Here is a 72,089-nt window from a genome sequence, read left to right as displayed (position 1 = left end):
TCTTAAAACTAATTGTCTATGTGTTCTGACATGCCAGAGTCCATAACAAAAATTATGCTTAATGTACATGCACAAGATATCTATCCTCCCAGGCATATAAATCATAGTTTTGGGGTAGGGATCCTGATATTTATCTTTCAAATTTAGGACTTAATTAAAGGGATAGAGAGATACTAAGAGGGTTAAGGCACTTTCCTTACACGCAGCTAATCATGATTTGATCTCTGATACTTCATATGCACCCTGTACATCCCAAGGAGTGAGCCTTGACGAGTAAGCTTTGAATACAGCCAGATGTGGTCCAACTCCCCCCCACTCAAAAAATGTATTTATAATAGTTAATTCTGCCAAATCTTTGTAGATACTTTGTAAAAGTACTTCACTCCATTCAATACTTGTCATTCTAATTATACATTTTACCATGCTTCTAAATAAAACCATACTTAAATTCTCAAGAGGATATTTCTAGGAACAAATTACTCTAGCATTTATAATATAAAAAATACTTACAAAAATAATTATCATCTCTGACTGTCCCGTGAGTCTATAATTTATGTAAAATAAGTCAAAGAAAATGAGGTTCTCGTATTGGCTTGTTCTTAATTTAGAAGCACAAAGACTTTCAATGTACAAGAATATGAGGACAAAAAGATTAATTAGTTCTTGGATATTATCAGATCAATGTTGAAACCAAAGCCTACAAAAGGTAGAAAACAATACATTTTTGCACTGATGGTAAAAGAAAGCATTTAGCTTAACAATGATCAAAGCTGACCCTTCACCGTTAGTTATGTTTCCATATAAAATTCCTATTCATTTGTCATGCTTTCTCAACTACTGAGGAAGAGTAAATTCTCATTAATTTCTCTTACCATAAGATGGAAGTTGTTAGTGAACAGTCTTGTATCTTGGTGGCTAAATGATTAGTTCTCACAAACAAATTGTGAGAAAGGTAATTTTACCATCAGGAAAGTTAAAAAAAAAATTGAGTGTAGCATTTCCACCTTTTCTTTTCCTTCTAGAAATTGGAAGAAGAGCACCAAAGATTTGGATGACAAGTAGATCATGAAATGAAAAAAGCCTGGATCTTAACCACACAGAGAAAACCTGCCTGGCAAGTAAAACTTACATAGGAGAGCATTAACGAATGAGACATACTTACCACAATTAAGTTTAGGGGTCTGCTTGTTACCATGCCAAATAGTCCCCACATAAAAGTGCTCTGTCTTGGGCACCTAACCACATACTCTCTAACTTCCATGTCCTTTGGAACTGTCTATACACTGTCCTTTATGACAGCATCAAATTCTATGTGGCTACTTAAGAGATTATTTTTTTTCTTAATTTTCTTAAATTAAACTTACCTGTAACATCACATGGCAAGTGACTATGCCAGTGAAAAGTCTAGTTTTCATCCCTATTAGTTTTAATTAAAATTAATTGATTCTTATTTCAGATCAGGTTCAAGACGTCTTTTAACATAACTTCTTACTAAATGAAAGTATTTTGTGCCCCTGGATCTTGTAATTTGGTGGGGGGGAGTGAATCATGAAATTCTTAAAGGGAAAAGGGAATAATTTTTAATCTCATGTCTAAAGCATATTTTAAGGTTTTTTAGTATTGATGACCATTAAGGATATAGAAATGAGGGGTTATAAGGAAAGTTAGGAGAATCATATTTTCCCGAAGACTACAAAGTGCTAAATAGATAGGTTCTACTCTATTTCCCCTTGTCATTTTGGCTAAAATTTTTACATCTTCAGGTTCTATGATCAAATCTACACAGGCAGAGTGTCTTGTGCCTAATAATTTATGTAGAACATAAGTCTGAGGGGCCAGAAAAACACATATGGCCAAAACCTATCTTGATCATTGTTTGTTTGTTTTTGACCCAATATATACCTGTAACACCTTCATACTCTAAAGCCCCTTATAGTGAATACATTGTTGATTGTGGTTGGTAACTCATTTAATTCATCTTCACTTTTGTTTTGGTTTGATTTGGTTTGATTTGGAAACCACATCCAGCAGTGCTAAGGGTTTACTCCTGGTTCTATGGTGAGGAGTCACTCCTGGGAATACTTAACTCATGTACTCTCTATCGGGCCTCATCTTCATTTTTGTTTTAACCAATGGTTTGCTTCACTCCCATCCTTGTCCCCAAGTTCTATTACAAAAGCAATCAACATTTGCATCTGGTCTGAGGGGTAGAATATGGACGATTTCTGTTCTTTGGAGGAAAACTACTACTCAGAGAGAGAGAGAGAAAACTGGAGTAAATAAATTAAAATGTTCTCAATATATACAAAACATGCGTAAAACAGAATAATGTAATAAGTAAATTCTCTTGCTTTCAGTGCTCCTCTGTGTTTAAAACAGTTTTTCTTGACAATCTCTATTGAAGTATAAAAACATTTATTTTTTTGTTTTATTTTATTAAAACCATTGTGATTGACAAAGTCCCTCATAGTTGGGTTTCAGACATACAATGAGTCAAGGCCAATTGCATCACCAGTATCCACCTCTCTCCATCAATATTCCCCAAGTGCATCTCATACCACTACCTTCTGCCCCTAGACTGACCATTTATGCCCATAACAGGCCAAGTTTAAGTTGAGATTGCTAAAGTTTGGGTTTCTTGATTCCACTGTTGTTGCCTTTGGCTTGGATATTTATTTCTATCCTTTGTTAACACTACCAATTCACCTGAGACTATTTGGCCCCTGGCCCCAGCCTTCCATATTTGAAAAAAAAATTATTTTAAGACTAGTATAAATCACTACTTTTAAAAACACAGAATAAAAAATTTAGATACTATCCAGAAAAGAGAAAAATGGATAAGACCAGTGTCAAATTTTAAACAGGAAAGCAAAGAGCATCAGAGTACTAAAACTTAATAAAATCATTAAATATTTTTAAAATATTCTGTCTCTAATTTAGTGAATACAACTCTTTTTTTATATATTTATATATTTGAAACCCTAGTATGTGATCTATACATCAATAAAATGAAATGTAGGGCCAATTTAATATAGTCATCTCGATAAATAAAATGCATTTTATATACCTTCTAAAATCGAAACTACCTCAGAACACATCACAATTTATATTTCCATCACATTAAGAAACACATAATAAAACACTATTCCAAATACATACCACAAAGTGGTCATACCTTAGAAATATAACCCATTCATTTTACATGCTTCATTTCATTTCAATAATAAGGTATGATAACATGTCTCAATTTACAACAAATGTCACATTTTCTGGTAAAAGATATAATGGATATTTACTAACTTCATTTTTATATCATTCACAACCAAATACATTTTCATCTATGTGTCATCAGCATCCTTCAGACCAACATTTCTTAGAAGAAAGAATAAGCCTGTGCCTTTGTGAAAAATACAGAATAAGAGACATGATTACTTACATCGCTCAAAATGGCAAGTAGATCAACTTGTTTTTAGGTGAATTTAAAAGCGCTGCTAGGTTAAATGTGTCTGTTGTGTAAAAATATCAATACTAAAAGATTGATTTAATAATGGTAGCCTATCAAAGCAACTAGCACTAATAATTAACACACTGAAAGATTGTATTTTTCTGTATTTGTATTTTTCTGGATTGTTTTATCCTAGCAAAATCAGAGCTAAACTTAGCTTCACTCATCGTGTTGCCTTTGCCATAAAATGCTCAAAAGGGAGCATAGGAGCAAACAAGAGTCAGAGTTTGCTGGAGACCATTTTTCTCTTGATAACTATGACAGATGCAGATATTTTCATGTTATTCACTTCCTCTCCCATTTTTGAACCGTTTCTCTCACCTGGCCAGTTGGCTGCCCTGATCACAGACTGGCATCCTTTATCATTCCCTCTCCCTGAGATTCATTCACGTCTGTCCTATCTACTCACACATCTTTGACCATCTCCATGTGACCTGAATTTTGTGACTTCCTTAATCCATCCTCTTTCCATGCGTGTATGGCAAGCAGTGTTTTGATCCCGCCATGGGTTTGTCTTTTCTCTAGGCACATTATGTTCAAAAATCACTTAAGAGCTCATTTTAAAACTTACCTTCTTTTCAGTCTTCTCTATGTTATTTTGGGCTCTCAGACAAAGCAGTGAAAAATCTTTACAATGAAATTGTCCATGGATGATAGAAAGCCCCTAGGAGGTCATAGAACCTTCTGCAAATGTGTTTGAAAGTACATTTCTTGACACTTTGTGATTAGTAAATGTTCGAAATGTATTGTCTATTTCATAGGCCTATTTTGGGGGGGGGGGGTCGCTTAAAATTCTGCTGGTGAAAAGGATCACGAGTAGAAAAAAAATTTAAAAATTCTGGTCTTGGGGCCAAGGCGGTGGCACAAGCAGTAAAGCATTTGCCTTGCACGCAGCTAACATAGGACAAACCGCAATTCGATCTCCTGGCGTCCCATATGGTCCTCCAAACCAGGTGCGATTTCTAAACGCATAGCCAGGAGTCACCCCTGAGCATCACCGGGTGTGGCCCAAAAAAAGCAATAAACAAACAAACAAACAAACAAAATTTGGTCTAAAGTTTCAGAGATGGATGTTTCTATAATAACAAACTCACCCATAAAAGCAGTTACTTCACTTTTTCAACAAATAAAGAAAAGTGATGCAATTTTTTTTCTTCTTAGTAGACACAGTAGTTACCCTGAATGCAAGCCAAGTTTAGATGTCTGTTTTACTCCTGAAAGATTCTCTCTATTGCTAATAGGTTAGATTTTGTTTGTCTGGCAGACATATGAAGGAAGAAACCTAGCTTTCACACTTGTCCTTAAAATGTATTGAACTTTATCCATCCTTCAAAGTTTAGCATTCCTTAAGGATAGCATTCAAATGCAACAAGAAGGGACATAAGTCCCATCACAGTCTGACCCTAAATTCTTGTTTACGTCCCACAACACACCAGTGCACCAGGCAAAAATGCTCTATTAGAGACATTTAAATTCCAGCTTCCCTGCAGTCAAGCTTCCTCTCTCAAAATCATGCTTTTGACATGCTCCTTCAAGAACTGACCAGTTAGCCAGGCTTTTCTCAGATTGCACTTTCAGGAAACGAGGAAATATGCTTAAGGCTCTGGTATTATATTTTTAAACCAAACATATCTGTAAAATAAAGAAGCACTTGTGGGATAAAAGAAAAAAAATGGCCAATGGAGTAAAGTTATGAAATAATGAAAAACCTCATTTTAGTACATTAAGGGAACTTTGTACTCTCCAATTTTATAAAATGAAAACATTGATTCTAAATGTGCATTAATATCTATTAGTCCTTTCAACATCTATTTCTGTTCTAGAAAGGAACAATAGTCTTGTTTGCCACAGGACTATGCTTCAATACTTTAATTTATTCCTAAATAATTCTTTTGCTCGTTCCTGTAAGAAAAATTTAGTATGGTCAGAAAAAAGGAAAACTAGATAATGTGGCATTGTATTAATTTATATTTTAAAGTTTAACATTTCAACAAGTAACTATTATAAGTTTATTGTCCAAGGATATAATTTAAGTTATAATCTCTATATTCAGTATATTCTCTAAATATACGGAGGTAATTTTTTAAAGCCGTTTTTGTCACTTGCCTTTTATTCTAATAAATTAGAAGACTACTAAAACTATTAAAACGTGTTCTCAAAAATAGGATTTTGTCAATAGAAACTTGCTTTGCTTCCTTTAATTCTACTGGAGTAGTCAAATGTGGTGTTTGATACATTTCAGTGAACTCAAAAAGTGGTTATCACTCCAGTGGGGAAAAAAATCCATTCCAATATGGGAGTTCAGAATGGCTTATTAAAAAATAATGGTAAAAGCTAATGTACTTAAAATGAATCTTTTCTTAAGAATAGGTATTGTTTTGTGTATTTTATTAGTTTATATTCTAGAAAACAAAATGTGGCTCCATGTCAGTGATATAATATTTTCATAACTTGATGCAGAATTAAAAATAACCAATAGATGAAAATAATCAAAATAATCATATAACCATAGATTAAAAATAACCATATAACCATTAATGAAAACTATGGAGAATTGACTTTGTATTTGTTAGACTGTGTGCATTTTATTTTTGTGAAACTATACTGTATTATTAAACTCATAGAAACATTAGACTCATAGTCATATAAATCAGGCTTTTAGAGCCAGCTCCACTGCCCAAATTGGGATATGGTTTTAAACCTTTTCATGTCTTAGATGCATCACATAAAAACTGAATATTTTATAACCATCTTGGAATATGTGTATCCATCTCTTTATACGACCATTAATTATTGATATGAGCTTTGCTCCATCTTAAATAGTAAACTCCCTAAAAGTTAAGGCTCTGTCTGATTTCTCTTGGCTTTTACCACTAGACAGAGAATAGTTTCATTTTAAAAATATACAGACAGAATAATAGATAATTAACTATTTTTCATTTTGGAATCTGAATTCCCCAAATGTGAATCAGAAAAGAGACACAAAGCCCAAAATGCCTGTGAAAACTCTGAGTCAAACAAAATTGAGTTTATTTTCTGCAGAAATTGTCAAAACTTTAACTTTGCAAAAGCATAGTATAATTATCCCAGAGAATGCTAAGATCAGCAGCAGCATTCTTAGTAATCAAAGTGATCAGCTCCAGTAGTGTTTTTTGTTAATTTAAAGGGCCTTTCAAATGGGGTAAAAATAATCATTATATGTTAAAATATAGGACTAGACTTTTTATCACAAAAGGCCAGGGGTGAGGAGGGTACATTCAGTGATGTTTATTCCTTACTCTTGGCTCTTCACTCAGGAATTATTTCTTTTGGTGAAGCTCCAACCTAGCTACCATTTAGGGTTCTTGGGATCACACTCAGACCAGCCATGTGCAAGAAAATACTTTACACTATATTATCTCCAGCTCCTGAACAGCATTTTTACCTGTCATCCTACTATAAACACAAATGTTGATTTATAATAATGTTTATCAGAAGCATGTAATGCTTCACTGCAGTGATATTGCAATGAAAAATTTACATAAAAAGTTAAAACTCCTCCAAACACAATGTTATGAGGACCAAAGAGAAAGTTCAAAGGATTGGGGCCAATGACTTTGCACATAGGAAGCCCATTTCTATCGCCAGCACTGTATGGTCCAAATATTGCCCAGAATGACCCAAGAACATTAAGTCATGAGTAAGCCTTAGCACTATTCTGTGGTCTGACCCTACTTCTCACATAGGGAAAGCAAAATCCTAACCATCAATCCATCAAATGAGAAATGATTCTTTCCCTATGTGTCCATGGCTTCCGCTTCAAATATGTTTGATGAATAAAGTTCCCATCATGACACCATGCTCCCCTAACACACAAGTATTTAAAGATGCTTAAAAGTTTTCTGAGCATAGATCAGTATGCTCCATATTTTCATTTTTTAAAATTAATATCTTTAGTTAAGCACCATGATTACAAACATGTTTGTAGTTGGGTTCATATTTTAAATTAAACAAGAAAATTAAATAGTTGGTTGATCATAATATTTTTAGATGCAAGGATCTTACTAAAGTATTTCATTTTATTATATTAAAAGGACTTGATGAATACACTACACACCCATGTCATGATTTACACAGCATTTCATTACATTATATAATCATAATAATGAGCACTGTGGATATTAGTCATAATTGTAAACATCATATGTATTAACCACTTGAAGGGCAAACAATACTGTCTCCTGGTGATCTGGGGAAGCTGTGTGATAAAGAGTACTTGAGAGTCCCATGTTTCTCCCAGATGATCATCTAAAGAGCTGGGGGTATTGTTCCATTATTTATTTTTGTTGTTGTTGTTTTGGGTCACACCCGGCAGTGCTCAGGGGTTACTCCTGGCTCTACACTCAGAAATTGTTCCTGACAGGCTCGGGGGACCACGTGGGATGCTGGGATTCAAACCACCATCCTTCTGCATGCAAGGCCAACACCTTACCTCCATGCTATCTCTCTGGCCCCAAGGTACATAATTTTTAGAGGAAGAAAAGCATCCCTACCAGTATGAAGTTAATTAACTACGTGTCCCTTAAGTGAATATTTATATAGTCCACTGTTCCATAAACTATATCAACTACAATATTTTATACATTTAAAATGTCATAGTATCAAACCCTGCTCTGTAATCTTTAGGTGAATTTTCTTCATCTTATGCCCTCTTTTCTTTTTTTTCTTTTTTTCTTCCTTTTAGAAGATAAAATTTAAAGTTTAAAAAATCTACGAGGCTAAATGTTTTTCTATTTCTATAAAACATTTTCTCTTTTAATGTTTTCATAAAATATTTTCTATTTCTATCAAATGTATTCTAAATATATTTTCTATTAATTATTATATTCTGGTATAAGTACAGCAAGGCAGTTTCAAGAAAAGGTGAATACAATGTATATATGACTTTATACATATATGTATAAACATAATACATTAAACATTGGTTAACATATTATAGCATGTGTGATGCTAAAAATGTCTTCACTATCCATTGAAATTCTGACAACCAACTCCATTTTGTTTTTACTAATGAAGGATTAATAGAATGGTTTGGGAACGTCCATGACATTGTCACATTTACAGTCATATATAAACTAAAAACACAATTATGTATGTCTTTGAGATTTCATAAAAATCCTTTTGATAGGTTATCCACAATCATTCGGGCAGGCACTAAAGACTTTTTGACAAAGCATCTGCCTTGCATACAAAATAATTTGCAGGGCCTGAAAGATAGTTCAGTGGAATGGAGTATATACTTCGCATACATAAGTCTTGGTTACAATCCCCAGGTCTCTTTGATTCCTGTAGCACCACTAGAGTACAGAATTAAAAGAAATCCCTGTGTACTACCTCATATATTCCCAGCCCCCCCCCAAAAATAAATAAATTGATTAAGATAGATTTGCAAAGCACTAGGCTTTTTTTTTTTTCTCAGAGCTACTACAGAAAGCATGCAATCCAATTAGGATCTAAATGACCAAGAATCTTATGGAGATTCCTGACTCTTCCTGACACTCTAGTCTGCGAAGTCTAGATCTTGTCTTGCTAATAATATTAGTGAGATGTAAGGAGTTGCCTGAAGTGTAGCAGCATGTAAACTCATTTCCAAATCCATTGGAGAAGTTGTCTAGATGGCTGTCATGAAAGATGACAGGTATATAACTATATTGCTCCAATCATCCTTTTCTCTGACAACTAACATAGCCACCTTGTTCTCTGCCTCTTTATTGTCAGATTTCCACAAGTGGCAGAGAAGATGCACAAACAAGCTGTCTGCCTTCGGTAGCACTTATCTGATTATTGTTAGGAATCAGATCATATTTTTTTCCACCCAAACAAATTAAGAATGTCCATGCTCTAGGTACATCGCTGGGAGTTTGTTCCAGGCAACTGGAATTCACGTCGTAAAATCTTCACCTTGTTTCCCCTGAAACAGAGCATCATTTTGTTAGCACTGACTTGCAACAAGAACCTCTGTCACAACATTTTCCTTTATGTAGAAATAAACCATAACTCTTGAGTTTGTAGTGAGAATGTCACTTCCCTCAGGAAAATGTCTTCGAGTTCTAAAATTGCACAAGATATACATCAGTTAAAACAGCAAATAGTATAGTTATTTTTAAGAGAACCTCACAGGTTATTCTCAGCTAACGGTTGAAGAGTTTTTTGTTAATGATCAAAGCCATGCTCATCAGTCAGTCGAACAAAAGAAATTTTTCTTCTACATTATTGATTCACTTGAAACATTGCTGTACTTCCTAAATGCGAGTTCAATGGCTATTGCTTAAGAAATTCTTTTACAAGCATTTCAGAAGAAATTAAAGGCAGCTCTAAGTTAATGCCTATTTACAAACTGAATGCAGCCATAACTGATGGGTTTTATAAGCAAATAGAAAGCAGTGATGTGATTGGGTTGAATGATCTGAACAACCAATCCCAAACAACCAAACCATCAAACCCTGTCTCAGCTACTGTACACAGAATCATTACCACAGATGTTATATCACAAATCCTAACATTGATTTGGAAAACATGAAAATCCATGTAAGTTTTAAAATGGTTGCAGTCCATAATATCAAGAGGATCGAAATTTTGCAGGCTACCTTCGCTGACCACAAGGCCCTGAAATTATATGTGAACTACAAAGGAACACAGAAGAAAAACTTTAATACCTGGAAGTTAAACAGCCTAATACTGACTAACCAGTGGGTCCGAGATAAAATCAAAGAGGAAATCAAAACCTTCCTGGAAACCAGAGGTCCTCAAACTATGGCCCACGGTCCACATATTGTATTTGTATCTGTTTTGTTTCTTCATTGCAAAATAAGATATATGCAGTGTGCATAAGAATTCGTTCATACGTTTTGTTTTTACTATAGTCAGACCCTCCAATGGTCTGAGGGACAGTGAACTGGCCCCCTATTTAAAAAGTTTGAGGACCCCTGCTGGAAACAAATGACAATAGAGACACAAACTATCAGAACCTATGGGACATGGCAAAAGTGGTACTGAGAGGAAAATTTATAGCTTTGCAAGCACACGTCAAGAAAGAAGAAGGGGCATACCTGAATAGCTTAATAACGCAGCTCATAGAATTAGAAAGTGCTCAACAAAAGGAACCAAAAATAGAGAGACAGAAGGAAATAACAAAGCTGAGAGCAGAAATCAATGAAGTGGAAACACACACACACACACACACACACACACACAAAATCTGAAAGATCAACGAAAGCAGAAGTTGGTTCTTTGAAAAAATAAACTAGATTGATAGATCACTGGCAAAACTAACAAAGAAAGAAAGAGAGAGAAACTTGATAAAATGGTTGCAGGTAGCAAGAAAGCTAAAAAAGAAAGTTCCATTACTTGGAATGGTGCTACCAGAGTGGTGGAGCTAGAGGTAAGGCGTCTGCCTTGCAAGAGCTAGCCTAGGACAGACCACACGCAGTTCGATCCCCTGGTGTCCCATATGATTCCCCAAGCCAGGAGCAATTTCTGAGCACATAGTCAGGAGTAACCCCTGAGCGTCACCAGGTATGGCCCCCAAAAATGAATAAATAAATAAATAAATAAATTCTATTATTATAGAACTGAATTGGAAACCATATGGTGACATCACACATTTATGCACTTTTTGGCCAATAAGAGAGCCATTTTCATTAGATTCCAGAAGGCTCTCTACTCCAAACATCCCTGATGAAATAGTACCAGTTCTGGAACTGTACCCACTAGAAGTAGGTCCTCCCAGGCAACAAATAGCAAACATCAGATACCCTCCTTAAAACGTGAAAGAGGGGCCGGAGAGATAGCATGAGGTAAGGCGTTTGCCTTGTGTGCAGAAGGATGGTGGTTCAAATCCCGGCATCCCATATGGTCCCCCGAGCCTGCCAGGAGCGGTTTCTGAGAGTAGAGCCAGGAGTAACCCCTGAGCGCTGCCGGGTGTGACCCAAAAATAATAAAATAAAATAAAATAAAATAAAAAACGTGAAAGAAACTTAAATTTCCACTTTCCTACCACAGAAGAGCCATTTATATTTAATTCTCTCTTCATTTGTTCTCAACTTATTAGAAACACCTGGAGGAAAAAAAGGAAAAGGACCAAAATGAAGAATAAAGTTAAGTTTCTACATTTCTGACTCTCTTTCATTTCAGGCAATCTGTAATCTTTGTAAATTGCTATCCACTAAAGAGGTATTTATAAATAACTGTAGAAATAAGTTAAACAAATCCAAGGCCAACATTTGCACTTCCATCACTCACCACAGTTTGGACTGGGAATTAATAAGCTTCACTGATTAACTGCTGACAGCCATAAAACAGATTCACCTTCCACATGCCAAATGTTTGCCCACAAATTAATATCCTCTCTTCTTATTGATATGAACAAATAGTTATAGACAGCAGCAGCCTTTCATGATTCTGCAGATGCAAAACAATAGTGATTTAAAAGCAATTATTTACAGAAAAATATTACTTAAGAAAGGTTAGGAAACAACGAAAATTACTAATTTGAGGAGAGGTAGAGTTTATATCACATCTAGAAGTCCTCAGGGTTTATTTCTAGCTTTGTATCCAGGGATCACTCCTGGAGGTGCTCAGGGAACCATATGTAGTGATGAGGGGTGACCAACAGCAAGACACGATTCTAAAGCCCACCCATCTACCCTAGTTGAATTAAAAACATATGCCAAAAAAAATCTTCATAGTTTAATGTGATACTCAAGATGAAAATTAAGGGCCAGGGAGATAGCTCAAAGAGTAAATGAAGGACAAACTCTGCATAAAAGAGTCTTGGGTTGAATCCAGGGTACTACATATTTCCCTGAACACCATAAAGCAATTTATAAACACTGAGCTAGAAGTAGACTCTGAGTTCTTCTAGGTAGACCCTTCCCCATCCCTGAAGAGAAAGAAAATTAAATATTTATGAGAGCTTTCATAGAAAAGTCATAGAGAGCATAACCTTGAGAACATGCAAATGTATCATTAATCTGTCATCTATAGTTACCAAATGTTCTAAAATATATGTTCTATGACTGCAAAGAATTTTGAAAAAATGAATCAAAAATATTATGCCTTAGGCATAAATTAGAAAAATAAGAACTATAAAAGAACTCCCCACATAGACTGTGGAGAAATGGAAGGGAAGTTGGGGTAACACCATCAGACACCTCTAGGTGTCCATTATCTTGTGGCCACATGTGCCTTTGTTTGACTCCGCACAGTGATTTAGGTTTTCTGTTTCTTAAGAGTTTTTATGTATTCAACAAATGTTTATTGAATGCTTACTCTGTGCCAGATTCCACATTACAAGATGAAAATATCTTGGTAAACAAGACAGGTAAGGTCACTGATTTTATTAAGATTATATTCCAGAGGAAAGACATTTATTTGAACAAGCAATTGCAATTCTGAAGAGCATCTTGAAAGGGAAAGGAGGGTTACTCAGTGAGCACAGAACAAGGGGACTTGGTCTACTAGGTCAGGATTCACTGTCCCAGACTCTGATGGGTCAGCAAAAATCTCTCAGGGATACGCGGAAAGAGCTGAAGAAATTATAGCACATAATATTATGGGTAAAAGAAAAGGAGATTATTAAGACAGTGGACGACATGGTCTCTCCAAATAATGTCTCAAGTTTGTACAGTTGGTTTGAAAGAAAAAGAGTTAGGAAGGGTTGGATAGAGGTGAAACCCTGGAACAAAGAGCAGATGTGGAAGACAATCAGGTATCTGGGCTTTATTCTTAAAACAAGGGGAAGCTATCTTCAGGTTTAAGGAATTAAGACACAATTCAGATTTTTATTTCTTTTTTTTTTTTTTTTGGCAGAGAGAAGACATAGCGGTGATGCTCAGAGGTTACTTCTGGCTCTGTGCCCTGGAATAACTCCTGGCACTGCTTGGGAGACCATTTGAGCCACCAGAGATTGAACCCAGGTCAGCTGAAAACAAGGCAAGTGTTCTGTCCCTCTGCCTTGAGATTTTTTTTATTATTTACGTAAAGTCTAACTTCAGAGCAAAGCCTATATTGCAAGAAACAAAAATGAATATAGCATTTTTCAACTTCAGGGAGGGAAGGAGGGACAGAAGGAGGGAGGAAAAGAAAAGAGAAGGGAGAAAATGTAAGAGAGAGAAGATAAAAAAGAAAAGGAAGGAAAAAAAGAGAAAAAGTCTTGAGGAACATTGCCTATCTTTAGACATTGGTGGAACAAATAAAATATTGTATCAGATATACCCCATTTAGTTGGGGGAAATTTCCTAATTCCAAATAAGTAAGGCAGTCAAAGCCATGTGTTTAGTTTTTCTCAGGGAAGTCTAATTTTACTGGTATGGGTTAAATTCCATACAGTGACATCCTTTGGGATTAAGTAAAATCTTGAGACACTCCACACTTGGCAGTCCACAGCGGTCAAGATAGAATCCTTATGGGATCCCAGTGAAACCTATGCACATGACCTATGCAGACTGAGCAAACACTGAGCAAACCACTGGCCATACACTGCCCTCCCAGAGTTCAGACTCCAAGGAAGTAATCCCCAGACTGAAGGAGCATCTTATTTCTTGGATGAGACACACTCCATGCCTCCATAAAGGAGAAGAGAAGCCTTTCTACATTGCAGGTTAATATGCATATTTTATTTCATATGTCTAAGGATACCATTCTAGTAAAAGGATATCAAGAATTGAACACGCATTTTTTTCAGTTTATAGCATCGGAATATCATTATACAAAATTACTATTTTCACCCAGAATATCATATTGAGCCACATAATGGAGTCACATTTATTCATCAATTAAATCAGCAGGGGGAACTGTATTGAGAAAAAATAATCCTTGAACATATTTTAAATCACCCACAAAGTATGGCAGATGTGGTTTCATACACACTTTACTATCTTGCAATAAGTCTCACAAGGTCAGCTTTGCTACAGTGGGGAAACCGGATGAAGCACCATGCCTGCATTTAATGGCAATATTTTGAATATATCTTTGTGCAGTCTAACCTTTTCCCAGTGCGTATTGTTAAGTTAGATTCATATAACTCTAACTAGATAAAAGAGAAAGCTACCATTTTATCCACTTTCAAGATTAACATTCAGTCCTATTCGGTTGTTTTATTAAAAGAAACTTCTAGGTTACCAATGGAATAAATGCATAGTCTAATATTACTAATAATTTAGTTAGCACTTTATCCAATGACATTTGGAAGAATAAAATGGCTAACTTATTTTCTTCATAGACGTTAATATCAAACAGGGAGAAATAAAAAAAGAAAACACATTTTAAGATGCCCTCTCTTCTCTCCCGTCTACAGTTCTTGAAGTACAAACTGATTCCAATGCTATTTCTTTTAATTCTTTCATCCTTTCTCAATTCATTTTAGAACAAGACTAAGTCAATGTGATCAACCTTGCATTAGTATGTTCTATTTATAGCCCAAATATACTCTACCCTCTCACCACTCTGTTCCCTGCCTCCATTAGGTGAGATCTATGAAAATGAAGTCCCTATTTTTCTTTCTTTGTTTCTTTCTATTCAGAACAGCAAATGGGGAGTCCCTATAGGAATTGGCTATAATCAAGAGAAGTGAGGCCAGTAGACTCATTCCTCCAGACTCCCACCTGTCAAACTTGGCCCATATACCAGTCACTGCAAGAGTTCTCTTCCACAAGATTCCACAGTTTCCAACCTTCCCAGTGGACCCATGGTGATAACAGCACATCAAACACTATCCAATTTCCTTACCTTTACCGTCTCCTTGAAATGTTCTAATTTCAGTATGCCACCTGCTTTCTGTTTGAATTCTATTACAATTAGTTTGTTTTACAGACAAAAATGTGAAATCTAGGAAAAGTTAAGAAGTAAATCCAAGGTTAAACCAATAACTTAGACAATTTTTGAAAGACACAGAAGAAATAAGAGAAAATATTAGTCACTAGTAGGAAAACTTCTCTAAAACTAAACAGGAGTGGTAAGGTGTTATAGGAGACAGAAATGGTAATATTCTTTGGATTTCATACCTGGGAACTTCAATGGTGCTAACTTTCATATGAGTAGGTAGAATTAATTTGGGAAGGGGGCTCACACCCAGCAGCATTCAGAAATCACTTCTAGTAGGCACAGGGGACCATATTGTGTGCCAGGATTCAAACCACCATCCATCCTGGATCAGAATGTGCAAGTCAAAATGCCCTACTGCTGTGCTAACTCTCCAGCCCCCAGAATTATATTTTTTAAATAAGAAAAGTGTTTTTCTTCTACATTCTGTTTTTTCTTCCTTGTTGACTTCGTTTTCAAGCAAACAGTCCCCAGATAGTAGAAACCAAAACTACTAGAAGCTATAAGAGATTATACCAAAAAAGGTCATATAAATATAATTGCTTGCTTGCTTGCTTTCCATTCTGCAATTAAAAGGAAAGAAATATCTCTTTAAGCTCTGAGGTGCAAACATAGAGATGGTTCGCAAAAGTCTCATGGCTTACTATGATTGAGTTAGACATGGACATATCCAACCATGAATAATGACAATGAGTTCTGATTGTTAAGATTAAAACTGTTGATCCTACCTAGAGAAAGAGAACATTCAGCCTCAATCACCCTCAAAAGCAGACTCAAACCTTCAGGTCTATCCAGTACGGCCAAGTAATACCTCATGTGAATCTTGAGCCATCTGAATACTAACATGTTTTGAAAGTTAAAAATAAATAAATAGGGGCTGGAGCAGTGGCACGGAGGGGTAAGATGTCTGCCTTGTGCTAGCCGAGGATGGACAGCGGTTCGATCCCCCTGCATCCCATATGGTCCCCCAAGCCAGAAATGATTTCTGAGCAGATAGCCAGGAGTAACCCCTGAGCATCACTGGGTGTGCCCCCCCCAAAAAATAAAATATATAAGTAAATAAAACCAAAAGAACAACCAAGAGTCAAGTGGGAAGAAGGTAGTTTTTAAGGGAAAAAAGCAAACATGTATGTAGAAGAAGAGATAAATAAATATTTCATATACAGAACCCATAAAGAAGTCAACCTCAAAATCAAGAATAAAATTAAGAATCTTGAATTCCATTCAAAGTATGTCTTCTTAGACAGACTGAAACCAAATAGCACCAATTTAACCTAAATTTTATTTTAAGGAATCTAATGAAAAGTACAAATATTGATAATTAATATTATTATTCAACTGAAAGTTACAGATATTTTCACATGCAACACCTCATTTAATGTAGTTATTTCACATTGAAAGTTCTAAATTCCTTGCCTGTAGCATTTTCAAGGTCATACAAATGTTTGTGAATTTTTAGAACCCAAAGATTATTTCTAAATTCCTCGAATGTGTTCACATGTTGTTAAGGAACTACAGTATAAACATCTGAGAAAAGTTCATGGTTGTCAGTTTTATTGTGCTAAGAAACTCTGTGGAAATTCGGCCTGAAACCCATCAAGATATATTTCTGGGCCAAAGGCCAAAGTTCCTGGATTGGTTATGTCTTCTTTTCTGCAATCTGCATTTTACCCAGGACCCAGAGGTCACACAAGTACTAAAAATATAGCTTCCCACCCCTTTGAAAATAAGTTGACCGAGACTTTTGCCATAATATTGCAGAAAAGCTGAATGCATATGTTCACTTACTCAGAAGTGTGTGGTTAGTCTAAAAATCTTAAATAAATGATCAAGAGGTCAAGTCTTCCGCAGTCGCATGATGGTTTTAAAGCAAACTCTGAATCTGCTAGGCTGAAAGAAAAAAAAATTACATGAAGAAGACCCTGTGGTGAAGCACTTAATAAAGTGAGGAATAGGAACAAACCTGCTCTAGATTTTGCTAAATTTAGTATTTGATTCATAAAGTTTAAAGGAAAGATAAAATGATCAAAAATACTAAGGTGAAAAACTGAACAAATTTGGCTTCCTTTTCCTTCCTTAAAATGAACAGCAGTTAGGTACTTAATACCAATAACTCATGACTAGTATAGATATATATATTTATACATATATGTATTCAGCTCATCATATTAAAAAGATGGTATTGGAGAGGCCAGCAATGTGAACAACAGAGAGCCACATCAGGTAATGTTTTAAAATGTGCTTGTAAGACAAATACTAGATTGTTTTGCTCTTGTGTGCTGTAAAAAGTAATAAAGCAAGGGAATTACACAAAATCAAATGGAAAAAAAAAAACACTTAAATTTTACAATAGAATTGAGGTTACCAGGCTGGAGTGGAGGTGTAAGCTGTAAGCCTTGCCCACGCTAGCCTAGAAAGGACTGTGGTTCGATCCCCCCGGTGTCCCATATGGTCCCCCAAGCCAGAAGCGATTTCTGAACACATAGCCAGGAGTAACCCCTGAGTTACACTGGATGTGCCCCTCCCCAAATAAAAAGAATTGTGGTTACCAAAGGAAGTGAAGGGGAGAAAGTTAAAAGCCTGTAGAAGAGGTCCAATGTACAGTGCAGGAAGGATACAGAGACTTGGGTGGTGAATTTGGTATAGTAACAAAATGATAGAGGTGTAAAATTGTTCCCCTAAAGCATGAAAAGTCTTCTAAGCCAATCCTGCCTCAAAAATAAAGCCATCATACGAAGTGCCTTTCTTAAAAAGGGACTATAATTATTGGTTAAGCCCAGTCATCCAGCTGAAGGTCAGTAATCCCCCAGGATTTATTTATCCAATGGTTCTAGTTAGAGAAACTGAAGTGATGCATCTGTCAAAACTCAAAAATAGTTTTATTGAACTTGACATGAGAGCCCAGTAAAAAGAAATACCCGTTCTCTAGAGGAAAGGTATTAGATAAATGATGACAAAGAAAAAAAAAATGGGGAGAATAAAGGAGGAGGAGTAAAAGGTGATGCTAAAACCCTTCCGTTTCTGTATTTCCTCAACATTGCTTAAAGAGTCCTTTATTTTCCTAATCATTTCAAAATGAAAAAAAAGTAGAAAATCATTTGAGCATAATTGTTATTTCCTAAACCCAGTTACTGTATGAGATAGGGAGGAGCCATGCTAAAAAGTGCAGTCTCCTTTGGGGTAGCATTTTGAGTTGGGTGAGGTACCTGAGCTTTGCAGCTGTAGGTGAAGAAATGATATGAAGGTAAATTCAAGGACCTTGATCCAAATCTTTGATGCAGTTTTAAGGTTTAAGATGAACTGAAAATCAGTCCTAGTCATCAAGATTTAGTAACATATGAGTCTGCTTCAGAATTAATTTAGACCCATTTCCAATTATATCATCTCTGGCCAAGGAGTGTCTCCCCATTTTCTAAACAAATGACCATGTAGTAGCATTTGAAACACATTTCAAACAGCTTCCTTCTCGGTGTGGCATAAGAACTTGGATGTGTTGGGAAAAGGTTGTCAACAAAGAGATTTACCAGAGATTGAAAAGTAAAACAAGAGCTATTGCACAATATTGCCTTGTCTAACCTTTGACATGGTGTTCAACAGGTTAAATAAATCTTAAGAAACAGAAAAGATCTCAAGATTCAATCCCTGGGTCTCTCAATTGGAGCTTTATATCCTTTACTTATACTGACATACCATTATAGCCCACCTTCGCCATTTCAGAAAAGAACTATACACATACAAAAATGTAAGAACTGGCAAAAGAGTTACTTTCCTAAGATTCTCCCATCACTCACTTCATAGTCAATATTGAGTTTCTTGAAACTCAGATATGCATGGCACATATAACAAATATCGGTATAATACACTAAGTGAAATGAGTAAATCACAATTAGGACTACAGATTTTAAGATTATCACAGAGCACCATCATTCAGGAACAACATTATCCCAATGCCCAAAGGTTCTGTGACTTTAAGATAAATTCGACTCTCACTAGAAGAATTAAAGTCAGACAATAAGTACTAAACGAAAAGAGCAGCAGTAAGGGGAGAAAAAAAAAAACCTAATCAATCCCAGTCCATTTTGTGGGAATAAAAGACTCGAAAGGGTTGATCTACATTACCTCTCTGCTCCTCATTTTATATTCTCCCTTAGAGGGCTACTTCTCCAATCAAGTGTACATAATTTGCATTCCAAAAGCATGGGGTGGAAGAATGTTTGTCACTCATGTAACCTAAGTGTACAAGATGATCACAGGTGCAGGCAATTAATAAGCAGATTGCCCTCCACCCAGGGTCCCAGGGGAACCTGTCAAAAAGCCCTAAAGAGATATCTGAGATCTCAGCTCAGTTACAAATAGAATTAAGTCGAGAAAAACTTCTGCACCCTGTTCTCATTTTCTCCATTTTTCTCTTGAAATTGAGAACACACACAGGAGTCACTTTGAAGTGAGGGCTGCCTGAATATGATATTATTGATTTCCATAACATGTTTTTGCTCTGCAATGCGGATGTGCATTTTTCAAACATATTAAGCCAGCCTTTGATCTAATTTGTTCCACCAGAATACTGTATAGAGGCTGAAAAACCATTTCTATATAAGGGTTTGCTGCACTGAAGGGGAAGACCACTCTAGCTTGAGAGAGGTTGGAAATATCCCATCTGAAAGCTCTTTTCAGCCTTCCACAGCCTAAACATTTCACTGAGAGGGGTCAAAGGTCACCAACTGTCAAAACAAAACCAAAATTACGGAGTGCTCCTGCAAAGAAGCTAAGCAGAATGGAAACTCCGAGTTCACCAACTAATGGGACTCTATAAGGTAACAAGGAACACACAGTAAAAACAAAACAAAACTAAACAAAAATATCCCTTAAAACATTACAGGTATATTTATCTAAGTCCTCCTGATTTTTACAAGTTGTCTGAGACGGAAAGACTCTTGGATATCAATGTGGAGAGTGGACTGAACTATTGTAGGAGCCGGAGAGAGGCAGCCCACACTTTGAACTGTCAAAGCAACCAGCCGCCAAACTCCAAAGCACCAGATGGTTTCATTAACCTGAAGGTTCATAAATCTTCCTTTAAAGTTTCCAATTTCAAAAAGAAGTTGTTTGCTTTGTGGTATCTGGGGAGTGGGGAACATTTTTGCTATTGGGGATCTGACCCACAAAACCTTAGTAGCCTTTTAAGCTTTCTTGCTCTTACAAGCTGGAGACAACCAGAACAGATAGAAAAGTTCAGCATAGGCCATAGCTGGCCAGACACTCAACGGTGAATAGATCCCAGCTTTCATTCCTCATTCCCTGACACTTCTCATATCATCCTCACTGCTTGAAACAAGTTCCAAGTGTTCCAAAATTCAGGGATTGAACTTCTCTGCTTCTCAGGAAATCGGGAACTTTACAAGAAATTCCAATAGAGCATGATATTTCTAGATTAGGAACCCAACCGTGTATTAAGGGAGAAAAAAAAAATGGAGAAATGATTTTGCATAGATCAAGAAATGGAGGTCACCTCAACTTTTTGCCTCTTTATAAACAAGTGTGGTCCCCCATGCCTGCCAGGAGCTATTTCTGAGCAGACAGCCAGGAGTAACCCCTGAGCATTGCCGGATGTGGCCTGAAAACCAAAAAAAAAAATAAAAATAAAAATAAAAATAATAAGCAAGTGTGTGTTTGTTACTCTCTTTCCCCTAACTAACCAGTAGGAGGCAGAATGATCTATACACACATGTAATGAATGGTTGATTGCTGCATCACTACAGTTACAATGGGACCTGATGTGTCATAGGACCAAGCAAGAAGCTGAGAAAAGTGAAGGACTTTTGAGTTTAAGTTTTTGAGTTTAAAATAAGCAAATTGGAAAAGAAAAACGGGTAGAGACACTTCTATCATATATAACTTGACAATTGAAATACATAAACACGACATTATTACAGGAGCTGAGAAGATAGTACAGTAGGTAATGAGCTCACGTTGCTTGTAGCTGACCCCGGTTTAATTCCTGACTCTGCCATGAGCACTACCAGGACTACCAGACACAGGATTGAGCTTTAAGCGCTGCCAGATGTGGTCAAACCATCCTCACCCACTGCCTCAAAAATTTTGCATTATTTTATATTCTCATATCAATCTCTGATTACCACTGACCCTTCATTTCTCATCAGGATAACTTTATTCTATTCCCAGGTTCTATTCTAAGCATATTCTCTTTGTATCACAATGTTCTTGAAAGGAACAAATAAAAGGAAAATGAAAGTGCTCTTAAACTACAGAATTTTATCATCATTTCAATTATGATTATAAATTCATATGCTGAAGCTATAAGAAAGTAGGACAATATATTTGCAAAATGGGAAGGGCTTAAGGTTGCTTACCCTAAAGAATATTAGATCCAAGTTCATGAATAACTATCTTTAAGAACACTGCAAATTATTAGGCTAAAGAGGTTTTCAAATTCTGATAAACAGGAATTAAAAAAAAAAATAGGGGAGACTTTAAGGTTCAAGGTATGTACCATGGTAAATCCCAGCACTCCAGAATGCTGTATCCTGAAATGGATAAAAGTCATTCAAGAAGACTGTGGTCTGACTTCTGAGGCCTGTGTTAAGAAGCAAAATGATATGTTTAATGAAACACCAGCTTTGCAAGCAAGAAACAGGACTATGGGACTATGTCACCTCCAACAGTAGTGTCCAGCGTCAAAACTGTCGAAAGTATGATCATTTTCCAATGCTGTGTCCTTCTCACTTTAATAACAAATGTACACATTTGAAAAAAACAAAACTACCATGAAAAGTGAGTTTGACAAGTAAGTAAGAATCTAGCTCAAAGGGCTGGAACAGGGGGGGGGGGTGGGTTGGGACCTCCTTAACTGCCAAAGGCCTGAGCATTGCAAGGGAAGATCCCAAGCCACATTACCCCTGAGAATTGCCAAGTCTTGCCCTCAATCAAAAATCAGGGGAAAAAAATCCATTTATGGGTCTTGAGTGATAAGTCAACCATGATTTGCTGGTAGGAGGCAAATTCAATGTGGCATTGTTTGTTTCCCCAAAATGCTCTGTGTGCCCCCTGAGCAGTGTATGGCATAACCCCAACAGAAAAATAAAATTAAATCCCATCTATTGTGCTGAAAGTCAATAAAACTACTTTTAGTGTGTCCTTCACCAAAGATTCTCAAATGTATTTGTCTTACAGCTCCTTTTTCAGAAATAAAAAAATATATATACACAATGGCCCCTGAAAAACATACCTTTTTAAAGCAAATAGAACAGCTCTTTCTTTTGTATCTGAGACTCCTAGCACTCTTCTGTGTACCATTTTAGTGCCAAGAGACTCCAAGTGAGATGTTCAAATTATATCATAGAGGTGGTCATAGCAACCCAAGAGTAAGATTCTTTGGGTGCAAAGGAGGGGGGCCTGGGCCACTTCCAGCCACAATTGGCCAACCTGCCCATGGGTCTTCTGTGCTAGGGCCCAATAATGTGATGCTTGCTGCTTCACTTTGGAAAGGAAAGAAGTGAAAAGCAGAAACGTTCAACCACAGTGATTCCTTCTATGTTGGGTGAAAAGGAACAAGCAACAACAGAACCAGACAACTGGCATCAAAACTGAGGCCTTTCAGAGGCGGAGACTGAGTGAAGCGGATGGAGCCTTGAGAAGGAAATTAGTGCCACCAGCTTCCACCTCTGCTGCCTGGGATGGATCCATCTCTCCTCACCCACTTTCTGCCTGGTGATGTGTGGAAGATCATGAAGCCAGGAGGAGTCCCTAGAATCTTTATTTTCAACTTTCCCATATGCATAATTGTGAGTCAAAGATATTGTTTGAGCCCTGTGGGGTGTTTTTAAATCCAACAGTCCACTGGGAGGCAGATATTTGCACTGTTTTTAAGATTCAGTAAGAAGTCTACTTCAACTAAAAAAGAAACATAAGAGAGCCAGAGCAATATAGCATAGTGGGAAGGGCATTTGCCTTGAGGCATGCAGCTAACCCTGGTTTGATCCCAACATCCTGATCCTGCCAGGAACAATTTTTAAATTCAGAGTCAGGAGTAAACCCTGAGAGCTGCTGGGTGTGGTCCCAAAACAAAACTAACAATCAAAATAAAAACAACCATGTAAAAGGAAGAAATATTAATTTTTAGAATTGAAAGGACTAATGGCCTATCAAAGGATGCAAGTGCCTCAAGTCATTGTGTGGCTTAAGCTTTGGCATCTTCAGAGAGATGAGACACCACATCCCTCAGCCAGCTCTGAAACCCAGTGATTTACAGATATTGTATAGCTACTTGAGTTTTGTGAGTGCCCAAAGATGACATAGGACTCAGCACCAATGAGGAGAATGGTTTCCCAAATCCAAAATAAAATCAGCAATTTCCCATTCACAAACCAACGTATAAGCTATCTGGGCATACTAGATCCTAGTTGTAATGAATGCCTGAAAAGAGCTAAGGGACCCATAGGGTTCCAGCTCAGCACCCATGGATGAGAGAATTTGAGTAAACATGTTTACAACAGGATGATGTTTGTGACAGTGTTGTTTGTGTTCAATCTGAGTGATGTTTTACAAAAGTCATGCTTTCTTGCCAAACCCGATGAAAATATTTTGCTCACAGCAGCCTGGGCCCCCACTCCCAGTCAAGGTTAGTGTGAAGAAGAAATAAATATACTAATTAGGGAAGCATAAAGAGAAAGCACCAGGAGCAGACCTGTGCTTGTATATGAGTGATAATGCTAAGGATGGAAGCTACTGGCTGGCCCAACCAGGCCTCTGGATTTTACCAAAAAGCATCTAAGAGTGCTAGGTGTCAACAATGAGGATGTTTTTATAGTGTGAAAAGACAGGATAAAAGTAAAACAATAGAGGGCTTGAAGGACAGGCCACAATATAAAGTTTATCACGAAGTTTGGTGAGTGCAAGTGTAGAGAAATAACTACACTAACTAGTATGACAATGGTAGTGAGAGAAGTAGAATGCCTGCCTGTCTCAAAGAGAGGCAGGGGGTGGGAGGAGGGAGACAGGGAGCATCAGTAGCGAGAAGGTTGCACTGGTGAAAGGGGTATTCTTTTTATGACTGAAACCCAACTACAAACATGTTTGTAATCATGGTGCTTTAAGTTGTTTTTTTTTGTTTGTTTGTTTGTTTGTTTTGGGGGGGCTACACCCAGTGAAGTTCTGGAGTCTAGCTTTACACTCAAAAATCACTCCTGGTTTGGGGGACCATATAAAGACACCAGGGGATCTGACCACGGTTTGTCCTAGGTTAGCGTCTGCAAGGAAGATGCCCTACCCCACTTGTGTCACTGTTCCAGCCCCTAAATAAAGATATTTTTTAAATAAAGTGCTAAGTAATTTTTCAAAACTATCTTCTGAGTGTTAAATATATGTCAAATAAATAAAATATTTATATGTTCATATAAATATACGAATGCTAAATATATGCTATTTCAAAGTAAATTCTAGCTTCTAAAAAAAAAGTAAAACATGGGCCACCACCACAAGGGAATGGAAGCACCAATGTGACCTCACATGAACTGTTAAGAGGACTGACACTGAAGTTCCTATCCTGTGTTGCCAATTTTGACGCACAATGAAATCAGACCACCGATTTTTCAAAACCTGCCACCAACTTCAGCTTTCTTTCCAATAGCCATCAGCAAGGGACCAGATATTCTAGAGATATATCACATCACAGTGGGACAATTGGTGAGTAGAACCATGTAATATTGTATGACTTAGGGTTTAAATAGTGTAGGGTTGAGTACCAAATATTAAAAAGTAAGATCCCGGGGCCGGAGAGATAGCATGGAGGTAAGGCGTTTGCCTCTCATGCAGGAGGTCATCGGTTCGAATCCCAGCGTCCCATATATGGTCCTCCCGTGCCTGCCAGGAGCAATTTCTGAGCCTGGAGCCAGGAATAACCCCTGAGCACTGCCGGGTGTGACCCAAAAACCACAAAAAAAAAAAAAAAAAAAGTAAGATCCCATGATATAAACTGCCTGATCACTGTGTCAGTGCTCGCAGCCAATTCCATCCAGTTCGACTCTCAATACTGGTTAATATGTGAAGCCATAAAGGTCTGTTGGAATGAGAATCTGGACACAAGAAGAAAGGGTCATGTTTCCCAAATGCAGGGCCTCTATCAAGCTTACAAACAGAACTGGATACACCCAGTCAGACATCAAATAGGCCAGAGGGCTCACTGAGAGAACAAAACATGGGAGCAGGGAGCTAGAAGGAAGAAATAAGTGAGAAGTAGGGAAGAGGTCAAGGAGGGCTAAAAAGAGACCACCGAGGCCCCAGGATAGGACAGAATCTGTGGGCTCCATGACCATAGCATTCCCTGTCTCCACCCTGTGACCCTTTGTGACTCTTCAATGCAAGATGCTGTCAGCAGAAACTATATAAACAGTTCCTGTAATTTCAGGCTCAATTGCCTCAGGAACTATGGATTTTGGGAATTTAAAAATGGACTTCAAAAATTGTTGTTGGGCTGCATTTCCCCAATACCCATCTGACTGGCTGGTATGTCAGCCTTGACATCATAGAAACAATCCTATATTGCTTTAAAAAATATTTTAGATCCTGATTAACAGATAATGCCTGTGTGACATCAGGTAAGGCCACAAAGAAAATTCTTGAGGTGGTGTTCAATGGCAGACCTATGCCTAAGAATGAGTCACTTCAGAGAAACGCTGAGCTTGAGGACCCTGAAGCTAAGAAACAGAACATCACTCCTCTGGAGGACTCCAGGAACAGGGCTAGGCATTCAGAGGGAACCAATTTTACCTCACGTCCAGAAACTATTTTGAGTGTTGTGGCTATTTCTCAGCTAAGTCATTGCATGCAGTACTGTTAAAATATTGGATTTTTTTTCCCTTTGAAATTTCAGCAATGTGGGAGAACAGAAGTCCCATACTTGACCTGTAGTCACAAACCCATGTGGAGGATCATTACATCTGAGTCATCATGTGGGGCTAATCAGGAAAATGAGGAGCCTCTGAGAGCCCTGACCAGAGGGGCCCAAGGTGTCCTCTGAGGGAATATGTGGATGGAGGCATTGGTTTTAGGTTTTTCCTAGTCAAAGCTTTGCTGGCATTAGCAAGTGTGGTCCCAACTGACTAAAAATATGTTCACATCTTTGTAACTGAATCAAGGAAGAAGTTTGGCATTTGTTGGCTGAAGTCATTCTATGCTTCTAGAAGTTTCCTAGAGACTCCTACACCTTCCTCCCTTTCTCCTCATCTAAGGGTACATGTGAAAAACTGGGAATGGGAGAGCACAGAGATGCTGCCTCATCTCTGTAGAAGAAACCGTGGGTCGCCACTAGAAAGGCACCATGAAAAGTGACCCCCTTCACTAGGATCCGTTTACCTCTGGTGATGAGACTGTGCAGAGGTGTCAGTGAAAGGAATACTGACAAGATGGCCATCACAACTCAGGGAATCCCAGGTCTGAGAGGAGGTAAACAAAGCCGCCTGGAAGAATGGAGAGTGGAGGTGTGAAGAGCAGTCATGTGGGAAAGATACCCTGAAGAGAATCCTGGTGAAGGTCTTCTCATAAACTACTCTGCACCTTCAGTCCAGACCTGAGCCTGGGTACCACCTGTGGATACTGATAGAGTGTCCCCTCTGTGCCTGCTGTGCTTGGGGAGTGTCCCTGTGGATCTGCAGGGGGTGGCCAGGTACAGTGTCCCCCTCTATGTGGAAGTTATCAGGGAGCCTCTTCAGAGCCACATTGACAATACACAAGATTCCCTATTGTATATAGCTATTCACCTAGCATGGTAACTATGATGGTAACCTTTGATGATCATGTCATTACCCAAGTCAGGGGACATTTTTCAAAAAGTCCTACAACCTGGAAGCAAAAGTTCAAGGTTAGAAGTACTAAGGTTGGGAAGATGTAAAAATCTGCTTTTCTTAGAAGGATCAGCATGGAAGACACTGCACCAAGATTCAACACTAGGGTGATATTTTCTAGATGGTGCTTGAAGTAACTTTTCTAGAAATACTTTCTGAATGTCTAAAACAAAAAAGCAGGCCAGCCAATTGGCTCAAAAGGCTATAGCCTATGTTTGTATGTGGGAACCCACCCATCATTCTGTCACCAGCATGACATTGCCTGAGAGATGAAAAATCAGGTCCCTTATTGACGCTTCCTTCCTGTCAATCCCTAAGAGCAAGAATGCAAAACCAACACAATTGATCACTCTAGCCTCTCTCATGCCCAGATTTTTTTTGGCTCCTTGACCAGGGGTGGCGAACAAGTTCGACACAAAGAGCCAAAATTTTAAACTGTGAGAGTCAGAGAGCCACACCACGCAGTGACCTGCTGAAACAGACACACAAAAGCATATAATTTTCACAATAATATATTAAACACATATTGCATTTTGCCATCTTTGAGTGAGGGTCAAAATCCTGTTCGCCACCCCTGTCCTTGACTATAATAATTATGGTCAATACCCGCCATGTCAGAAGTAGAAGGGATTTCTGTTGGGGTTCATCATGTAGGTTTGCATACTTCACCTATATTCCAAAACACTGCCCTCTGTGCACGTGTATTCTGAAAAGTTCCTGCCCTCTGAAATAACAAAACACTATCCTGCATTTGAAAAATCTCCTTCCCTAACATACCAGCATATGGTCAACCTTGGTTTGATCATGGCATCCCATTTTTCCCCTGAGCACAGAGCCAGATGTTGCTCCTAAGTACTATCAGCTGTGGCCTAGAATAAACAACAAAGACTATTTTTCATGCGCCTATAAATATACTAATAAAGATAAAATACCATCACTTGCAGACATGATATCATACTGATACATTATGATCTGCTTTCAGCCAAATTCAATCATTTGTGTCTTCATTCTATATATTTTTATTTTTCCTCCTATGTTTTTGAATATTGTTTATAGAACTTGATTCATATAAAGTGTATTCTCTAGGCACAATAGAATTAGTGTGTATATATCAAGAACAGATGAACGTGACAAAAATTTCTGAACACTTTGACATTAAATAATAGATTTATTTCCCATTGACTTTAAAGATTATGATCAAATTACATCAGAGAAACACTCAAAGCATTAAATCTTCATTTTTTTCCAAGAAAGAGTCTCAAAGGCAAACTATAAGCCTCTACCTCAAGAATATTTAAAAGAACACAATAAGCCCTAGTTATAACACAGAGAAATGAAATGGGAAACTTGGAAACAGATTTCATGAGAAAAATCAATGAAACAAACCCATGTTTTTGAAAGGTCAATAAAATCAGTACACAAGAAAGAAAGGGGAAGAAGAGAAATGAGACAACGTTATCAGTCTCAGATTGCAATCTCCATTTTCTCCAAAACAGATGAGCATAAGGATCACAAGGAAACTACAATAGAAGCACATGATTTTGCCTTTTATTTGATATGGTGTATTGCATTTATTGGTTTGCATAAGTTCAATCACCCTTGTACTATGGGAATGTAGGCAATGTGGCAGTGAATAAAAGATTCTCTTGATGTGTTGTTGGATTTTAATTGGCAAGATTTTGTGGCAGTCTTTTTTTTTATGTGCATCCGAATGATCAGTATTTCTGCAGTATCAACTTTAACTTTGCCTCTTACATTTGACAATTCAGGGTTTTCTTACTTTTTATGGTCGGTTCAATATGGATTTTATTAATTTTATTTATTTAGTCTTTCCAAATGCAGCCCTTGTTTTATTGAACTTCGGAAATTCATTTTCACCTTTATTTATTATTTCCACTGCTTTTTATTTCTTCTGTCTTTTGATTCTGGGTTTCCCTCTTTTATTATCCTTTCAAGTTTAAGTCTTGATTTGATTTGATTTTTTATTTCTTGGATTGAGGTGGTCCTGCATTATATCAACGTTGTGTTTGTACTTTTTCTGCATCCCAAAGGATTTGGAGCATAGTCTCTTTGTTTTCACTACTCTCCAGGTCATTTTTTTAGTTCTCTTAGGATTTGTCCATTAACTCAAGAAACATTGAGAAGCATTTTTCTTAGTTACTATATATTTGGAGTGTTTCCTGCTATAGTCTTTATAGTTGATTTCTATTCTCTACCATTTAGATTTAAGATGTTTGAAATGGTTCAAATTTTCTTATATCTACCAAGACTTTTTTTTTAAGTTTTTAAGTTTTTATTTCTATTTTAATAATATATTTAAGCGTCATGATTACAAATATGTTTGTAGTTGGGTTTCAGTCATAAAAAGTACAACCTCTTTCACCATTGCAATATTCCCACTACCAGTGGCTCTCATCTCCCTCCTCCCCATCCCTTGCCTGTCTTCATGACAGGCATTCTGTTTCTCTCACTCACTACATTGTCACGATAGTTAATAATGTAGTTATTTCTCTACCTGCCCTTCTTTGTGGTATGCTTGTATCATGGGCTGGTCCTTTCAGGCTGCATCTCTATTGTCTCTGAGTATTACCACCATAATGTCTTTTCCTAAAATCCCACAGAGGACGGAGGCTATTCTGTGTATTTCTCTCCCTCTGACTCACTTCACTCAGTATAATAGTTTAAATGTCCATTTTTGTATAGGCAAATTTTATGACTTCATTTTTTTTATGATAGCTGCATAGTATGCCATTGTTTTGTTTTTTTTTTTTTTTTTTTTTGGTTTTTGGGTCACACCCGGCAGTGCTCAGGGGTTATTCCTGGCTCCAGGCTCAGAAATTGCTCCTGGCAGGCACAGGGGACCATATGGGGCGCCGGGATTTGAACCGATGACCTCCTGCATGAAAGGCAAACGCCTTACCTCCATGCTATCTCTCCGGCCCCAGTATGCCATTGTTTTAATGTAGTTTCTTTAGCCACTCATCTGGATTTGGACATCTGGGTTGTTTCCAGATTCTGGTTACTGTAAATAGTGCTGCAATGAACATAGGCATGCGGGGGTCATTTTTGTATTAATTAACTTAATATTTTAATGACTGTAAATATTCATGACATGAAATAACAAATGAGCATATTATATATTTTTATCACAAAATTTCACAATTTATCATTTTTAAAGCAGACTTATAATTTCCTTAGGAGAAATTTTTTTTAGATTAATATCTTTATTTAAACCCCTTGATTACAAATACGATTGTAGTTGGGTTTCAGTCATGTAAAGAAAACCCCCCTTCACCAGTGCAACAGTCCCATCACCAGTGTCCCAAGATCTACCAAGACTTTTTGGCATTTGTCTAGCATGTTATTTTTGAAGATTTCCCCCATGTGCTCTCTTAAGAAAAATGTTTGTTTGTTTTTCAGTTTTTTTGGGATATATATGTCTACTAAATCTACTTTATCAATTTCTTCCCTTAAGCCTTTAATTATATTCTTTAACTATTGGGAGTCACACCTGTTAATACTCAGGGCTTACACTCAACTCTTCATAAATTATTCCTGTAAGTTCTCAGGTAACCATAAGCAAGACTGGAGAATAAATTCCAGCTTAACCCCCTACAAGATAAGTACCCTACTCATTGTATTATCTCTCTAGCTCCCAGCCATTATTTCTTTGTTCATTTTCTTTTGGATCTAATAAATATGTCCTTTGCTGTAAATGGTATATTAAAATCCTGTACTATTATTTTATTGCTGTAGATGTAATCCTTGAAGTCTGCTAATTATTTGCTTTTAAGTACAATTGGTTGCTTCTGTATGGGTGCATAAATATTAATGACTTGTACCAAATAGTTATCATATTTATATGGATCGACCCTTTGGTAATTAATGTCCATATTTGTCTCTGTAACTTTTGTTTGAAAAATCTATTTTAGCATATATTAAAATAATAGTTCTTGTTTTTTTTCTCTGAATTATTGGTTTGAAACACCTTGTTCAACATCTCTAAGATTGTTTGCTTTTAGAACTGAAGTGACACTCATATTCATAATGTAAATAGCTGTTGTATTGTTATCCATCCAATCATCCTATAGCTTTTGACTGTTGGATCTAAGCCATTTATGTCTGGGTTAATTGTACTTATTTACTGCCATTTTATTTTTTTGCTTTATTTTTTTCATTTTGGTTCTATCTTCTTATTTTTGTGATATTTCCTGGTAATTAATTCCATTTACTCATTGTTTTATTCTAAATAGTTTTGTCTCAGAGTCGGTTTTATGAATTATTATACAGCAGCATAAGTTAATATACGTAAAAAGTCATTGCAAGTATTGATTCATAATCACTCAATCAACTGATGAATGTTCTTTTCTTGCCCCCCCCCCTTTTTTTCTTTTTGGTTGTTGGTGTTATATTATATAATATATAATTATATATTATATCATGGCTGTTTGTATGTATGTTTCGGGTTTTTTCTTTTTTTTGGTCACACCCAGCAGCGCACAGGAGTTACTCCTGGCTGTACGCTCAGAAATCAGCCCTGGCAGGCTTGGGGGACCATATGGGATGCCAAGTTCGAACCACTATCCTTTGGCATGCAAGGCAAATGCTCTACTTCCATGCTACCTCTCCAACCCCTATACAGATGTATCTACTATCATATTACTATTTTCTTTCTTGCTCACAATGTTGTCCTCTTTTCTTCTTTATCTGTACAAAAACTGCTCTTATCTTTTTGTCTGTTTATTTGTTTGGGGCCACACCCAGCAGTGCTCAGGGGGTTACTCTTGGCTCTGTGCTCAGAAAGCACTCCTGGCAAGCTCGGGGAACCATATTGAATGCCAGGGATCAAACCCAGGTTGGCTGTGTGCAAGACAAACACCCTTACCCACTGTGCTTATTGCTCCAGCTACCAGATTTTATCATTTTTCGAAGTTTAGACGTGCTCAAATTTGTTACCTTCGATTGGGTTGTAAAAGACTTTCTTCTCTACCATATTTTAATTATAATTGTTTTCATAATTTCTCCTGTGGTGCCATAAAAACTTTTTACATATCTCATAAAAATATTTTATCTGAATGTTTTTATCTCTTCCTCTCCCTAAGTTTTTTTAAATGCTGATCTTTTAGTCTTAATGTATCTACAAAATAAAATAAAGTTAATATAAAATTAAACATTCTATAATGTCAAGTTCTAATTTCTAAGTTTATGGTCATGTAATATTAATCTTATTCTATATTTTTCTTTTTTATGTTTGTATAAATTAATTTACTTTAAAACTATGTAATTATAGTTTCTTTGGTAGTTACATAAATTTGTTTTAAGATATTTCATTATTTGTACTTTTCATAAAAAACTACTTTGTAATTCATATTGAATTGATTTTAAAAATTACTCTTCCCTGAAACTGTAAAAATAATACATTGAATAAGACACTGACTGGGGTCATTGCCTGAGGTCAATCCTGGCCATTCAATATGGTCTTCTGAGCCTATTAAAAGTGATTTCTAAGTGCAGTCAGAGAAAGTCCTGAACAATACAAGGTATGGCTCAAACACCAAGGAAAAAAAGAATGTTAAAAAAAATGAATAAAAGAATTGCATGATATATACATATATATATATTTGCTAGAAAAATAATAGAAATTTATCATACCTACATCTAAGATGCTTTATGATTCTAGCTAGATATATAATTTTCAACATTTTTTTCATTATTTTTATTCTTCTCTGCCAATATTAAAGAAAATACTTGAACTGTCTTTCTTAGCAGTTCTCTAGGCATGGAACAAGAGGAAACGTAATTGTAATATCAGCTCTTTAAACCTCTTTCAAAGAAGTTTGAAGGATCAGAGAATAAAAGAGACTCCAACATCAACAACAAAGACTGTTTTCAATAGAACTTACTTCCACACACTTCCATGAGCAACCTCAATGATAATTCTTGGATATTAAAGCACATGTAATTAGTCAGGCAAGATTAAATCTTACTATGATACTGAGTCAATGATTATTGTTTTCTTATTATATAGGTAACTTATGCTTATTTTACTATTGTTGAGATGTCAGGGTACAGTATGGAAAGCTCTTTGCTGACCCCCTTTGTTCATTCCTTAGGTATCTTAACTGTTACTTGGTCATAAAAGAACATCTTAGAGACCAGAAATCATATATTTGCTTTTCTACCAATGAATAATTGATTGCAACAGGACTTAGAATATTCTTGTTGCCATGCATAAAATCTAATTTTGATAAGTTCCAAATGTTATGAGGGACTTAAATTAAAACTTATATTTATGCAAAACATGTGTATAGATTCACAGGAAGCTAAGTCCATATATCTGATATATGAATAATTATTTTCCTTCCAATGCCACAGTAAAATCTTAGTGTGTTTTTTTAATATATAAATCTTTATTTAAGCACCATGATTACAAGCATGTTTGTAGTTGGGTTTCAGTCATAAACAGAATAGCCCCCTTCCCCAATGCAACATTCCCAACACCAATGCCCCCCCCACCCACTCCTGCCTGTATTCTCGACAGACATTTTACTTCTTTCATTCTTTAACATTGTCATGCTAGTTGTTAGTGTAGTTATCCCTAACAGCGTTCACTACTCTTTGTGGTGAGTTTCAAATTGTGAGCCTGTCCTTCTGGGCCTTCCAGCCCTTAACTCTATTGTCCCTGGGTCTAATTACATTAATGTGTTTAATTTTTCTTAAAACCCATAGATGAGTGAGATTATTCTGTGTCTATCTCTCTCCCTTTGTAAAGTACTAGTGTGCTAAAAAAAATATAGTTACTTAATTCTTCCACTCATTTCTCCTTCTTGAAGACTTTTTCTGTAGAATATATCATAAATTACAAATAAGTATTGTGTTTTTATATACCATATTCATTTCCAATTGATTGAGGGGACAGAAAACCTAGTAAATGCTGATTTTATATCTTTAATTTAATTAAGCAATGCTCTGATAAATTGAGGAAAAACAATCATGCTCAGATCTAATTTAGAAAGATAAAATCTCTCATCCATCATTATTGGCCCTGGCTAAATTCTACTAATTTACAAAGTCACTATTTACACTGTCCATTTACCCTAAAAATCAGGTTCTCGTTTTGTTTCTTAGTTTCAGGCTTAACAGTATAACAAGGTTTAGTAAAAGTTGTTGACAACTTGAAAACCAGAGCAAGCCTGTTTGTGGCAGATATTGTGGTCTTATTTTTATATAATTTTTTTTATAAATTAAAAACATGAGAAAGAAATAAAAGTTAAAATATATTAAGTAGGGGCTTGAGAGATAGCATGGAGGTAGTGAGTTTGCCTTGCATGCAGAAGGACGGTGGGTCGAATCCCAGCATCCCATATGGTCCCCTCTAGCCTGCCAGGAGTGATTTCTGAGTGTAGAGCCAGGAGTAACCCCTGAGCGCTGCCGGGTGTGATCCCCCCCAAAAAAAAATACCAAAATAAATAAAATAAAATAAAAAATAAAAAATATATTAAGTAGAGCAGTACATTTGATTATCTTCTGATTTTGTAATTAATATTAAAATTATACTGCATCTTTTGCTCATTGAATGAAAGCAGATACTCTTTCATGTAGGAAACCCAATTCCATCCCCTGTGTGGCATGAGACCCATCACCTGAGCTATGGTATGGGGATAGCTACGTGTGGTTTTAATCCAGGTGTGGCCTAAAAAAAAAGAAAAAGAGAGAGAAAATTTTCAAAAACACTGTTTTCATTTTTATCCAAGAGCTCATTGCTTTATATAAAACTGACCATGATTTACCATGTAACCATTGGGATTTGTATACTGTTCACAGTAAACTATCCAAAAATTGTATTTTGTGGCTAGAGAGATAGTACTATAGGACATTTGCCTTGCATGTGGCCAACCTGAGTTTGATCTTTGCACCCCAACACCACTGAACATGATCAAGAGAAATTCCCATATGCAGAACCAGCAGTTACCCCCTAAGCATCATCAGTTGTGGTCCAAACACCAAAAAATAAATATTGTATTTTATTGAATGTTGGTTCAAATCTTACAACTTGGTTTTACCCAAAACAAATATCATCCCTGGTATCTTTGTATCTGTTTACAACTTGGTTTTATCCAAAAAAAAAAAAAATCATCCCTGGGGTTATTTTTATATCTGTTTGTTTACAAGTTGGTTTCATTCAAAACAAAAATTTTCCTAGTATCTTGTTTTACATATCAAGCAAGCCTGGGTGGAACTGGCTCAAAATAGGTCATTTGACTGTACTCCCCTGCATGGAGGTTGTTTCTGTACTCAATAGAATCTACAGCTCTGGCAGACAGCTTTCTCACTAAGCAAGGCAGAAAGCCACCTGACCACGTCTGATTTACCCTCTCAATCTGGTTTGGATTATTTCCTGCGGCAACCACTACTCCAGACTCATTTCTCCAGAGTGGGATACAGTGTTGGGTCTTTACATCTGACACCCGAAAAAGGGACCTGAGAAGAAATACCTCAACAAAACGGAAAGTGCCATGGTCCCCTGGTGGATTATAGTCATAATTCCCTGGTGGATTAAGACTTTGATATTCTCCTGGCTTTGGAATGAAGGTACTAAGCCTTTTACCATGCCCTTTACCATGTTATTTAAAGAAGTGGTGATATGCATTTTAGGTACCTTGATGTTACTCTTAGCCAGCTTGATGTTACTCAGGTGTATTCATATACATGTCTCTTACGTGACATGGTATTGACATGTCATGCTTGCTAAAATTTCTTCTAAATTAGATGATGGATGCACCTTCCAAGTGGTGATGTACTCCTTAATTAGGAGATGTCTAAGGGCTAATAATTTATTGTTCACTACTGGTATAAACCAGAGAAACCACCATCTTCTAGGCCTAGTACCTCAGATGAAGAAAATATTGACGATGAGTCAGCTACTGCATCTTCTGGTTCAAAGTCTGAAAGCAACCCAGCAGAAACATCCTCCACTACTCCTCCACATGTAGAGACTGCCTAACAAACTCCATAAGGTTTTAGGTCCCATAAACTTGAGCCTTCTGCCAATCATCTGGAGGGTAATTAGCCTCTTTCTTATGAGGATTTAAAGATGAACTCATGCAGCCATTTTGAAAGACCTGTACATCATATGAACCAACGTTTCCATACTGTCTTAAGTACCTTCTAGGCTAGAATTAGAATGTGCTTTGGACCCCTCAGTCACTTCATATGATTGCTAGAACCTGCCTGAGCTCTCCACAGGGGGAAATGTGGTTTAGTGATGAGGCTAAGACAAAACTTCACACCCTGTGTCATTATGAAAGGAGAATTTTAGGAGTTCAGTTGACTTAGGAGATGTTGATTGGGATAGGAAAATGGACTAATATAAGAAAACAAGCTTCTCTGCTTCATGTTATCCAAGCTCAGGTCATGAGGTAGCATTGTGGGTTTAGGAAAAGATTGATGCTGATGTTTAAATTAAAGGGAGTGATACAAGGGCTTTTCAGGGAATTTTTGAGGCATGTATGGAATTTCTGGGGAAACAGATGCAATCTAAAAGCAAATTATAGGTTAAAAAAAAGACAATAGCATCTAATAAAACTATTAGCATGCTAATGAAGATTGCCAGGCAATGTTGCTCTCTATCTGAAGAGAGACAATATAATGGGGTACCTGAGAATGTGTTGAAATGTTGGTTCTATTAAACATCGTGCGTGCATTCATGCTGCTGAGGATTATTCAGTATGGAAGTGATTTCAGAATTTATCAGGTTTTTTTCTGCAGGGAATACAGAGCACCTGGACCATGTCCAAGATACAGCAAGGGAAATAACTGGGCTAGATACTGTTACTGGTCTGGTAATCCAGCCTCAAGAAACTGGTGAAGAAGTTAGCACCAGGCTTCACAAATTCAGGGCAGATGATTTAAACTAGGGCATTTTTTTTAAATAGAAACTGTAGGTTTCCTCCTGAACCTTTCTTCTCGATACTGAGACCCAATCATTCTATCTCACAATATTGGGTAAGGGGCCAACCCTAGGCCCATAGAATCAGGGGACACTTTTCTTCACTCCCACTCCCCATTCTGGGCCAACTATGATTAACAGATTCTCTGCAACCTTCTACTGCAGGAAGTTGTGGCTTAAATATTTCCTGCCCTGAAACATTAACCACCACACCAGCCCTACAAATTAAAATCTGACATAAAGGGTCTGATTTTTCCAGGCACTGTAGGACTGCTCTTGGAAGAAGCAGTCTTACTCTTAAGGGAATTACTATTCATATAGGGATACTAGATTCTGATCATGTTGTAGAAATAATAATTGTTATTTCAGTCACAACATTTGGACTATTGAGAAGGAAGAGCATATTACCCAGCATCTTTTACTTTCCTTTGTAATGCCTGGCCATCTGATCACCCTAAAGTTAGAGGTTTCAGTAGCACCAATACCCTAATTGCCTCTGTTGATTTTTTGGTGGCCTTTACCTCTAATATTACAAAGTGCCTACTTAAAACCCTTGTGATGCATAGGAAGAAGATTCCATGAGCACTTGAGAAGAATGTGTATTCCTCTTCTTGAGGATAGAGGACCCTGTATAAGTCCCTTAGTCCTAGTTCTTCTAGTTTCTCATTTAAGGCTCTTATGTCTTTGCTAGTTTTCTTCCTAGCAGATCTATTTAGTGGTGATAATGATGTGTTGAAGTCTCTACTACTATCACATTTTCATCCATATGTTTCTCTAAGTTTGCAAGCAAAAGCCTTACATATTTGCTGGCTCTACATTTGGTGCATAAATGTTGATCAGAATTAGTACTTCTTGGTCTAAGGTTCCCCTGATCAATAAATAGTGTTCATCTTTGTCTCTGAACACTTTCTTGAGGTTAAATGTGATTTGGTCTAATATAAGAATGGTTGTCCCAACTTTTTGTTTGTTTGATTTCCAGTGATTTGAATAATTTATTTCCATCCTTCTGTTCTAAGCCTGTGACTATCCTGATCATTTAAGTGTGTTTCATGCAGGCAGCAGATCTAATTTTTGTTTTTTGATCAACCCTCTTACTCTGTGTGTCTCTTAATGGGGGAATTTAGTCCAATGGCATTTAGGAGACTATTGACAGAGAGTTGTTGTGTTGTTATATTATGTAGGATTGTTGTTGTGACAATTGTGTGTTTGGGTTGGATAATTGATCTCTGAGTAGTTCATTTAGAGTTGGATTGGTTAGCACAAATATTGTGAGGTGTTTTTTGTTTTGGGTTTTTGTTTTTTGTTTTTGTTTTTGTCTGAGATTTATTTTAGTCCTAACTCCCATGTTAATGAGAGTTTTGCTTCGATGTGGACTCTGGGTTGGAAGTTTCTTTTATTCAGTATATAACTATGCCATTCCACTGTCTTCATGCTTGAATTGTTTCAAATGGGAGTTCTGGCTTGATTCTTATTGTACTGGAGAGTTTTTTCTCCCTTATTGCTTTAAAGAACTATATATATATAACAAAGGTTTATCTTTGTTTTTTGTAACTTGGAGTACTTTGTTTTGGTGTTGATCTGTTAAGGTCTATTTTATTTGAAACTCATTTTTCCACTTGGGTTTGTATAGGTGCATCTTTCCAGAGAGTGGGAAAATTTCTATTTTTTCCTTCAATACTTGTTTTTCCTCTTCCCTTTTTTTTCTGATATTCCTATAGGTCATGGATTATTTCTCTTGTCTTTATTCATTAAGTATCTTACATTTTCTTCTAACGCTTTGTCTTTTATTTCTTTTTCTTTTTTTTTGTTTTTGTTTTTGTTTTTGGGCCACACCCGGCAGTGCTCAGGAGTTACTCCTGGCTGTCTGCTCAGAAATAGCTCCTGGCAGGCACGGGGGACCATATGGGACACCAGGATTCGAACCAACCACCTTTGGTCCCGGATCGGCTGCTTGCAAGGCAAACACTGCTGTGCTATCTCTCTGGGCCCTGTCTTTTATTTCTTTATTGACTTATTTATTGTTGCTGTCTTGCATTTTGTCTTCAGTTCATTCATGCGATTCTCTATGTGTGTAATTCTGCTACTGTAAATTTCTAGCATGTTTTTTAGTTTTCTTAGTTCCATTTGTATGGACTCTCTCATCTTCTGATAGAGTTCTTCTTTCAGTAGGTTGAATTGTTCATCTATGAATTTCTTAATTTCTTTGGTTCGTGATTCTTTGAATTTCATTGCTAAGACATTAAATGCTGATTTTAGGTCCTCATCTATGAAGTGTGTGTGTTTTGGAGGACTTGGAAATCTGTTAGAATTCCTCTGCATATCCCCATCTGCTGGTATGTCTTACTTAGTTTACCCATTGTTCTTTGCATTGGATGGTTTGGGGTTTGGATTTGGATGGTTTGGATTTTCAGTGTGTTGTTTTTTGTTTGTTTGTTTGCTTTTTGGTTTTGCTTTAGGTTTTTGGGTCACACCCGGCAGCACTCAGGGGTTACTCCTGGCTCTATGCTCAGAAATCGCTCCTGGCAGGCTCGGGGGACCATATGGGATGCCAGGATTCAAACCACCATCCTTCTGCATGCAAGGCAAATGACTTATCTCCATGCTATCTCTCCGGCTCCCTGTTGTTTTTATTTTTTTTTAAAAAAGTGGTCTGTTTAACTGTGTAGGAGGTAATTGGAGGTAGATCTATTTTAGAATTTATTTATTCTAAATACTCAAGGTTACCCAAGTATGGTAGAGATGTTACAGTCTAGTTTATTGGGGTTTTCTCTTGATTTGGGGGCTGTATATTTTTAAGGAAGAAAGAAGTTAGGCCTGTTCTGCCTAGGACTGTCTGTTATAGACTGAGGTGTCATCATGGTTTATGGGGCAGGGGCACTATATCATGAGTGTGTACATACAGATCCCACTGATCATCTGATCAGGAGGATGGGCTTCTGACCAGCAGTGGCTGGCTGAGACACAGAGAGTGCCAGTGGGGGGAGTTCTAGACAGTTGAAAATTATTATTTCAGAAGGATAGGTGTCCACCTTCCAAACATATTTACCTCCCCTATCCCTGAATGTATGTGGTTGAGATCTATATGAACAGTGGTGTATTCAGTACCATGTTTCTCTCCCAGCTCCCTCTCTGGTCCCTAATTTAGAGGTCACACCTTTTTATTGGGACCACTACTTTTCAGTCCCCTCCATCCCTTCTCATTCAGTGGAAATCTCACAATCCTGTGTGGACTCTGTAGTGGCCCCTGAACAAAGTAAAATTAAAGGTGCTGGTAGATATGGTAAAGGAGTAACTTAAGCTGGGACATATTAAAACCTCATTTTTAGAATGGAATTCTTTTGTTTTTGTTATACAAAAAAAGTCAGACAAATAGTGGTTGTTAATTTGCTTAAGAAATATTAATCCAGGATCAGAGAGTTAGCATGGGGGTAGGGCGTTCGCCTTGCATGCAGAAGGTCGGTGGTTCAAGTCCCGGCATACCATATGGTCCTCCGAGCCTGCCAGGAGTGATTTCTGAGCATAGAGTCAGGAGTAACTCTTGAGCACTGCCAGGTGTGGCTCAAAAACTGAAAAAAGAAAGAAAAGAAAAGAAAAGAAAGAAAGAAAGAAAGAAAGAAAGAAAGAAAGAAAGAAAGAAAGAAAGAAAGAAAGAAAGAAAGAAAGAAAGAAAGAAAGAAAGAAAGAAAGAAAGAAAGAAAGAAAGAAAGAAAGAAAGAAAGAGAGAGAGAGAGAGAGAGAGAGAAAGGAAGGAAGGAAGGAAGGAAGGAAGGAAGGAAGGAAGGAAGGAAGGAAAGGAAAGAAGGAGGAAGGAAGGAAGAAAGAAAGAAAGAAGAAAGAAAGAAAGAAAGAAAGAAAGAAAGAAAGAAAGAAAGAAAGAAAGAAAGAAAGAAAAAGAAAGAAAGAGAGAGAGAGAAGAGAGAGAGAAAGAAAGAAAGAAAGAGAGAGAGAGAGGAGAGAAGGAGAAGGAAGGAAGGAAGGAAGGAAGGAAGGAAGGAAGGAAGGAAGGAAGGAAGGAAGGAAGGAAGGAAGGAAGGAAGGAAGGAAGGAAGGAAGGAAGGAAGGAAGAAAGAAAGGAAGAACGAACGAAAGGAAGAAAGAAAGAAAGAAAGAAAGAAAGAAAGAAAGAAAGAAAGAAAGAAAGAAAGAAAGAAAGAAAGAAAGAAAGAAAGAAAGAAAGAAAGAAAGAAAGAAAGAAAGTAAGAAAGAAAGTAAGAAAGAAAGAAAGAAAGAAAGAAAGAGAGAGAGAGAGAGAAAGAAAGAAAGAAAGAAAGAAAGAAAGAAAGAAAGAAAGAAAGAAAGAAAGAAAGAAAGAAAGAAAGAAAGAAAGAAAGAAAGAAAGAAAGAAAGAAAGAAAGAAAGAAAGAAAGAAAGAAAGAAAGAAAGAAAGAAAGAAAGAAAGAAAGAAAAAGAAAGGGAGGGAGGGAGGGAGGGAGAAAGAAATATTAATTCATCATTGTGCCCATGGATGCCCTACAACCTATTCTCCCCATCCCAGGGGCTATTCCTATAAACTGGCCACTGGTTGTAGCAGACCTAAAAGATCACTTCTATCATGTACCCATATATCCATATATCATAAATGCTTTGCCCTTCCATTTCCTCTCTTTACAACAGGGCCACTATGCTTAGATTCCAGTAGATTGTTTTACCTCCGAGAATGAACAATTTACCTACCTGGTGACAATAATTTGTTGATGCAATTTTATGCCCTGCTCAAGCAAGATTTTCCCATTCTTACATTATTCTTTATATGGATGATATCTTACTTGCATGCTCTAATGACAGAGAGCTTCAGAAGTTATATGAGGATGTGATGACATAATTACTGCTGGCTGGTATACAGGATGCCCCAGAAAAAATGTAGTTACTGCCCCATATAAATATTTGTGTTTTATTCTGAAGTGCAATACAAGTGTACCCAGAAAATCTCTACCAGAAAAATCTCAAAACCCTTAATTTTCTAATTTTTTTCTGGGGGATATTAATTGGATCTGACCCTTCCTTGGAGTTCCCAACTCTGATCTCAGTAACCTATTTCTCATCTTAAAGAAACAACCCAAAGCAGTTTATGCTTAAAGCTCAAAAATATTATAATTTTTATTCTGGACCAGCTCCAAAAGTCTTATTTTTTCAGGTTTACCCCTGGAGAAAAAGTTGCTGCTTTTTACTACACCCAAATTACCAACCACAACTACTCCAATTATCTGGTCTATCATAATGGCTCTATTTACACAACAAGCAGCCTTGTATCCCTTGTTCCATTTTTTTTTAATTTATTTAAACACCTTAATTGCATACATGATTGTGTTTGGGTTTCAGTCATGTAAAGAACACCACCCATCACCAGTGCAACATTCCCATCACCAATGTCCCAAGTCTCCCCTCGCCCCACCCGACCCCCGCCTGTACTCTAGACAGGCTCTCCATTTTCCTTATACATTCTCATTATTAGGACAGTTCAAAATGTAGTTATTTCCCTAACTAAACTCATCACTCTTTGTGGTGAGCTTCCTCAGGTGAGCTGGAACTTCCAGCTCTTTTCTCTTTTGTGTCTGAAAATTATTATTACAAGGGTGTCTTTCAATTTTCTTAAAACCCATAGATGAGTGAGACCATTCTGCATTTTTCTCTCTCTCTCTGACTTATTTCACTCAGCATAATAGATTCCGTGTACATCCATGTATAGGAAAATATCATGACTTCATCTCTCCTGACAGCTGCATAATATTCGATCGTGTATATGTACCACAGTTTCTTTAGCCATTCGTCTGTTGAAGGGCATCTTGGTTGTTTCCAGAGTCTTGCTATGGTAAATAGTGCTGCAATGAATATAGGTGTAAGGAAGGGGTTTTTGTATTGTATTTTTGTGTTCCTAGGGTATATTCCTAGGAGTGGTATAGCTGGATCGTACGGGAGCTCGATTTCCAGTTTTTGGAGGAATCTCCATATCGCTTTCCATAAAGGTTGAAATAGACAGCATTCCCACCAGCAGTGGATAAGAGTTCCTTTCTCTCCACATCCCCGCCAACACTGTTTATCTCATTCTTTGTGATGTGTGCCATTCTCTGGGGTGTGAGGTGGTATCTCATCGTTGTTTTGATTTGCATCTCCCTGATGATTAGTGATTTGGAACATTTTTTCATGTGTCTTTTGGCCATGTGTATTTCTTCTTTGTCAAAGTGTCTGTTCATTTCTTCTCCCCATTTTTTGATGGGGTTAGATGTTTTTTTCTTGTAAAGTTCTGTCAGTGCCTTGTATATTTTGGAGATTAGCCCCTTATCTGATGGGTATTGGGTGAATAGTTTCTCCCACTCAGTGGGTGGCTCTTGTATCCTGGGCACTATTTCCTTTGAGGTGCAGAAGCTTCTCAGCTTAATATATTCCCATCTGTTAATCTCTGCTTTCACTTGCTTGGAGAGTGCAGTTTCCTCCTTGAAGATGCCTGTAATGTCCTGGAGTGTTTTGCCTATGTGCTGTTCAATATATCTTATGGTTTTGGGGCTGATATCAAGGTCTTTAATCCATTTGGATTTTACCTTCGTACATGATGTTAGCTGGGGGTCTAAGTTCAATTTTTTGCAAGTGGCTATCCAATTGTGCCAACACCACTTGTTGAAGAGGCTTTCCCTGCTCCATTTAGGATTTCCTGATCCTTTATCAAAAATTAGGTGGTTGTATGTCTGGGGAACATTTTCTGAGTATTCAAGCCTATTCCACTGATCTGAGGACCTGTCCTTATTCCAATACCATGCTGTTTTGATAACTGTTGCTTTGTAGTACAGTTTAAAGTTGGGGAATGTAATTCCTCCCATATTCTTTTTCCCAATGATTGCTTTAGCTATTCGAGGGTGTTTATTGTTCCAAATGAATTTCAAAAGTGTCTGATCCACTTCTTTGAAGAATGTCATGGGTATCTTTAGAGGGATGGCATTAAATCTGTATAATGCCTTGGGGAGTATTGCAATTTTGATGATGTTAAACCTGCCAATCCATGAGCAGGGTATGCGTTTCCATTTCTGTGTGTCCTCTCTTATTTCTTGGGGCAGAGTTTTATAGTTTTCTTTGTATAGGTCCTTCACATATTTAGTCAAGTTGATTCCAAGATATTTGAGTTTGTGTGGCACTATTGTGAATGGGGTTGTTTTCTTAATGTCCATTTCATCCTTATTACTATTGGTGTATAGAAAGGCCATTGATTTTTGTGTGTTAATTTTGTAGCGTGCCACCTTGCTATATGAGTCTATTGTTTCTAGAAGCTTTTTGATAGAGTCTTTAGGGTTTTCTAAGTAGAGTATCATGTCATCTGCAAACAGTGAGAGCTTGACTTCTTCCTTTCCTATCTGGATTCCCTTGATATCCTTTTCTTGCCTAATCGCTATAGCAAGTACTTCCAGTGCTATGTTGAATAGGAGTGGTGAGAGAGGACAGCCTTGTCTTGTGCCAGAATTTAGAGGGAAGGCTTTTAGTTTTTCTCCATTGAGGATAATATTTGCCACTGGCTTGTGGTAGATGGCCTTCACTATATTGAGAAAGGTTCCCTCCATTCCCATCTTGCTGAGAGTTTTGATCAAGAATGGGTGTTGGACCTTATCAAATGCTTTCTCTGCATCTATTGATATGATCATGTGGTTTTTATTTTTCTTGTTATTGATGTTGTGTATTATGTTGATAGATTTACGGATGTTAAACCATCCTTGCATTCCTGGGATGAAACGTACTTGATTGTAGTGGATGATCTTTTTAACGAGGCATTGAATCCTATTTGCCAGGATTTTGTTGAGGATATTTGCATCTGCATTCATCAGTGATATTGGTCTGTAGTTTTCTTTTTTGGTAGCGTCTCTGTCTGGCTTAGGTATCAAGGTGATGTTGGCTTCATAAAAGCTATTTGGAAGTGTTTATGTTTGTTCAATTTCATGAAAGAGTCTTGCCAAGCTTGGCAGTAGTTCCTCTTGGAAAGTTTGATAGAATTCATTAGTGAATCCATCTGGACCTGGGCTTTTGTTTTTCGGCAGACATTTGATTACTGTTTTAATTTCATCAATGGTGATGGGGGTGTTTAGATATGCTACATCCTCTTCCTTCAACCGTGGAAGATTATAAGAGTCCAAGAATTTATCCATTTCTTCCAGGTTCTCATTTTTAGTGGCGTAGAGTTTTTCAAAGTAGTTTCTGATTACCCTTTGAATCTCTGTCATATCAGTAGTGATCTCTCCTTTTTCATTTCTGATACAAGTTATCAAGTTTCTCTCTCTCTCTTTCTTTGTTAGGTTTGCCAGTGCTCTATCAATCTTGTTTATTTTTTCAAAGAACCTACTTCTGCTTTCGTTGATCTTTCGGATTGTTTTTTGAGTTTCCACTTCGTTGATTTCTGCTCTCAGCTTTGTTATTTCCTTCTGTCTTCCTATTCTTGGGTCCTTTTGTTGAGCATTTTCTAGTTCTATTAGCTGTGTCATTAAGCTACTCAGGTAAGCTCCTTCTTCCTTCCTGATGTGTGCTTGCAAAGCTATAAATTTTCCTCTCAGTACTGCTTTTGCTGTGTCCCATAAGTTCTGATAGTTTGTGTCTTTATTGTCATTTGTTTCCAGGAACCTTTTTATTTCCTCCTTGATTTTATCTCGGACCCACTGGTTATTGAGCGTGAGGCTGTTTAACTTCCAGGTGTTAAAGTGTTTCTTCTGAGTCCCTTTGGAGTTCACAAATAATTTCAGAGCCTTGTGGTCAGCGAAGGTAGTCTGCAAAATTTCTATCCTCTTGATCTTATGGAGGTATGTTTTATGTGCCAGCATGTAGTCTATCCTGGAGAATGTCCCATGTACATTGGAGAAGAATGTGTATCCAGGTTTCTGGGGATGGAGTGTCCTATATATATCCACTAGGCCTCTTTCTTCCATTTCTCTCCTCAGGTCTAGTATATTCTTGTTGGGTTTCAGTCTGGTTGACCTGTCCAGTGTTGACAAAGCCGTGTTAAGGTCCCCCACAATTATTGTGTTGTTGTTGATATTATTTTTCAGATTTGTCAACAGTTGTATTAAATATTTTGCTGGCCCCTCATTCGGTGCATATATGTTTAGGAGAGTGAATTCTTCCTGCTCTACGTACCCCTTGATTAATATAAAATGTCCATCTTTGTCCCTTACAACCTTCCTGAGTATAAAGTTTGCATTATCTGATATTAGTATGGCCACTCCAGCATTTTTATGGGTGTTGTTTGCTTGGATAATTTTTCTCCAGCCTTTTATTTTGAGTCTATGTTTGTTCTGACTATTCAGGTGCGTTTCTTGTAGGCAGCAGAAGGTTGGATTGAGTTTTTTGATCCATTTAGCCACTCTGTGTCTCTTAACTGGTGCATTTAGTCCATTGACGTTGAGTGAAAGAATTGTCCTGGGATTTAACGCCATCTTTATTTCAAAATTTGGTGTGTCTTTTGGGTAGTCTTGTCTTAGATTAGGTCTTTCAGTTTTTCTCTTAAGACTGGTTTTGTGTCTGTGAAGTTTCTGAGCTATTTTTGTCTGTGAAGCCATGTATTCTTCCGTCAAACCGGAAAGTGAGTTTTGCTGGGTATAGTATTCTGGGTGAAGCATTCATTTCATTCAGTCTTGTCACAATATCCCACCACTGCTTTCTGGCATTGAGTGTTTCTGGTGACAGGTCTGCTGTAAATCTCAGGGAAGCTTGCTTGAACGTGACTTCCTCTTTTGATCTTGCTGTTTTCAGAATTCTGTCTCTATCTGTGGGATTTGTCATTGTGACTAGGATGTGTCTTGGGGTGGTTTTTCTGGGGTCTCTTTTGGTTGGTACTCTTCGGGCATGCAGGATTTGATCACATATATTCTTTAGCTCTGGAAGTTTCTCTTTAATGATGTTCTTGATCGTTGATTCTTCCTGGAAATTTTCTTCCTGGGTCTCTGGGACTCCAATGATTCTTAAGTTGTTTCTGTTGATCTTATCATAGACTTCTATTTTCATCTGTTCCCATTCTTTGACTAATTTTTCCATTGTCTGCTCATTTGTTTTAAGTTTTTTGTCCAAACTCTCCTGTTGTATGGAATTGTTATGTATCTCATTTTTCACAGCACCATTTTTCAGAAGCACAACTTCTGATACCCTGTCCCAGAGCTTATCCATTTTGTCATTCACTTCGTTTACTGATTTTTTCAGGCCTGTTAGTTGACATGTTATTTCAGTTTGGAGTTTTGTGATTTCTGTCTTCATATTTTCTTGGTTCTTTTTAGTGTTCTGTTCAACTCGATCCATGTTTTCTTGGAGTCCGTTGAGCATCTTCCATATTGCTAGTCTAAAGTCCTTATCTGAGAGGTTGATTAGTTGGTTGGTCATTATCTGGTCCTCAGAATTGTCATCTTCATTCTCTATGTCTGATGCTGGCCTGCGTTGTTTCCCCATTGTCACACTTGTATTGTGGGTTTTTCTACGTGTTGTGGTGGTATTCATTGTCTATATGATGCAGGCCGCACACTCCTCTGGCTCCTCCCTTTCTGGATGGGCTGACTTGCCTCTAAGGGAGGGGAGTCCTCCGTGGATGAAGCCTCACACTGGGTCAAATCTTAGGCCTGACCATGCAACATAGAAGACAGTCCGGAGAGAAATGTTTGCTTCTGTGATATAGCGCTGTTCTTAGTGTGATTTTTCCTTCTTGTTGCAATGGAGTTCTTTCCTTAGAAAGAGTGCACGGCCGCGTAGCGAAGCGGAGCGGCTGTGCTCTGCTGGAGCCTCTTTTTGCCCCACTCACAAGAGTTTCACGCAAGAGGACAGTAGACAGACATAGACAGGTCACACTCACAGTTTTTCACAGTTGGGCCCCACTGGGCCGGTGTACTTTCGCGGATTTTCCCCGCCTGGTGTCACACACAGGGAGCCGGCTTTTGCAAAGCTTAGCCGGTTTTCATGCTCTGTAGTCCCTCCCTGAAAATGGCGTCTGGGCGAGCGACGTTTCTGGAGCCTCTTTTTGCTCCACTCGGAAGAGTTTCACGCAAGAGGACAGTAGACAGATATAGACAGGTCACACTCACAGTTTTTCACAGTTGGGCAGCACTGGGCCGGTGTACTTTCGCGGATTTTCCCTGCCTGGTGTCACACACAGGGAGCCGGCTTTTGCAAAGCTTAGCCGGTTTTCCCCTTGTTCCATATTTAAAGTTGATAACTACCCTATTAACTAAAGGGAGACTGCAAGTGTATGTCTATGGGACTATGATTCCCATACCATAGTCCTACCCATTCAAAAAAAGAAAGAAAGAAATCCATTCTGCCTCTAAACAAGACTCTACAAAGAGCTTTTCTTTCTTTATTTTTAGGCCACACCCAGTGACACTCAGGTGTTACTCCTGGCTATGCACTCAGAAATTGCTCCTAGCTTGGAAAACTATATGGGACACTGGGTTTGTACCCAGGTCTGTCCTAAGCAGCCACTTGCAAGACAAACACCCTACCACTGTGCTATCTCTCCAGTCCTCTCTAAAGAGTTTTAACTTATTTCTCAGGAGAAATTTTCTTCCATGACCCATCTTGAAAAGGCTGGGATTTTTTTTCTTTCAGAAAGATGCCTTCTTTAATTTCTTCCATAATACTTTCTTCTCCCATTTCTAATACTCCAGTGTTTTACATAGATGTCCTTTCATCAGGGAATGGTGGTATCGCTGGCCCTTCAATGGTGTCTACAAATTAGAAGTCTGCCCAACACATGGAACTTACCGTGTTGATATATGTTCTTTTTCTTGTGTCAGGCCCATGTAACATATTGAGTGACTCAGCATATATGGTAGGCCTTTTCCCTTGAATTTTACTGCTTCCTAAATATCCATGACAATGTAGTTACAGAATTATTTCAACAACTTCAAACCTAACTCTAACCCTAATCCAAATTTAATCACTCATAAAAGATCTCATTCTGACCTCACTGGGTCTATGGCTCAAGAGAATGACTCTGCTGTTAGCCTTGCATAACCTGTTTTTACATCACCTGTAGAAGAGCATTAAGCCCTACATACAACTGCCTGTTGCCTTTACATGCGTTATTGCATTCTATGGAGGCAAGCCAAACATACTGTTCACACATGTAATAACTGCATTGTTACACTATGCTTTGCATGTAGTTGGAGCAAATCCCCAAGGTCTGCAGACAAAGGAATTATGGCAAATGAATGCTATGTATGTTATCCCTTTTTGAAACAATCCCTATCTTCATGTAATAGTTGACACTTGTTCTCATTTTATACAGGCTGTTCCTATGACTTCTCAAAAAACTAAAACTGTTTATTTCTTTTACTGCAACATTTTTCTGTCATGGGTATTTCTATGCCATCAAAACTGATAGTGGCCAGCCTATACTATATTCTATAAATAATGCCAAATCAAACATGTCACAGGCATCCTTTACAATCCTCAGGAAGCAGGCATCATTATATGTGCTCATAGAACCCTCATGCCACAATTATTAAAATGCAGGAAAGAGGTATGTCACCACTTGATTTCTTATTTTTAACATTATTTTCACTAAACTTTTTGAATTTACCCCTAAGTAGAGTCCCACACAGCTCCCAAAAGACACTTATAATATATCCAGGCTCAACTAAAAAAAAATAAAGCAGTTAACACTCCTAATTGGGTAAAAGGTAAAAGTTGACAAAGAATAACCTCCTCATTCAATGAATAAGATATAGTTATATTTCTACAGATAACAGCTCTACCAAGAAATTCTGGGGCCCATTATGACTTAACAGAATCAGAATTCTTATAAATGATGAAACCAAGCCACAGATTCCTGCTGAGTGGGAAAAGAAAACCTCCATGCTAAAGCTTTTCTACTCTTCCCCAGATCTAATACAGGTTATTCATGAGGAAGAAAAAAGGAAGCCAACAGCAACTCCAATCGGTCATCAGGAGGATAACAAGTCAATATGCCACCCTAAAGCAGAGAGTAAACGGATGAGGAGGAGTAGGATTCAAATTTTCAGCCCTGTTTTTGGGGAAACTGGTCCAACTCCCACTGGCCTTCGTAACTTAGGAAATACTTGTTACATGAACTCAGTATTGCAGTGCCTGTGTAATGCTCCATGTTTTTCGGATTATTTTAACCAAAACTATTACCTGGATGATATTAACAGGTCGAATCCATTGGGGCATAAAGGTAAAGTGGCAGAAGAATTTGGCCTAATTATAAAAGCTCTGTGGTCAGGACAGTACAGGCATATCAGTCCAAAAGACTTTAAAATAACAATTGGGAAAATCAATGACCAATTTGCAGGATCCAGCCAACAAGACTCTCAAGAACTACTTCTATTTCTGATGAATAGTCTTCATGAAGATTTGAATAAAGCAGATAATCAGAAAAGATATAAAGAGGAAAATAATGACCATCTTGATGACTTGAAGGCTGCAGAGCATGCTTGGCAGAAACACAAGCAGCTCAATGAGTCTATCATCGTTACGCTTTTTCAGGGTCAGTTCAAATCTACAATCCAGTGCCTCACCTGTTACAAAAGGTCTAGGACATTTGAGACTTTTATGCATCTGTCTTTGCCACTGGCATCCACAAGTAAATGTACATTACAGGATTGCTTCAGGTTATTTTCCAAAGAAGAGAAACTGACAGATAACAACAGTTTTTATTGTAGTCACTGCAGAGCACAACAAGATTCTCTAAAAAGTATAAAAATTTGCAAATTACCACCTGTACTTTTAATACATCTGAAACGCTTTTCCTACAAGGGCAGGCAGAAGAACAAATTACAGGCAAATGTGGACTTCCCCTTAGAAAATCTTGACCTGTCACAGTATGTTATAGATTCAAATAACAACTTGAAAAAATATAACTTATTTTCTGTGTCGAATCACTATGGTGGACTGAACAGAGGCCATTACACTGCCTTTTGTAAAAATGCAGCAAAACAATGCTGGTTTAAGTTTGATGATCATGAAGTTTCCTATATCCCCACCTCTTCTGTGAAATCCTCAGCAGCTTATATCCTCTTTTATACTTCAGTGGGATCAAGAGCAATGGATATAGCTACAACAAGCAAAGCAGATTTTCAATTAATTGCTGTTTAAAGATGTCTGCAATAAATCTGAGGAAAGGAATTTGGATGTTGTGGACTCACTTTACAATACTCATTATAAGACTGTTTTAGCAATCTATTTTCAATTAAACATATTTGCAAAAATATTTTTGGTCACACCCAGCTACATTCAAAGGTTACTCCTGGCTCTATGCTCAGAAATTGCTCCTGGCAGGTTCACGGGACCATATGGGATGCTGGGATTTGAACCACTATCCTTCTGCATGCAAGGCAAATGCCCTACATCCATGCTATCTCTACAGCCCTGCAAAATTATTTTAATGTTTCTGTTTATGTAATTCTAAAGAAAAGGAACTTGCATGCTCTTAAAACATGCTACAGTGCTCAGTGTTCTTAACTCTTATTATAGTGCTCATTATAAGAATATTTAGCAACTTGGGGCTGGAATAAAAGTGCAGTAGTAGCGCATTTGCCTTGCACGTGGCTGACCCAGGACAGACCTTGGTTTGATCTCTGGTGCCCCATATGATCCCCCAACCCAGGAGAAATTTCTGAGCACATAGTCAGGAGTAACCCCTGAGAAACTGGGTATGACCCAAAAGCCAAAAATAAACAAGGGAGAAGAAAGAGAAAGAATATTTAACAACTTATAAAAAAAACTTTCATTGTAAGCTTAAGACAGGATGTGGAAAAGCCGATTGGTTTGAGGATAATGAATGCATAATCTAACCTATGATGCTTTTATAACAGTGTCTACCCTTATCAGCAGTGATTCCTAGGAATTAGCTATTACAGCAACTGGCTCAAAATTTCCTCACCACCTAATCGCTGGCTTTATATTTATGAAGTGCTTTAACCCATTCCCATTTACCACCCTAGATGGGTCAGTTTTACAGCTGCAACATATTGATTGATCTATTATGTATATATGCACATGTGTGTGGTAGTCATCTGTATGGTAGTCTAATATCAATCTGTATTGTACTTAACATCTGTGTTATTCTTAGTCCTTCTACCTTCCCATCTGCCACTCAACAAAATCTTTTCTATAGTTTTCCAATGCTCACTTTCTCCGGTTTTGTTATTTTCCCTATTAAACACCTTTACACCTATACCTCAATACCTCTTATGCCCTGGAACATCACCCCATTCCCACATGACCATACCCCCTCCCTCCACGCCTTTCAAACTCTCATCACTGTGGACTGAGACTCTCGACCAGAATTGGTTTTTCAAGTGGGTCCTGGCTCAAGGATTGATCTCAGGCCATGACTCCACCAAGTAGCTAAAGGACATTTTCACCACGTCCTGTAAGAAAGATTATCCCCTAAGTCCATAATGAGGAACTGTAGATGAATATGAGCCCAAACCCTAATAAAGTGTACTTTTCCACTGCTAGCTGAAGGTAGAGAAAGAATTAACTCAGAAATAAAACCAAAGTTGGTGCCCTCTAGGAATAAAGAACTAGGAGTTGACTGAGATTGGAATGTTCTATCTGCTCCCTTAGTAATCAAAGTTTGAATCAGAGTAATCCTTGACAGCCAGAATCCAAATCAGAGTATCTTTTGACAGTCAGGGTTTGAATCAGAGTTTCCCTAGACAAGCAAGATTCGAATCAGAGCATCCCTAGACAACCAAAGTTGAGCCAGAATAATAAGTGATTAATTAAGACATCTATACAATGAAATGATTATACTGTCACTGCCTGTGGTTTATATATAAACTGCTTGAAGATTTGACTTGGGGTCCTTGACAAGACTCTCTAGTTGGAAGAAGCTCGAATCTTGGTTAACCAATTAAACTCCCTTTTGCATGTTGCATTATCAGAGGTGGTCTCTGGCACTCAGTGCGGGGTGTCAACTTGAACCCTAACATTCCCTAACTGCCATCAACTGACAGATCACCTCATTAGCTGACGCAGTAATCCAGAGTCTACCTACCCACCTTGGACTTACTCAACTGACCAGGGTGGGGTGTTGTATGTATTTTTTTAATATAATTTTTATTTTGATCATAGTGGCTTACATATTGTTGACAATAATATTTTAGGTACATATATACATAAAATCAGGGGGGATTCCCATCCCCAAATTGTCCTCCCTACACCTCTGTTTTTGTATTTCTTTATTGGGATACAGTATTGCTCCTTTCAACTTGTTCAATGGGATAAAAAGGGATATGTGTGTTTCTCTGCATGTATTAACTGGGGGAACAGTGTTATCATATCTATGTACCAGGAACTATAGTGTATGAAATATTCTGAGGGGTAGTTAATACAACCTAACCATAGTCCCCTGACTCCCCAATATTACCTTGTGGCAATATACTTTTCTCCTTTTAGCATCGACCCAGTAAAATAGGGAAATCGTATGAAAAAGAGGAGTTTCTATCTATTAGGGTTAGAAATTTTAATAGTTTTATGTTGCAGGTATGCCTCTAATTGTTAATATTTGTCATTCTGGCTTGACTAAAAGCTTCAGTTGCTCAGAACTTAACCATACAACCCCAAACTTCTGGCACCATCAAAGAAACCAGGGGCAGGTTCCAAGTCATCCTGGTAAAGCTTAGCTTTCATTCCTAGTTTCTTTATATCTGTTCGTTTACAGTGTGGTTTCACTCTATCTCCTCCTTTCTCTGTCTCTCTCTGTGTCTTCTCTGTGCCTTCTCTGTCTCTGTTTCTCCATTTCTCTGTCTGTTTGTCTCTGTCTGTCTGTCTGTCTCTCTTTCTCTCTCTCTCTCTCTCTCTCTCTCTCTCTCTCTCTCTCTCTCTCTCTCTCTCTCAACTAGGCAGAAAGCTACCTGATTACATGTGTTTCCCCTTCTCACCCTGGTTTGGATTATTTCCTGAGGCAATTCCACACCATTTTTCCTATTCCACACCATTTTTCCCTGGGGTGGAATATGTATGGAATGTGGAGCCTTTACAGTTGAACTTCAAAGGAGAATTAATGATGTTCCTCAAATGTATATGTCCTTGAATAGCTAATTATAAACACCTTGTTAATAACTACAAATTCAAAGAAAAGAACATGGAAAGAAGCAAATGGAAGAAGAAATGAAGGGAAAGAAAGGGGTGAAAGAAGGTAAGTGGAAGCATAGAAGGAAGCAAAGAAGGAGAAGAATAATCAAGCAGAATTATAAAGCAAGTTTCTGAGTGCCTAGCCAGGTGTGGCCCAAAATCTAAAAAAAAAAACTTCTTCTTTTCAGCAAAACTGAATATCTAACCCTTCTACATACTTTAACCATAGCTCTATTCCTAATCCTAACATAACCCTAATCTATATTCAGCCCAAATTTAACCTAAACCACAAATGAACACATTGCCTAAATTTAACAACTGCCTTATTTTAAAATGGTATTTTAATATTTGTGCATGAAACATATAAGACCTCCATAATCCAAACCCGAGTTCTAGCCCTTATCCAAATCCAAAGGGTAGACCAAATCTAATGTAACTGAGTCCCAGATGTGACTTAAAAGGATTAATAATACAAAATTTCTTTTTTTTTTAATTATACAAAATTTCACAGTTGCCCAATACTTACCTTTTGGTATCATTTGGGATGCTGAGGGTCAAACCTAGATTAGCTGTGTGCAAAGCAAGTGTCCTGCCTGCTATACTAGTGCTCTGACCCCTCAACATACAGCTTTTTAATACCTACTTTCATATCTAATATCTACTTTTTAATACCTATTTTCCAACACAGCAAAATTTAAGACCTAATCCCTAGGAGATCTCTAACCCTAACCGCTATCCTTTCCTAACCCTAATCTATATTCATCCTGATCTTAACTAATTTCCAAAACTATCATTTAGCCTAAAATAACAATCCCTCTATACTTAACTTGCATTTTTATCTGTGAACACAAAAGATCCTAACATTTTATACCTTCACAGACCTAACCATAATTCAAACCTTGCCTAAACCCTAAATCTAACCCTAACCTTCCGCTAACTTAGCCATACATCTAAATAAACTAATTAGCCAAACCACAATGGTCCAATACTTAAATAATTAAGTACTTGCAGTTTTAATGTTAAACATAGCAAAATGTAACACCTACCAGCAGCTGTGACACTTTCCTTGAACAATGCCAGCCAGGTTTCTGTCACTAGCATCCCTTAGCATCATTAGGGTAATTTCTTTTGTTTGTTTGTTGTTTGGGCCACACCCGGGGATGCTCAGGGGTTACTCCTGGCTATGCGCTCAGAAATTTCCCCTGGCTTGGGGGACCATATGGGACACTGGGGGATTGAACCATGGTCCATCCTAGGATAGCACATGTAAAGCAAATGTCCTACTGCCTGTGCCATCTCTCCAGCCCCTCATTGGGGTGATTTCTGATAAATAAACCCTGGTTTGAGACCTTAGCAATGTCCCCCTAACACTCCAAAAATAATTTTTCATTTATATAAAAACAATAAAAAATTAAAATAATATCATGCCTTGGTACATTATAACAAACTATTCAAAATAGAAAGTTGGACATGGAAAAGCTAATGGAAAAGAATAGTTTGACTGTAGGAAGTTACTGTTATCAACTCGTTTCTCACCTAAAATTGATTAGTAATATTTACTCAAATTTTTTAAAAAGAAAGAAAATATGAATTAAGAATGTCATATCATAAAAATTGATCATACTTAAACACCAAATCCAAAACCAATGACAACAGAATCGAACCCCAATCTACAACAAGCTAGATACAGATGGGGCCACTTATATTAGCAGCCCAAGGGGGCAAAGGAGGGGAATATGGATGCATGTTGGGAACAGGGGTGGAGGGAGGACAACACTGGTGGTGGGAATGGCCCTGATTTAATGTCGCTATGTACCTAAAATATTACTGTGAAAGATTTGTAATCCACTTTGGTCAAAATAAAAATTATTTAAAAATAAATAAATAAATAAATAAATAAATAAAGAAGAATGTCATATCAAGTCAAATTATCTATCCAAAATAATGACTACAAATATTTTCTTAATTTGTCAAATAAAAAAACGTAAAGCAAAGCTTAATTGTAAAAATTGCTGAGGGAGGCCAAAGAAGTTATTTGCCTTGCACACAGTACACCCAGGTTTAATCCCCAACATCAGATATGATCCCCGAGCTCACCAGGAATGATTCCTGCGTGCAGAAATAGGAGTAACCCCTGAGCACCACCAGGTGTGGCAAACAAGACAAAATAAAACAAAATGCTGAAGAAAGTTACTCTGATGGAAAAGACTCTAGAGATGAACCTAAACTTCTAGGAAGCAATAGAAAACAAAAATAAATAAACTTTCTGGGAAAATACATACATAAAACTAGATTTTCTTACTTTCCATATGCTACATATAAACATTAAGCAGTAAGTACGAGTGTGGTTTTGTGAGGTACAAATTTATATACATGTGATATGTATGAAACTATAAAAGTGGGAAGGCAGCAAATGAAGCTGTCTGATTTCAAGTTTAGGTATATTATGTGAAATGAAACTCTTAATAGTTTTATCAATGAGTTTGAATGAACTCATAATAATTTTTATTAATTATTATTTATGCTAACTTGGCTATTAAAAGTTATGGGTGCGTGTCATCATCTCTATTGGAACCAATAAAGATTGGGTAAGTACTCAAATACCACAGCAGAGAGATGCCTCAACAGCTGAAGTTCATATCTGGAGTCACCAGCTTCCAAATTCAATTCATAAGTATAAAACCAGTACCACTGAGCACTGCTCTGACATGCTGAGCCCTGGAGTCCCAGAGCATTGCTGGTCCTGAGAAGCCCAGAATCACTGTGCTTGCTCAACCAAACACCAGCCTACAGAGCCAAGCCACATACTACAAAGAAGTCTATTGAGGAGCACTATTAAGGAGGACTCCAAAACAATTTTCTAAAAACTAAATAAATAATAAACCACCCTCAAATGTGCCCATCCCCTAAAACTCAACTACTCAAAAATTGATTTTCCAAGCCAGCAACTCTTGACTCACTTAATACTAAAGAAATAAAATGTGTTACAATAAAATGATCTCAAACAAGCATTGACTACAGGCTTCATGAAATTATTTTGTTTTCTTTTCAATACATTTGGTTTAATTTGTAATTGTTTTGTGTGGCAGAATGTATTATAAGTTCAGGGGATTTAAAGAACTGATGCAGTTAAAACAACTACATTTCTGATTTCCACTCTAGTAAGGAAATTTTCTATCACTATTGCACAAAAAGGAGAGTACACAGTCTTCTTTTTCTAAACAATATTGTTTCTAGTAGAAGAGAGAATAACTGTAATTAGGAAGACTGGGTAAGTAAAATGTAAATACATTCTATGAAATATTATAAAGAAGGTATAAAAAACAAATTAAAGGCACAAGAGCAAAATGAATGTTTCGACCAAGCAGAGTGAAGTTTCTTTATGAGAATACTTTGAAGTTTAATTAAAAGCAAATGCATATTTAATAATTACATCTTATAAGACACATATAACAAAGTAATTTACATAAATATATGTAAATGGGGTTTTTTTGGTAAATGGTTTTTAAAGAAGAAAAACATAATAAAAATATAGAAGGGAATAAGAAGAGATGTGTGGTAGATGAATAGGCACATAAATAATGGGAGTGGTTTTATATTGAACAATAATTATAATATATCATAAACAAAAAGAAATTAATAATTGAAATCTCAATTTAAAGTTCCATTCAAGAAAGAAAAAAATACTTTGTCAAGTCGCTTTTCTCCCCCTTTGTATTCATTCTCTAGATATCTATGATTCACTTTCACACAATTTATAACTTTAACTGATCAAAAATTTGAATAAAAGGCTCACCAAATAATATTTCTTTATTTCCTAGTGAGGGTGGGCTCCTTGACAGTGCTCAAAGTGTACAACAGCCATTCCCTGCCATGATCACAGCTTAAACCCAATGGTGCTAAAATATCAACAAAATCCCAATGGTACTGGAACCCTTCAGAGTTATATCTTGTGAGGTGTAGGGAAAGGGACTGAACTCAAATCTATGAACATGTAAGGAATTCATTTCTTATTCCTGAGCGAGTATTCCACCCACCAAGCCATGCTGTTTCAAATAATAAAAATTCATTTGATGTATAATCAAGATCACCCTATGTAGAGCAGTTATTGCTTCAAACATGTTATTTAGCCTATCTGATTTCATAATATTGGCATGATTAAATATAGCTGGAAATTGCTGGCCATGGTTGGCTTGGAAAGCATCAAGAACAGAAGGGAATCTGCAAGAAACAGGAACTTTCACAAACTGTAACGAATAATATTCATCAAATTTAGTGGCACTAAATTTTCCATACAAACGACAGCCCCAGTAGTCAAAAAATAGAACTAATAATACAAATCAAGGGTTTTCTATTCAGTGATTTATGCATAAAGATATACAACTCCTTAAAATGACATACCATTTGTTCCAAAGAATAAATCTATTTTAAATTCAAAATCTGGGTATTTACTACACCCACAAAACTGTTCCTAGAAAGGTTGGCTTAAGATATAAACTTGTAATTTGGGACTGTAATCAAAGTAAAACAGTTTTGATGCCATGCTTTATAAACAGTTAGAATATCAGAGGAAAAGGAATAATACACGTTTGTGGTATTACAAAACAACATATTTGGTTTTATGTTTGGGATAATAAAGTTTCCTCTGCTTTGAATGACAGGAAGATATTGAACATTTTGTTTGCTTTTTGTTCTTGTGTTTGGAGATTTTTGTTTGTTTTGATTTTGCTCTTGTTTTGAAGAATGATTTTGTTGTTTTTTGTTTTGTTTTGTTTTGGGGCCACACCCAGTGACGCTCAGGGGTTATTCCTGGCTGTTTGTTCAGAAATCGCTCCTGGATTGGGGGACCATATGAGATGCCGGGGGATCAAACCGTGGTTTGTCCTAGGGCAGCACGTGCAAGGCAGATGCCCTACCACTTGCGCCACCACTCCAGCCCCAGATTTTTGTTTTGTTTTGTTTTGTTTTGGGGCCTTATCTGGTGATGCTCAGGGGTTATTGCTGGCTCTGCACTCAGAAATCACTCCTGGCAGGCTGAGATATTTTTCTTTTTTGACAAGGAAAAACCCATGACATTTTTATAAAGCCTTTGGTCTTAACCTTGGAAATCTGGCTGCTTTGGAGATAGGCAGAGGAAATGAGCAAGAAAGCTCCAAAGGTGGACTGCTATTATTAAATGCAAATATATTCATTAAGGAATTGGTCAAACAGGAAGGTATATTCCACTTTTAATGAATTGTTTTAAACATACAAATATTATGCAGGTGTGTGTTTGTCATTTAATTAACCTTTGAAGAATGCATTGGTTATCAGTAAAAAATAGGCCAGAGTGATAAGATGCTATCTAGGCCTCAGCTTATATATTTTATATATATTTATATATATATAATAAAAATTTTAAATCCATCAAATCTGCCTTATTTCCATTTTCATATCCTTGACCTTCCTGCAGATCACCGTAAACCCCAATGGCATGGTATTTTATAAAAATTAGAATTTGAGTTGCATTGCAAGAAATTCCTCATATATTGGAAATATTAGACAGGAAATCCCATCACAAAAAAAACCAGGGAAGGTCAAGCCAGAGCCATGTAAAAAATATTCTAAGGTGTTAAAACACATAAAACTTTGTTTTGTAAAACACAGTTTAATCTGAAAATTCAGCACTCAACCCAAAGCAACTGTTCTCTAACAACACTGAATGGTACACACAGTATTTAGGGGCCTGAGTCTGCTGTAGGTTGTACCTCAGTGGCCTCTGGCAACCTTGTAGGCAGTTGCCACCTTAGCTCCCTCTTAAAATCTTAAAAATCCTGAGCACAGATTCCTAAAATGAACCCCATCCATTCCAAGTTAAGTTCTGCACAACAGAGAACAAAGTGACATTTGATTGAGTCTACCCAGATAAATCCAGTTTCTCCAAGTTCATTTGTGAATGCTGCTAACAATAACCTCCAATAAGTACTCAGAGTCAGAAAGTTGCCTTTCTGACTGCTTTCTGCTTTCTATTTTTCTCAAAGCATTATCAGTCAATGGGAAACCCTGATTTCCTCTTTACCCCATTAAATCAGAGAGGGCAAGCTCTTTATCTCAGAGTCCCAGTCTATTCTCAGTCCCAAATTATCTTAGAGGCTACCAAGTTACTCGAAGACCAGAGTAACCACAGCAGAGCACCCTGGTAACCATCAGGCCCTGGAGAATTGGTGTATCTGTTTTGTTTTGTTTGTTTTTTTTTTTTTTTTTTGTTTTTTTTTTTTTTTTTTTTTGGGCCACACCCGGCGGTGCTCAGGGGTTACTCCTGGCTGTCTGCTCAGAAATAGCTCCTGGCAGGCACGGGGGACCATATGGGACACCGGGATTCAAACCAACCACCTTTGGTCCTGGATCGGCTGCTTGCAAGGCAAATGCCGCTGTGCTATCTCTCCGGGCCCGTATCTGTTATTTTTAACTTCTGATTGCATCCCATTCAACAGACCTCACCAAACAGTACATGATCATCCCAGAATGTTTGTCACATTTGATGGAGCCCAGAACTATCATTGTTTCCGGGACATAGCTTGTATAAATACCTGTGATTACTTAGGTATGCCTGGTGCTATAGTTGCTATTGGGTAACTGTGGGTAACTGGTAACTGTGATGCTCTACTCACTGCCATGCCTGCTGTATTTTAAGAAAATGGTCATTAGGATGTACACAGAACTGTGAAACCTGCATTACAACCCAGGTTGGCTAACTTGATGCTGTAGATGGTCAAGATATACATGTCCATATATTCTCAGTGGTCAATCATATAAACACAGAAACTCAGAGCCACAGTCTTTCTGAAATAATTGAGTGTGGATAATATTGTTTCTTAGAAAAAAAATTAGATGCTCACCCCTAGCCTTCAGACAATACCAGATGTCATGAAAGAACTGAGGAATTCATCTGCTATGATGAAGACAAAAATCTTGCCATGACCTTCCAAAAACCAGGAAACTAAACTTATTTGTGAAGAGTACAATGCAACAACCCAAAGAATGAGATAAGGAATGAGATAAGTGAAAATGAGATAAGGAAATCAATAAAGAGAATTTCAAGAGGACAGATAAAAGATGCTAAAAATCCACACAAAATCACTGAGCTAAGGAAAACAGACAAGCCATTAAACAAAACAAGCAAACAAAAGAAAATGCAATACCACAGAGGAATTCAAGAGCAGAATTTCAAAAACCAAGGCCCATCTCTCTAAATCATAAACTCAACAATGCTGAAAATGTGACATTTAAACTATAAACAATGAATTTTGAACTTTGCCTGTCAGTCACAAAAGGGTGTGGGGTAAGAGCTTAGAAGGGTGGAAGAGATGAGAGATAGCTTGGGAATAGTGATGAAGAGAAACTAGCACGGGAAGTGAGACTGGCCTTGGAATGGCTAAGTTTCAACTATCAATACTTTTGTACTGAAACCCAACCACAATCATGTTTGTAACCAAGGTATTTAAATAAAATATATTATTTAAAAAAAAAAACAAGAAGCTATCAGCAACATTGCAGATTATTTAAATCTTATATCATATCTTTCTAAAATATGATTTATGAATTGCTTTGAATAAAAAAGTCTATACTTTGAAAAAATGTTATTAAATCAAATTTTAAAAATTCAAAAAATAACTTTGTAAATCATGATTCTTTAATTCAATCATTTTTTAAAAAAAACAAGGATCAAATTAGTGAATACCAGTATAGAAAAAAAATTATATAAAATATAATCAATAAAAATGCTTTTTAAAGTAAAACAGTTATAAAAAGAACATCCCCTCCTTAACCAGTGCAACATTCCCACCACCTTTTCCCACATTACCCTCCTCCCTCCCCCCCCCCCCCCGCCTGTGTTCAAGACAGGCATTCTATTTCTCACTCACTACCATTGTCATGATAGTTGTTAGCATAGTTATTTCTCTAACTGCACTCACCACTCTTTGTAGTTAGCTTCATATCATGGTCTGGTCCTCCCAGCCTCATCTCTATTGTCTCTGGGTATTACTACAATAATGTCTTTTATTTTCTTCAATCCCATACATGAGTGAAACTATTCTAGTCTATCTATCTCCCTTTGTGTGTATATGTACAATAGTTTCTTTAGCCACTCATCTGTTGTCAGGCATCAGGGTTGTTTCCCGATTCTGAAACTCAACTACAAACATGTTTGTAGTCATAGTGCTCAAATAAAGATATTATTACCAAAAATAAAACCAAAAAAATTATAATGAAGAATTAATGTTATGGCCTGAGAGATAGTACAAAATGTGATATAATGTACTGGGGTGAGAAATAAGGGACAGGGGGTCAGACATTTGTTTTGCATGTTGCTGACAAAATGTTTCATCCATGCCACCACTTATGGTTCCCTGAATACTGCCAGGAATGTTGCAGAGTGAGCAATGAGGGCTGAGTTTGGCCAACTATGGCACCCAAAATAAAACCAAAAAAGAAAAAAAAAATAAATACATGTCTTGCATGCAGCCATACCTGCTTTCATCCCCAGCACCACTTGCTCCTCTAAATATACTGGTATGTCCCTGAATGCCATGAGGTGGCCTGAATACTTCCAAGCACTTCCTAGTGTGATTCAGGAAAACTCTGACACAGAATCTTAAACTCAAATAACAAAGCTTTCCTAGGTGTGAGAATTGAAGTCAATGGAGAATTCTCAGGAGCAGGTCCATTCTCTTGAGCATTTCTTAGTATACCCCCACCTCAGCTAAAGAAAAAGAAATACTGCTAGAGGTAATGTGTGCACCTTTAAAAAATGTTTAAAATGTAATATATTATGAGATGACATGATGAGAAATATGATTGTAAAATTGAGTAATAGTCTTAAACCTTTTTACATCTGTATATACCAATACCAGTCCTGCAGACTAGTCCATAGTTAAGCATTTATAATCACACCAGTAGAACAAAGACTGCTGATCTTTCTCCACCTGTAGATTGTGCCATTCTGTGTCCTGCTAATAAAAGAAGCACACACTAGTACAGGATCCAATAGAAAGGAAAAATATAAAGAGCAATAATTAATCATTAATAAAAATTTAGCAAAATATAGTGTCCTAAAAGTTCCCAATCTAAGGAAGGAGACATATACCCAGAGCCACAAAGATCAAAGAGTTCCAAATGAAATCCAATAAGGTTCTAAACACGAGGATTAAACAGCAAAAGTCAACGATAGACATAAAATGCAGAAAGTGGCAAGAAAAAGCAAAGGCACTCCTAAAGAAATCCATGGAAGACTCACCACACATTTATCAAATGAAATTCTACAAGCCAGAGGGGAGTGGTATGATATAGTCAAGGTGGTAAATGTAAAAGATTTTCAGCAAAGAGTACTCTATGCCGCTAGGCTATCGTTCCAATTCAAAAGCATGATAAAAAAGCTTTTCAGGTAAACAACAGTCACAGAAATTCATGGCCACTAAATCAGATCTGCAAGAAATACAAAATGACTTCCTATGAAAGACAAAGAAACTCCTCTTGGAGATAGATATTTTTTTAAATATAAATTGTAAGAAAAGAAGAAAATAAAAGCATGTTCTAATATATTCAAGATTCACTTGAATTTAAATTTGAATTCATTTAAACTTAATAGGGAATATAAACTTTAAACTCTGGATATAAACGTCAGGGTAAAAAAAAATGAAGAAAAAAGAAACACAAAGGAGAAAATTGACACTGATCTCAATATAGTATGCAGATACCAAAGACATAGGGATAAAACAATGGCAGATCACACTTCACAGACATCCAGAATCCAATGAAGAAAATGGCAACAAATTATTTTATATTAAGAATTTCACTGTCAGTTCATTGAAGTCATCAGTCAAAAGTGACAGATTTGTCAACTGTATCAATCAGGAAACAAAATCCAACTTTCTATTGCTGCTTACAGTAGACCTACTTAACTCTAATTCTAAACACAGGCTCAAAGTAGAAAGTTGGAAAACAGTAATACAGTGAAATGATAGCCTGGAATATGCAGAAATGGACCTTATTGGTACTAGACAAAATATATATATCAAGCTTAAAAACATAATAAAAGACAGAGATGTTCATTATATAAAGATCAAGGGATCATGGTATCAAAAGAACTTAACTCATTAATATAAATGAATCCAATAAAGGGGCAGAAAATAAGTAACAGGCTTTAAGAGAGGTACAGACAAGAACAAAACTGTAGTAGGTTTTACTTTAGCACCTATTTTCACTTTGGATAGATCAACTAGACAAAATATCAATATCAATGAGAAAGCAATCTAGTAGCCTCAACAGGAAGAGGCAAATATAATATTAATAGATATTTACAGAGCTCTACACCCTATAAAAGCTCTATACACCTTCTTTTCAAATGACCATGTAGCATTCTCTAAGAGGAGCTACATGCTGAAACACTAAACAAGAAGCCATAAAATAATGAAGATATAAATCATAATATCTACAGTCATTTTCTTTCTTTTTTTTTTTTGTTTTTTTTTTGTTTGTTTGTTTTTGGGGCACACCTGGCAGTGCTCAGGAGTTACTCCTGGCTCTACACTCAGAAATTGCTCCTGGCAGGCTCGGGGGACCATGTGGGTTGCTGGGATTCAAACCACTGTCCTTCTGCATGCAAGGCAAATGACCTACCTCCATGCTATCTCTCTGGCTCCTACATAGTCATTTTCTAACTACATTGCTATGAAAGCCAAAACTCTTCAGCAAAAGAAAGTTTGAGAAATGCCCAAACATCTGGGAACTAAATAACATGCTACTAATAAAACTGTTACATCAATCAAGATGTCAAAGAAGAAATATAAGAACTTTTGAAAATAAAATAGAATGAAAATGAGAGCTAGCAGGAAACACATGATAGAACAAAAGCAGTATTAACAGGCAAGTTCACTGACATAAATGAATGTATCAGGAAATAAGAATCGGGACCAGATTGATAGCAGAGTCAATTATGCATTTGCCTTACAAATGGCCAACCTGGAACTGACCCAGGTTCGATCCTGGGCATCCCATACAGTTCCTCGAGTGTGCCAGGAGCGATTTCTGAGCACAGAGCCAGGAGTAACCCACGAGCGCTGTTAGGTGTGGCCTCAAACCAAACAAAACTAAAATAATAGATTCAAGTAAAGTACCTAATCTCATGTTTTAAGGAACTAGAGAAATAATGGCAAATGAAATCCATCCATGAAGGGGACAATAAATTAGAGTGTAAATAACTAACTGCAAAAGAAATGAAAAATATAATACAAAAGTTCAGTGAAACTCAAAAGCTGGTTTATAGAAGGAAAAGCGAGGACTGACAAATTCTTAACTAAACTCATGAAGAAAAGGCAGAAGAATCATGTAAAAAAAAACTCAAAATGAGGGGCCAGACCATTGGCTCAGTGGTAGGACGTTTGCCTTGCACACGACTGACCTAGGACAGACCTTGGTTCCATTCCCTGGGGTCCCATGTCGTTCCCCAAGTTAGGAGCGATTTCTGAGTGCATAGCCAGGAGCAACCCTTGAGCAAAACCGAGTGTGCTCAAAAAACAAAAAACAAAACAAAACAAAAAACCTCAAAATGAAAGGAGATGTTACAACAGATATAGGAGATACAAAATCATAAGATTACTAATAAACAGATTTATGACATTAAATAGAAGGATTTATAATGAGATCAAAAAGTTTATTTATTAAACTTTATAAAATTTAGACAATTTTCGGGGCTGGAGAAATAGCACGATGGTAAGGCATTTGCCTTGCATGCGAAGGACGGTGGTTCGAATCTCGGCATCCCATATGGTCCCTGAGCCTGCCAGGGATGATTTCTGAGCATAGAGCCAGGAGTAGCCCCTGAGCGCTGCTGGGTGTGACCCAAAACAAAAGCAAAAACAAAAGTAAAACAAAAAACAACAACAAAAAATGTTTAGACAATTTTCAACATTCATTTATGATTTTTTTAAACTCACCAAAATGGGGATAGTAGGAACTTACTTCAATCTGGTAAAGGCCATGGGGTCAGAGAGATAGTACAGAAGGTAGGTGCTTGTTTTGCACATTGCCATCTTGAATCCTTGGCATTATGTCTGCTTCCACATCAGGAGTAATCTCTGAGCACAGAACCAGGATTAAGTATGAAAGGTGTGACCTCCTCACCCCCAAAAGAACACAACAAAAAATATGGTTAAAACCATATACAAAAATTAACAACCCCAAGCCCCCACAGCTTACACCATACTCAGCAATTAAAAATTGAAAGCTTTTTTTATCTTAAAATAAGGCAAAAGACAGGATACCCACTTTCACTAATTATTCAACATTTTTATCGAAAATCTTTCAAACACATTAGGAAAGGAAAACAGAAAGAGAAAAAACTGGAAAAGAAGATGTTTCTTCTTTCTTATCTTTTCCAAGCAATAGAGTTGCTACAATATTATTTTCCTTAATAAAGACAGATTGCAATATTCCAAAAATAAAAAAAAATCGCTATTTGTCAATGATATAAAAATATACATTTAAAACCCTAAAGGAGCCATGCAAAAAGTATTAGAAACTATCAGCCAATACAGTAAAGCATAATATATGATCATGTACAAATCAATGGCACATATATAAATCATTTGCATATATAAAGTTTATACACAAAATATGTTGCTTTTCTATAAGCGATGAATTAGAATAAATAAAATAAAATAGAGATTTTTTTTTTAAAAAAAATGAAAGGGAATGGAGTTCATTGGTAGAGTAGTTGCCTATGCAAGATCCAGGCTTCAATCTCCAGCACCTTCACCATATAACAATGTATTTCATTTTCATAAATATGATTCCAGTCCCCCCAAACAAAAAAACACATTTGAACAAAAGGAGGAATATCTGACACTTGTAAAGAAAAAACTTAAACAAAGACCAAAAATGAAGTAAAAAATAAAAAGCTCCATGCTTCACCCAACTCCCAATCACCCAAAACTTTGCCTTTGAAGGTAGTTCAAATACCCCCAAAAGAGCATTTCCAGGAGAAACAAACTGAACCACTAGGACATCATCAATCTTCCTTAGACTTTCCAAGTTGACGATGAAGAGAGAGGACAACATCTATATTTACTGTGGATGCCAAACCAAGAAGCACCAAACTTTGAAAAATATCTAGATGTTGATGTGGCCAAGGCCAACCCCCTATTGAGACCTGATAGAGAGAAGAAGGCCTATGTTTGGCTTGAATAATAGAAAACTCAGGCCTATGGAAAAAAGTTGAGATTCCAAAAATAAACCCTCATCTAGACAGAATTAAGCAACCGAGAACACTTAATGGAGGAAGCAAAACTCCATCTTCAGTCTGTAGTACTGGGAAGACAGGTTGCTGCTATGCAAAACACTGACCTTGTGACACGGTGTCACATCATACACAAATGTTAGCTCAAAATTAGATTATATTTATTGGATTCAGGTCTGTTAACAAGGTCTTCATCCCTTTAAATTGACTTTTGTGCTGGTGTGAGGTAAGAGACTGAGTTCATTTTTTTGCTTGTGACTGACCAGGTTTTCCAACCCCATTTGTTAAGAGTCTTTCCTTTATTTAATTTATACAATTAGCTCGTTTGTCAAAGATTAGTGCCCACATGCTTGGAGATCTGTCTCCTTGCTCTCAAAACTAGTCCACTGGTCTGAAGTCTGTCTTTATTCTAGTATATTGTCTTAATATAGTTTTATAGTATAAGGTAAAGTTGGGGAAAGAGAAGTTCCTCATCCCCGAATCAAAATCCTAGGATTGCCTCAGCTTGGTGGGTGGTATTACTCCATATAAATTTCAAAAGCATGTCATCTCTATATTTTTTGAAATGTCATGGTTATTTTTTAGGGATTTCATTAAATTTACATAGTGCTTTGTGTAGGACTGACATTTTGACAAGATTAATCCTTCCAAAGCATAGACAAGGGATGCATTTCCATGAGACCATATCAAATTAAGAAGCTCCTGCACAGAAAAAAAATAATAATGACTAGAATAAAAAAGACACTCCAGAGGCTGGGAGAAAATATTTGCCCACCACTCATCTGACAATGAATTATTATGTGAGATATATAAAGCACTTGCAAAAGTTAACAAGAAAAAAGTAATTCTATCAATAAATGGGAGGAGATGAAGAGATACTTCCTTAAATATTATATGAAATGGTCAACAGGTATAAAAAATAGCTACATCATTTATTTCAGAAAATGTATATCAATGCAAAAATGAGATATATCATCCCACATGACTAGCACGTATCAAAAACAAAAATGATCAATGCTTATATAGATTTATTTTTCTATACTTTGGGTCACTTTTCAGCACTCACTATGCATGCAAAGGAATCATCATTTACTGTTAGTGTGAATGTTAACTGATTCTAACAGAATCGTCAAGAATAATATGGACATTCTCCAAAAGTTAAGGTTTGAGCCTTACCACACAACAACATATCTACTTCTTGATATCTATCCCCAAAGACCCAAAACACTATTGTACAAAGCATTTGCACTCATAATTTCATAATTTCATTTCATAATTTTCATTTCACGTGAGTCACTATGTCCAAGATCAGGGAACAACCCAAGTGTCCAAGAAAAAAATGGCTAAAAAAAGAGTGATACATATTCATAATGTAATACTACTGAGCTATAAAATAATGCAGTATACCACTACATGATAGAATTCAACAATGCCCTATTATAAAGTCAATCAGAAGGGAAAGGGAGAATTAGAACCATCTCTCACATGTGAATGTAAAGAAACCTAAAAGGAATAACAAATGGCCACAATCCAAAGAACCTAAGATCTGATCTACAAAGCTGAGCTTTCCAAGGGTGTTGGTAAAGGGACTTGACAGAGAAAGATTATTGAAAAAAATGGTTGGGTTAAAGTGAACACTTTGATGGAAGGTATTGTGGCAGAATTGCATGCATGAAACCCTATTGTGAACAATATTTATAAATCACAGTGCTTCAAATGTTGTAAAGATAGATTAAAAAAACTTCGACAATAAAATGCATAGAAGAAAATATGTGTAAAAGCAAATTAATATTGACTTCAGAAGTATCTTCAAGAAGTCACCCCACTGACAAGAAAATCAGAAACAAAGTTAAACAAATTGTATGATAGCCAACAGATAATGTTCTAAACTGTAAAAGAAACTATCGCTAAAACAAAAACATTAATTATACCAAATGTAAATAATATCTGTGCATTCTGTTTTTGATGAAGAGGCGATACCTAAGGCTAAAACAGCTCCATAAGAAAAAAGATAGAAAAGCTAAATAGAAACTTCTTCAAAGACACACAGATGATTAACAGATCTCAAAGTCAATGCTAATCATCACTGATAGTCAGGGACATAAAAATCAAATTGACAGTGAGTGAAAGTAATATAATCACAGGAACTAAACTAACTTTTTAAAAGACAGAATCTAAAGAAAATAAATCCTAGATTCTGACCATTGGACTAGGATTATCTAAGGAATTGGAAGAGTCCAAAGGATTGTTGGAGGGGTTATTGGCACTTTGTTAATGCATATGGTTATGTCACACTTTACCTCAAAAGCACATAAACATTAAACTTACATAAAATACCATCTAGGGGGATATAGTGGTGGCGCAAATGGTAAGGCTTCTGCCTTGCACACACTAGCCTAGGGTTCCATCCCCCGAAGTCCCATTTGGTCCCTCAAGCCAGGATCGATTTCTGAGTGCATAGCCAGGAGTAACCCCTGAGGGTCACCAGGTGTGGCCCAAAAACAAAACAAAAAAATGCCATCTAGACACATAAAAAAATCATACAACTACAATCATATTTGTAATCACGGTGTTTAAATAAAGATAATTTTAAAAAAGAATAATAATAAAGGAAAAATAAGTTTTAGTATTTATATGACTCATTACAAAAGTTCAAAGAATGTTTTCTTTTATAGGACACATATGATTTAGAATCATACTGAAATTCTCCTTGACAGTGGTAATATCTTCTTAAAAGCCCCAAAGTGTTTAAATCACTCTTTTACTCACATTTATATCTAAGAACTCAATTACCCTGGCATTCTTCCTTGACATAATATTTCTCCACTATCTCTAAGGTCACATATGTATCTCCTCATCAACTCTTGCCATCAGCTGCAGAAGTGTCTCATTGGTACCCAAGAGTTGATCATAAAAGGCAAGAAAAAAATATTGTCAATCAGGCAAAAGATCTGGATGTTCAGTGTCTGTTCTGAACAAGAATGAAATATGTTTACTGTACTTTTTACACCTGTAAAAAAAATATTTGGCTAGAGTGGCTTTATGGTTCCTCTAATCTCCAACACTGTGATTTAGGCAAATTAGAGATTATTCATAAATTGCCCTTTCAAGTGATTAATTTTCTTGATGAAGAAGCAGACTGAAATTGAAATGGACCTAGGCAGGAGAAAGCGGAAGAGTCACAATTAAAAATATCCAGGTCGTGATAACCTGAAGAGAGCCTCTATTTTATGAAGGTAACAGAGGCAGGATGATTAGAACCTTCCAACAGATTTGGAGTATGTTCATGGAAATAAAAGCAAAATAATAAATCTGGAAGCCTGGGAAATAGTTAAGAACAGCTGAATAGTTAGAACTGCTGTTTTTAATAAGTTTAATAAAATAACAATTCATGGATATAGCATTATGGCATTACAGTTTGACATCAATAGACACTCCATTATGATCCCCACTCAGAAGTCAAATTTCCTTCCACCATCAAACAATGGAGCCTCTTGATCAATTCGTCAACCTACTCACACTCTTTCCTTCGGCTGTCCACCATCTTGTTCAAGAATTTATTGTGGCCAGTGAGTGAGTAAGAAATGGCTGGATGTGGGGGTTTCCAGGCAGAGTGCTGATTGCTCTACCTGCAGAGTCTCCACCCAGCTGTGCTTCTTCTGATGAAACTGAGCACCTGAAGGGAGTCCTGTCCTACCCTTCTCTGTCTTTCCTGAACTCTGGAAGCTATCCTCAGAGCCCTGGGAAGCGAACCCCAAAGAAACTACATTTGGAAGCTACCCAGTGAGCCAGTGACTCTCCTCAGAGTCCTGGGAAGTGAACCCCAAAAATACAGCATTCTGAAGCTGCCCAGCGAGCGAGTGAAAACTACACCTGACAAGGGGGGCCCGACTGTGAAAAATTGTGAGTGCTGCCTGTGTGTGTCTCTCTGCTATCCTGTTGCGTGAACCTCCTCAGAGTGGGCTGAAAAGAGGCTCCAGAAGGCACTTAGCTCCACTTCGCTACGCAGCCGTGCGCTCTTTCTAAAAAAAGAACACCATTACAAGAAGGAAAAAAACCACACTAAGAACTGTGCTGGATCACAGAAGCAAGAATTTCTCTCCAGACTGTCTTCTCTGCTGCGTGCTCGGGCCTAAGATTTGATCCTGTGTGAGGCTTCATTCACGGAGGACTCCCCTACCTTGGAGGCAAGTCGGCCCATCTAGAAAGGGCGGAGCCAGAGAAGTGTGTTGCCTGCATCATATAACCAATGAATACCACCACAACACGTAGAAAAACCCACACTACAAGTGTGACAATGGGGAAACAACGCAGGCCAGCATCAGACATAGAGAATGAAGAGGACAATTCTGAGGACCAGATAATGACCAACCAACTAATCAGTCTCTCAGATAAGGACTTTAGAGTAGCAATATGGAATATGCTCAAAGAACTCAAAGAAACCATGAATAGAGTAGAACAGAACACTAATAAGAATCAAGAAAATATGAAGACAGAAATCATAAAACTCCAAACTGAAATAACATGTCAACTAACAGGCCTGAAAAAATCAGTAAACGAAGTGAATGACAAAATGGATAAGCTCTGGGA

General features: G+C 37.1%; 1 protein-coding gene across 1 annotated transcript; it reads left to right on the top strand.

The window, feature by feature from the left end:
- Positions 1-21,976: 21,976 nt before the first annotated feature.
- Positions 21,977-51,235, top strand: LOC125995840 (ubiquitin carboxyl-terminal hydrolase 8-like). The gene is made up of 2 exons (XM_049764813.1): positions 21,977-22,074; positions 49,909-51,235. The coding sequence occupies exons 1-2, from the start codon at positions 21,977-21,979 to the stop codon at positions 51,233-51,235; spliced, it is 1,425 nt and encodes a 474-aa protein (XP_049620770.1).
- Positions 51,236-72,089: the final 20,854 nt, after the last annotated feature.

The sequence above is a fragment of the Suncus etruscus genome, chromosome 18 (genome assembly GCF_024139225.1).
Source record: "Suncus etruscus isolate mSunEtr1 chromosome 18, mSunEtr1.pri.cur, whole genome shotgun sequence".
NCBI lineage: Eukaryota > Metazoa > Chordata > Mammalia > Eulipotyphla > Soricidae > Suncus > Suncus etruscus.
The sequence above is the reverse complement of the archived record's forward strand: the minus strand, read 5'-3'. Positions and strand labels throughout refer to the sequence as shown.

What these genes read in the sequence shown, in the direction of transcription:
- LOC125995840 (XM_049764813.1), top strand. Translation starts at nt 21,977, where the DNA reads ATGATATGTTTAATGAAACACCAGCTTTGCAAGCAAGAAACAGGACTA. An exon ending in CAGCGTCAAAACTGTCGAAA is followed by an intron (nt 22,075 to 49,908) that starts GTATGATCATTT and finishes ATGACTTAACAG; the next exon opens with AATCAGAATTCTTATAAATG.